The sequence below is a fragment of the Sarcophilus harrisii genome, chromosome 3 (genome assembly GCF_902635505.1).
Source record: "Sarcophilus harrisii chromosome 3, mSarHar1.11, whole genome shotgun sequence".
NCBI lineage: Eukaryota > Metazoa > Chordata > Mammalia > Dasyuromorphia > Dasyuridae > Sarcophilus > Sarcophilus harrisii.
In genome coordinates, this window is record NC_045428.1 from 481372086 (window position 1) to 481444174 (window position 72089).

The 72089-nt window shown below is 34.6% G+C and overlaps 1 protein-coding gene across 3 annotated transcripts; it reads right to left on the reverse strand.

Moving 5' to 3' along the window:
- Positions 1 to 30798: 30798 nt before the first annotated feature.
- On the reverse strand, positions 30799 to 45290 carry MSANTD4 (Myb/SANT DNA binding domain containing 4 with coiled-coils). 3 transcript variants are annotated; one of them, XM_031961087.1, is made up of 4 exons: positions 45181 to 45290; positions 43364 to 43443; positions 33175 to 33788; positions 30799 to 32786 (listed from the first exon to the last, which is right to left on the reverse strand). In XM_031961087.1, the coding sequence occupies exons 3-4, from the start codon at positions 33643 to 33645 to the stop codon at positions 32208 to 32210; spliced, it is 1050 nt and encodes a 349-aa protein (XP_031816947.1). In that variant the 5' UTR covers positions 33646 to 33788; positions 43364 to 43443; positions 45181 to 45290; the 3' UTR covers positions 30799 to 32207. The 3 variants fall into 3 exon arrangements, with proteins under 3 accessions (XP_031816947.1, XP_031816946.1, XP_031816949.1); XM_031961086.1 differs by lacking the exon at positions 43364 to 43443 and having other exon boundaries at positions 45181 to 45286; XM_031961089.1 differs by lacking the exons at positions 43364 to 43443; positions 45181 to 45290 and adding an exon at positions 35967 to 36785.
- Between the last annotated feature and the right edge of the window lie 26799 nt (positions 45291 to 72089).

Genomic DNA, 72089 nt, shown 5'->3' on the forward strand with positions numbered 1-72089 from the left:
TCCTAATAACAGCACAGTGACACCCATTAGGCTTCTCTAGGATGGAAATGTACAGTTTGAAATGAGGAGTAAGACTCCTTTGGAGACTGGTTCTCCTGAAAGTGTTGGAGTCATGCCATTTTGAAGTGGAGAGAACTGCTCCTCCATATGGGCATCCTGTGTCTGCCTAGATGAGTCATTTGGAAGTTTATGGTATATACTACAGGGAGTCCCGATGTGGTAGTTTATGTGCTATGTGTCCAAGTTCCAATTTCTACTAGAATGCATTTGCTTAAGGATTGTGGCGTTCTAAAGAACACTGAGAATAAAATTATTACATCATTTAAAAAAAAATCTAATGGATCTGATGTTGCCTAAGCTGATAGCTCAGTCCAAATACTTATTGGTTGTAATGGGCTGAAGCTCAAGTTGATGCACTGAGGTCCCAAGCACGTGAGGCTAAACAGTAATTGGACCATATCCTATATGCTTGGAGAAAGAATGGCCCCTACCCACTCTTTGTGCAAGTCTGATGTGTTGTATAGGAAATGACGATTTTGGTGGGTGAAGGCAGAGGGGCGGAGAGAGGAGCAGAAAGAGAAGGCTGACTGGCTTCTTGTCTGGCTGGCTTCTTGACACAGCTGCACACATTACTATCGAGATCCCCCCTTCACCTCCGATCCCCCTTCACCTCCAATCCTTCTTCACCTCTACTGAGAATAAAGATTGAAGATTTTCCCTTAACCTGAATTCCTGACTCCGGCTGATTTTAAAATATGCGGTCATCACATTGGTCATTGTGGATACTAATAGGGTACTGAGTTAGCTGCCCATCTTAATATAGTTTCTACACACCTCATATATGATCTGAATAATAAATATATCTTCTCAGGCAGTACATTTTCTTTCAGCCAAGGACAACTCATAGGATAAGTAATAGCAGGGCCATGACATGGATGGAAACAGGTAGGAGGAGGAGAAAGCACATCTCAACTACCATTGTATCTATTTTTGTTAATGAATACTAAGTGTTTAGGAATACCAATAGTTAAATTGGTGTTTGAGATCAGTGAATGTACCCTCTTCTACAATGTCTAACAGAATGCTTAGGATTTACAACAACAATGAGAAATATGGTAGAATATTTAAATAAAGTATAAGCATTTTTGTTGTTGTTCATCTTTTAGTCATATCCAACTCTTCATGACCCCACTGTGCCATACTTCTCCACTATTTCCCAGGGTTTATACAAGCTCATGTTCATTGCTTCTGCCACAACTATTGATCTCATCCTCTGTCATCTCTTTATCCCTTTGCCTTCATCTTTTCCAAATTAAAATCTTTTCCAATGAGTCCTATCTTTTATGTGGCCAAACTAATGTGATCTTAGGTAGCTACAGAAAGTCTGAAGCACACTGATAGAATTATAATACTCCCAAATATGCTCAAAAGAATTACACATGTTTAATCTATATTGAATTGCTTGCTGTCTAGGGGAGAGGTATAGAGAGAAAGGAGGGAGAAAAATTTGGAGTACAAGGTTTTGTAGGGGGGGGGATGCTGAAAACTATTTTTGTATATGTTTTGAAAATAAAAGGCTATTATTTTTTAAATGGAGTTTAGGAATCTAAGCAAGATTGTGAAAACATTGCACAAATCATGAGTGTTGATAAAGGTTCTATAGGGTTTGCCTCTTTCCCATATTTGCCTTCCTATATTCAAAGTCATATAATCAATAGAGATTCAATTTGTTGAAGACTGATATTGAAGCTAATTGGTCCAATAGATTATCAAAAGATGAAGTTGCTAATTCTGAATTGATCTCTGTCTTCATGACAGCCGGGGATATTCAGACAATCTGAAGAGAACAATGGGATTCTATAATTCAGTCTTTTCTGGTTCAGTAATCCTTCCAGCAACATTGTTAATAAATGGTGATTCTCACCTGTTACTTTCCTGATAAGATCTAGAGGCAGCCTGTTCCTTTTTTATATAGAGTTAATTTCTGTTCAATTTATCTTTTTGTACCTAATTTGAAATCTGCCTTTTTAACTTCCACCCATTACTCCTAGTTCTGCTCTTTGGACCAAAATAAAGTCTAATCTCTCTTCCTAATGACAGCTCATGTTTTGCCTAATTTTTCTTATCATCAGGGCAAATATCCTCAGTTCCTTCAACTTGACAACATCATGTTCAGACTGCTCTGTAGCCAACATCTCCTTCTTCTCCACTCCAGTGTGTCAATAATTTAAAATACAGGAAAGAAAAGGTAATACAATAAACATAATGTGGTTTTTCACTGGTCAGGGTATCTAAATACTATGCCTCCCTTAAATCAGCCTGAGATAATATTAGCTTTTTAACTGCACATCCCAGTTGACATATATTAAATTTTCAATTCACTAAAACCCTTAAGATATGATTTACATAAATTGTTACTTAGCCATACCTCCTTCAACCAGAACTTATGGTACTTATTTTATTTTTACACAAAGCAAAGGATTTATGCTGATCAAATTCTATTGTATTAATTTTTTGATCATTTTAAACTATCAAGATCTTTTTGATTTTGAATCCATTATCTGATGTCTTAATTCTCACTTCTAACTTTCTTTCATTAGCATGAGAAGGGAATCATCTACATCTTCAATTAATTTGTTAAAAATATGTTGAATCAAGAAAAAATTCATGAAATACTGTACAAGAGACTCCTTATTGAAATTGATCCATCAATTAATTCCCAACTGGGTATAGTTAACATCATTTTCAGACAGTCTAATTGGATTATGCTGTAGGTCTAGGATATAATGCGAGTTTGGGTTAAATGCTTTGCTGAAATTCAGGCATACATGCTTGTGACATTTCCTGATCTATAGAAGAAAGGAAGGAAGGAAAGAAGGAAGGAAGGAAGGAAGGAAAGAAGGAAGGAAGGAAGGAAGGAAGGAAGGAAGGAAGGAAGGAAGGGATGGAGGGAGGGATGGAGGGAAGGGATGGAGGGAGGGATGGAGGGAAGGAAATAAAGGGAGGGATGAAGAAAGGAAGTAAGGAAGAAAAAAGGAAGGGAGGGAGATAGGAAGGAAGGAAAGAAAAAAGTTTTTTTTTTTGGCATAGCCAGGATCTCTTGATAAAGCTACAATAACTTTTAAGGGTCAATGAATATTTTGTCTGAAATATTTCTTTGTAAATCTCTATATACATTTTGCCAAAAGTTGGAGTCAAGCTCAATAACTTATTTTTAAAACTTCACAGTTGTTTTTTTTGAAAACAACTTTGAAATCTAGACTTGTGGCACCTCTTCTATTCACCACAATTTTTCCCCAAAGGTCATTACAGTAATTCAGAAATCATTTTTGTCAGTTCATTGAATCTGGGTTGAATAGCTCACATCTCCCCCACTAAGGCCCTGAAGGGATCGGCTTCCTGGTTTACTTGTATCATACTCATTTTGACATCTGTTTTCTAGTAGAGTAGTACATGGTTGCTTAGATTTTTCATCTTGCTTTCCCCAAAACACTCCAAACTGATCAGAATCTTCCAAAACTAAGACTGAACACCCAGCAGTTTCAGGGAAAGCTACAGGATTTTATTAGTATTGAGTCTGGTGATTTCATAATAATCACTTTGCTTGCAAAACCTATAGATTGATCTGGGCATGCCCCTTTCTTTGGGTCTGTTCCTGGAGGCTAGGTGAGATATATAAAATAGAATTGAAAGTCAATTGTTGTTCTGACCTATAGACTTCCTGATATGCCACTTTGATTGTATATGTATAATGAGTTGTTCACTAAGATATCATAGGATTTTAGTGTTGGAAAGGACATCAAAGGTCATATAGTCGACACACTTTACAATATACCTGATACATAGTCATCTAATCTGTGGAGGATCAACTGTGCAGCTACATCATTTTAATGTCACCCATTATGAAGAGAAACACACTGTGATACCTCCTAAAAAGCCTCCTAAAAATACCTATAAGTACAAAAATATTTACAGCAACTCTCAGGGCAAAAAAATAAAATTGAAAATTGAAGGAATGCCCATCAATTGGAGAATGGCTGACTGGGAATTTCTTCCTGAGGCAGCTGAGTCTAGTGTTGAGCAGCTCTGATTAATAGAAAGTTTTCCCTTATGTTGAGCCAAAATGTGCCTTCCTATATTCTTTACTTATTTTACCCCAGTTCTTCCCTGTTGGCCTAAGTTTAATCCCTCTTGTATATTAGGAAGCATAGGTGAGTCCCTGTTTCCACTAAGAACTTGTCTTTCCTCAGTAACTGACCACATTGAAAGTAAAATGCATTTCATATTAAGAAACATAGATGAATATCTGTTTCCATTGTCTTTCCTCTCAATTATAATTAACATTAAAAGTAACATACATATTCCACAGGTATTCTTTAAAGTATTATGGGCCAGGCAATGTGCCACATGCAAGACATGTTAGAGACAAAAAACAGTCCCTGTCCTTAAGAAGGTCACACTCCATTACAGAAGCATAAAAGTTGAGAGTTGGGGAGATTCCCAGCAGTCATTCTAGCCCAATCTAGACCCAAAAAGAATCCTCATTATAACATATCTTGGAAGTAGTCATCCACATATTGGATTTATATTCCTCTTTGTTCTGATACCTCTTTAATAACACTTTCACTCTACTTCAGAGAATTGTGAAGAGAGCATTCTCTATGCTTTTAAACATTACAAAAATATTGGATATTATTTCAAAGAAGTTTGTGCATGTTTTTCTAAGTATATCTCATTTTTAAAAATGATTAATGAAGTGTCTATAGATGGTTCTTAACACTACTTTACAGTACTCATCACCAAACTGTGATGAAAGCTCTTGGATGAAAACTGTTAACCATATGGTTAACCAAAATCACATTTGTCTAGAGAAAAGTAGTAGGGGTCAAGGATCAGGGGATGCCAGGTGGATCAAGTCTTTTAAGCAACTGGGGAACAAACTGGAGAAAGTTCAGGGAAGAAAACAGAATTCAGGATATAGTAATAATGGAACATTCCCGTGGCATGATAGTTTCCATCTATGGTGGCATTTGTCAAGAAAGGGAGAAAAGACAGATAATTTCGTTCCCCTAATCAGTATCACAGAAGGAACTGAAACAAGAAGAGAGATCACCAGTGAATGGAATGTGGACTACAGTGGAACAGAAACTATATCTTACTGCTATGTAAAGAACTAGTTATTTTTAATATTTTTGCTTTATAATTATTGTTTTCTAATATGGGATTGTAAAGTATCACTTATCCAACAAAGAAAAAACTATAGGGTCTCAGACCCTATAGTCTGGACGCTGTTCAAGGTGAGCTTTGTTTGGTGCTCCTTAAGTTCAGTCATATGCAAATATAAAAAGGGACTATGAGTTCATCATCTTAGAGAGTTCACAGATAGAAAATGTATATGATTTAGTGAGGTATATAAAGCTTAAGTGATTTGCCCAGCATTACACAGCTATCAATTGTCAGACAGGAAATGAACCCCAGTCTTTTGGACTCCAAACCCAGTTGTCTATCCACTACACCAAACTGACTATAAATTCATTCTTATCCCAAATAAATTTGTTCAATACAATGCCATTTGGTGATTAATACATCACAACTAAGCCACACCTCAATATTAAAAATTATTCTTCAGTTCAGCCAGACATCATTCTTATAGAACTAACTACCCTCAGTAATATTATTGTACCTATTACCATAATTTTTCTGGAATTAATTAAGGATATCATGTGGAATATGCCTACATTAATCTTATACCAGTAATTTGGCAACAATTGGAAGTTAGCTGTATTATATAAGTTTCTGACTTTGCTTTATTCAAAATCGATTTAATATCTTCACTTTAAAATCCCATGAGCCAGTTTATCTCCTAGGAAATTTGTACTTGGATACCTCTTTGGCTTATAAAAATGACCTTGGAAAAAGTTCTTAGTATTTCTAAACTGAAAACTTTTAAATGTCTCATTTCCTTAATGTGCCCTCATTTTAGGAAGACAAATCTTCTGCAAAAGGCAAACTGTCAAGCAGTTTGGTCAATAGTAAAACCAAATGAACAATTCTTTTTTCTTCTTTTCTGCTCTCCTTCCTGATGCTATACTTTAGGAATGACTTATCTGAGACTGATCATAAACCAAGAGCAATAGAATTACTGAACCAGAATTATTTGATTATAAAGAATAAAATGGATTGGCAATTCTTGTCGACAATTGTGTGAGCCAGCTAACTGATGATTGAGTGGTATAATTAAAAAATATGGAAAAAATATGATAAGTTGTTCCACAATTCAGCAGAATGAGAAATGAAACTGCTGATAATGTGAGGTCTAGAAATTAAAAGCAATTCAACTGTGCTAAGATAGAGCAATGATGTTCTCAATAAACTGAAAACTAATTGTGAGTGAAAGTTGAATAACTAAATGTATACCAATACTCCAGATTTATACATTATCTTGCTCCCAAAAAGCTCATACAGTCATTATTGAGAGATAGTGTGTCATGATTGGCAGGATGCTAGACTTATAGTCAGGAGAACATAGTTTAAAATTCTGCCTGGAATATTAATGAGTTGTATAATCTCAGATAAAGTCTAATAAATTCTCTGTGTTTCCATTTCTTCCTCTGTAAAATGGGTTATTAAGAGGCTTAAATGAGATAATTTATATGAAAAGTTTGCAAAATTTCAATATTATATATATATATATATATATATATATATATATATATACGTATGTGGGTATAACATGTATGTATGTATATAGATGTGTGTCTGTGTAGATATGATATATATATATAGACATGTCAATTTTATTGAATGGGTCTCCACAACATCACTGTGGAAATAAGTAGTTCCTCCACTGTCCATAGAACAAAGTGGAAACAGATCAAACTCTGAGTATCATTTTTGCTCTAGAACAGGGTTCTTAAACTAATTTTTTGTCAACAATCCATTGACAATGTGGTAAATCTTATAACCCTTTTATCAAAACAATATTTTTATATGAATAAAGTAAAATATTTAGCATGACAAAGGAAATCAATTATATTTAAGTAAAGTTGACAACTTATTTTTTACATTTCATAGACCTTGGGTTAAAAACCCCTTTGCTAAAAATGTCTTTAAAAAAGACTGTTCTGCATCACACAGACTATTTTATTACCCCTATCAACATAGATCAGATTAAAGTACCTATATGCAGCTGATTGGCTTGGTAGGTTTGATAGCATTATCTCTAAAAATTATTGGTGAGAAAGAGGTGAGGATGGGGAATCAACTGTGCAGCTACATCATTTTAATGTCACCCATTATGAAGAGAAACACACTGTGATACCTCCTAAAAAGCCTCCTAAAAATACCTATAAGTACAAAAATATTTACAGCAACTCTCAGGGCAAAAAAATAAAATTGAAAATTGAAGGAATGCCCATCAATTGGAGAATGGCTGATTAAATTATGGTATGTGATTATGATGGAATATTATTGTTCTGTGGGGAATGATGAGCAGAATGCTCTCAGAAAAACCTGGAAAGCCCTCCATGAATTCAAGCAAAATAAAACATATTGTATACAAAGTAATTGCAATATTCTGGGATGATCACTTGTGAATGATTTTGTTATTTTCAGAAATACAAGATTCATGACTGCTCTGAAGGACTTATGACAGAAAAAATGCTATTCATACTCAGAAAGAGAACTGATTATATATGAATACTCTTTTTTTTAAACCTTATTTTTCTTGAGGATTTTTTTGGGGGGATGAAGAGATCTATCTTTTCTTTCTCAACATGACATTTATGGAAATATTTTGCATAACTTCATAAGTACCTTATTAACGGGGGTGGAGTTGGGGAGGAAGGGAGAAAATGTGGAATTCAAAGTTTTAAAAACAAATTTAAATTGTTTTACATATAACTGAAGGAAAATAAAAATATTAAATTTTAAAAGAATAAATAAACAAATAAGCTTCTTAAAAATTAGGAGTGAAGGAAAGAGAAAGAAAGAGGAAGGGAAGAAAGAAAAGAAAAAGATGAAAAGAGGAAGACACAGAAACAGAGAGGGAGAGGCAAAGAGATAAAGAGAGACAGAGAAAACTCTAAGAGTCTGAACTCCAAGCATCCTAGAAAGTACAGGACTGCAGAAGCTATCTAGTTTATCATCATATTTGAATTGGAATTTTGTATAATAATATACCCAACATTTAATTCTCCAGATTCAGGAGCATCAATTTTTCCCCAAAGCAGTTCATGTCATGCTGACATAGCTGTAATTACTAAGAGGTTTTTCCCTTATGCTGAGCTCAGGATCAAGAGAGGGCTGGACATCAGGAAAGATCTTATGTAAAAACTGCCTCTGAGACTGTGCTTTGAAGGAAAGTAAGGACTCTAAGAATTAGAAGTGATGGAAGATGAATTTCAAATATTGGAGAGTTATATAAAGGCAATGAGGTCCTGTCCAAGTTTGAGGCTTTGTGATTCTGTGAAAATATTTTGAGGAAGTGAAGACTAACTACCAAAATTATGAAAAGGGCATTGAGGAAGGAGATAGTATATGATATATAAAAAATAACAAGTAAGACAGTTTGAAGGAAAAGGAAATGATGTGAAAGTAATATAAACCTGAAAAAGTAGAAGAAAGCGATATTATTTTTAAATATGAAGTTGAGGATTTTGCCATTTAGCCTAAAATCAATAGAGAGTTCTTTAGAATTTTTTTTTGGAAAAGTGACATAGTAAGGTTCATGTATTAAGATGATCAATTCAGATATTTAGGTCAAATGACCAAGAAGAGAGAAATTAGACATTTTTTTCAGTTATCAAGACTTAACAAACTTCTCCAAAATAGGAATACGATATATACATACAAGATGTAAAGCAATTTCAGGTGGAACTGTAGTCTATACTGTATATACTGTAGCCCAGCATATTACTGTGAGAGTAGTATAAAAATATAGATAGAAATGACAATCATTAAACTGTGTCCCCATAGGACATATATTAACATAGAAAACAATTTTTTGATATCATCTGTTTTAGTGTATTCTGATTTAATTTGTTAAATATCCCCCAATTACATTTTAATCTGATTCTGGTCACACTCAGAAATATTTGGATCATATGTGACTCACAGGTCATGTATTTGACACTTCTGGTTGAGGACTCAAAGTAGAACAGTCTAATTATTTCCTAATACCTAAATGTTCAGTCTCCCCTTCTTCACCAAATGAGCAGAGTTGTATGAGCTGAACTTACAATAGAACCTAACTCAATGACTCCCATCTCCCAAAGCCAAGAAAAATCCAGTGCCTGTCCTAAGTGAGACAGTAGCATGATGCTGAAACAGAGCTCAGTTAAAGAACCAAGAAACAAAGAAACTTGAGAGGGATGTGTTGGAGCCAGATCAAACTGGCTAAAGAGGACCTATAGTTAAATTGTTAATGAGAGCATTTACACTTTGGAAATCAGAAAATGTTTAATATGAGAGCATGATTTATTGTTTTGTTAATTTTTAGATGTGAGTGAAGAAAAAAGTGTTTACACATATTAAACTTAAAAGTGTGTTGTATTCTTTTAACCTGACAGTTGTTCATTAAACATTTATTAGCATACCCCTAAAACTTGAAGAGGACAGGTACACATGACAAAGCCTAAGAGAAAGAGTCTGGAGCTAGTTCTTACCCAAAAAAATTCATTTGGGTAAGAGATCTAGATTGCAGAAGTGTATATCACACAGCATGGGAGGAAGCTAAGATGGTTTTGAGATCTAGCCCTAGGGAAATCATAATCAAAGATACACAAATCAGAAGGAAGCAATACAGTAAAGTAAGAGGGGAAAACTGAAATTTTTTTTAATCCTTTCCTTTATTTTTATTTATTTAATAGCCTTTTATTTACAGGTTATATGCATGGGTAACTTTACAGCATTAACAATTGCCAAACCTCTTGTTCCAATTTTTCACCTCTTACCCCCCACCCCCTCCCCCAGATGGCAGGATGACCAGTAGATGTTAAATATATTTAAATATAAATTAGATACACAATAAGTATACATAACCAAACCGTTATTTTGCTGTACAAAAAGAATCAGACTCTGAAATATTGTACAATTAGCTTGTGAAGGAAATCAAAAATGCAGGTGGGCATAAATATAGAGATTGGGAATTCAATGTAATGGTTTTTAGTCATCACCCAGAGTTCTTTCTCTGGGCATAGCTGGTTCAGGTCATTACTGCTCCATTGGAAATGATTTGGTTGATCTCATTGCTGAGGATGGCCAGGTCCATCAGAACTGGTCATCATATAGTATTGTTGTTGAAGTATATAAGGATCTCCTGGCCCTGCTCATTTCACTCAGCATCAGTTCGTGTAAGTCTCTCCAGGCCTTTCTGAAATCATCCTGTTGGTCATTTCTTACAGAACAGTAATATTCCATAATATTCATATACCACAATTTATTCAGCCATTCTCCAACTGATGGACATCCATTCAGTTTCCAGTTTCTAGCCACTACAAAAAGGGCTGCCACAAACATTCGTGCACATACAGGTCCCTTTCCCTTCTTTATAATCTCTTTGGGATATAAGCCCAGTAGTAACACTGCTGGGTCAAAGGGTATGCACAGTTTGATAACTTTTTGAGCATAGTTCCAAACTACTCTCCAGAATGGTTGGATTCGTTCACAACTCCACCAACAATGTCCCAGGGGAAAACTGAAATTTAAAAATATTTCATAAGGAAGAAAACTCAAACACCTTGAGTTTAAGTAGATTGTTTTTATACTTTGTTCTTCAGTCTCAAAAAGGTAATGTTATGACATGCAAATGAATTGGATTTAAATGATAGTAGACTATAAAAAGTTATCAGCCTCTCTTCTAGAATCTTCTGGATCCAGTGGCAAGATATAGATCAATGAATAACAATTAGTTATTGTTAACTAATATAGTCATAATTATAGAGTTATATTAGTTATACAACAATAACAATGAATAACAAATATAGAACAATGAATAACAATGAATTCAATAGGAGACTTTGGCATTTTTAAGCTAAGATCTTTCCCGGGTGTCAGGTTGTCTGAGGCAACACCCATTTGGTGATTAAGGCTATGTAAGAAGAAATGAGGTATAGAATTGTGATTACAGTGTTAGCACCTCGGATACCTTAGAATCAGCCAGAGTCAGGATAAGCAAAAGTCCTTGATCTTTATTCTTGGTCTTTAGGGATAAGATTGGATTGGATGGATGCAGAATCTCCTCAACCTTCCTTCTTCATCTCCCGCCCAGAGAGTGACCCTGGCTACTTTTAGTCCAACCCATAGTCCCTCCTACAATTCTCTGTATACATCAATTATCAAGCCAGCACAGGATAATGAGAAGGGCCATTCCCCAAGCACATGCCCATAGAGTATTGTCCTATTGGTAATTAGCCCTAAGTGTTTGAACCGACCTCAGTGCAGTGACTGAAGAGTTTCAGTTCTCTACATAGAATAGCCTTTTTTTTTTTATCAGCTACAGAAGAGGGCTCATTAAAAAAAAGAGAGGAAAATAAAAGAAAGAAAGTCATTTGCAGTGTGACAATCAAGTCAAATGTTAACATTGAAAGGAATATAACTCCTATTTTCTCTTAGGAATAAGATTTTACAGGAAAATGGATGAGGAAGCAAAAGGGGGAATTAAAGTAAGCAGGGGATAAGAAGTCATTAATGAATATAGCAATTCAAATATTTTAAACAAAACTCTATCAGATGTACTAAGATGATTTTTCAAAGGAATAATTCATCATCACAAATTAGATAGATATTTCAGGGGTTCAAGGATAGTTCAACATTTGAAAGACAATGAATATATTTACTTAGTTTAAAAATAAAAACATCTACAACTACATGATTGTCTCAATAAATATGAAGATTTTGACAAAATACAAGACTCATTTATGCTAAAAATCCTACAAAATATAGGCATAGAGCAACCCTTTTAATATCACAAAAGTATCAATCTGTATTTTTTAAGTATCTATGAGATAGAAGCATCATATGCAATGGGAATACACTAGAACCTTTCCAAGTAAATTCAGAAATAAAGCAAAAATGTCCATCCTCTACATTGTTATTTGATGTAAGTTTGGAAATTCTAGAAGTAGCAATCAGACAAGAATAACAAATTAAAGACATAAAATTTATATAAGTAAAAATATCCTTAATTACTGATATGTGATAGGATACTAAGCAACTTCTAAGGAATCAGCAAAGATTCTGACACAATATTATTAACAAAATTGGAGTCAGATCCAAAATGGCAGAAAGTAGATAGGCCCTTGAAGCTGTTCCTGGTTTCCCTCAGATCAATACCAGATCAAGCCTCTGAACTGGTTTTGGAGTGACAGAACCCACAAATATTTGGAGTGTAACAAATATTTGGAGAGCTCTGGGGGAATCTAATGGGAGGCCAAAATACAACAGCATGGGCTACTCTTTTCTTGTTCAGAAGCCAGTAGATCAGCAAACTATCTGTGAAACCTCCAAACAACTGCAGAAGGAAAAGAGTGAGCCCCTGAATAATACAAGACGTGGCATGGGAAGGAAGCCATGAAGCCACTGTCACCTGACTTTATTGTGATATTAAAAAAAAAAAAAAAAAAAAAAAAAAAAAAAAAAAAACTAGGGGTGGAAAAGGGATTGTACTGGAAGAAAGAAAGGAGAAGTAAAATGAGGTAAATTACATCTCATGAAAAGGTTAGAGAGGGGAAAGGGAGTATTGTGTGAGCTTTAATCGCATTGGATTTGGCTCCAAGAGAGAACATCAAACATATTTAGTTTCATAGGGAAACTTGTCTCACTCTATAGGGAAATAGGAGGGAAAAGGGGGAAAAAAGGGGGGGGGGGGTCTAATAGAAGGGAGAACAGAAGTAGAAGGGAAAAGGAATAAGAAAGGGGGAGGTGCTGTAAAAGAGGAGGGCTGCTTGAGGGAGGTAGTAGTTAGAAGCAAAACACTGGAGAGGAGGGAAAGAAGGAAAAGAAAGGAAAAAAGTATAACTCGGAGAAATAAGATGGTGGGAAATAGTCATTTTAATTGTGAATGTGAATAGGATGAATTTTCCCATAAAATGGAAGTGGATAGCAGACTAGATTAAAAGTCAGAATCCTACAATTTATTGTTCACAAGAAACATATTTAAAGTGATACAGAGTAAAGGTAAAAGTCTGACACAGAATTTATTATACTTTGACTGAAGTAAAAAAAGCACAGGTAGCAATCCTGATCTCAGATCAAGCAAAAGCATAAATAGATTTAATTAAAAGAAATAAGAAAGAAAACTATATTTTGCTAAAGGGTGGCACAGACAATGATGCAATATCAATACTAAATATATATGCACCAAGTGGTATAGCATGGAAATTCCTAAAGGAGAAATTAAGAGAGCTGCAAGAAGAAATAGACAGCAAAACTATATTAGTGGGATATCTCAACCTTGCTCTCTCAGAACTAGATAAATTGAACCACAAAATAAATAAGAAAGAAGTTAAGGAGGTAAAAAGAATTTTAGAAAAGTTAAGTAGGCCAAACTAACATAATAAAAATGATTACCTAAATCAATCTACTTATTTGGTATTCTACCAATCAAATTGCTTTATTTCTAAAATATAAAGAGGATTGACTCAAATTTATAAGAATACAAGCCATTCTCCAATGGATAAATGGTCAAAGGACATGAATAGACAACTTTCAGAGGAAGAAATCAAAACTATTTCTAGTCATGTAAAAAAATGCTCTAAATTACTATTGATTTATGCACTATTGATAAATGCAAATTAAAACAACTCTTAGGTACCACTACACACCTCTCATATTGGCTAAGATGACAGGATAAGATAATGATAAATGTTCGAGGAGATGTGGGAAAACTGGGATACTAATACATTGTTGGTGGAGTTGTGAACTGATTCAATCATTCTGGAGAGCAGTGTGAAACTATCAAGGGCTATTAAACTGTGCGCACCCTTTGATTTAGCAGTTTCTCTACTAGGTCTGTATCCTAACATACAAAAGGGGAAAGGACCCACATGTGCAAAAATATTTGTAGCAGTCCATTTTGTAATGGTAACTGGAAATTGAGTCAATTGGAGAATGACTTAATAAGATATGGTATATGAATGTTATGGAATATTATTGTTATATAAGAAACGACCAGCAGGATGAATACAGAGAAGCCTGGAGAGACTTACACAAACTGATGCTAAGTGAAGTGAATAGAAGCAAGAGAACACTGTATACAGCAACAACAAGATTATGAAATGATCAATTATGGTGGACATGACTCTTTTCAATAGTAAGGTATTTCAGGCCACTTACAATGGATTTATGATGGAGAGAGTCATCTATACATATCCAGAGAGAGGGTTATGGGGACTGAGTGTGGATCACAACATAGTATTTTTACTTTTTTGTTATTGTTTGCTTTTTGTTTTCTTTCTCATTTTTTTCTGCTTGTGTTTGATCTGATTTTTCTTGGGCAGTATAATTGTAGAAATATGTATAGAAGAAGTGCACATGTTACTTGCTATCTAAGGGAAGAGATGGGGTAAGGGAGGGAGAAAAAATTTGGAACACAAGGTTTTACAAGGAAGAATGGTGAAAAGTATCTATGCATGTATTTTGAAAATAAAAAAACAAAAAAGAAAAAAATTGCAGGCTGCAGATTAAATTCTCAAAAATCAATAGCATTTTATATAAGAATAATAAAATCCAAGAATTAATACAAAGGGAAATCCCATTCCAAGTAAATACAAAATGTGTAAGATATCTGGGAAGCAATTTACAAAAGTACACAAAAAAGACTTAGATATAAGTCTATAATTTCACTACTAGACTTCACTCCAAATAAGCTGCTGATAAGAAGAAAGTCTTAATATATATATATATATATATATATATATATATATATATATATTATCAATACATAGCAGCACTTTTTGTGATAGTAAAGAATTGAAAACAAAATATTCATTTACTGAAGAATGGCTTAATAAATAATGGTACAGGATTATAAAGTAATATTATTTGTATTGTAAGAAATGGTGAATATAATGAGTTCAGAGAAGCACAGAAAGTTCTATATGAATTGATGTAGAATGCAGTAAGCAAAGCAAAGAAAAAAGAATACAAAGTAATTACAGCGATATAAATTTGAAAGAACAACCAAGAAAAAGTCAAGTTAGTGTTCAAAATTATAAAGAAAAGTATGACACAAAGGAGAATGTATGGGAAAATGTAATATTCTAAAATGGAATGTTCTCTATTGAGGTTTTCTTGAGGTCTCTGGGAGAAGCCTTCATTTCAGTTCAGTAATCACCACACGAGTAGCCAGGGGTTAAAGTCCAAATCCTTTATTGTCTCCTTCAAAGTCTTGTCTCCTTCACTTGGGGCTCCGCTAGTTTTTCTGGAGGCCTATCTCTCTCCTTGGTTCCGAGAGCTTGAGCTCCCACCTGTCTTCTCTGGCTTCTGAATCTCCCCGACTGAATGCAGGCTGAGGTTCCTAGCTTATATGCCCTACACTGAGTACAAACCAATCATTATATCACTAGGAAACCATTATTTGTTGTAGAATTAAATCATTGCTAAACTAGATTTAACCATTGTCTCCTCAATTCAACTTAGTACCTTGTTTCAAGTTCTGGCCCATAACATCTCCTTGTAGCATTAAATCAATCATACTGAACCATGCTAAATTAGATAACTACTGTCTCTATCAATTCCACTGACTTAGTACCTTGTAAGAATCCTTTGTTTCAAGTTCAGAGTTCTGGCTCATAACAAGAAAACATGCCCATTCTGTCGTTTTTCAGAGGTGAAGAGTTTTACAAGTGTTTTATATTGCATATATTTTCAGAATTTTCCACATATTGATCAGTTTTATGAATTTTCACTCTTTTTTAAAACTTTGAAAATACTATTTGTTATATGGGATAGTTCTGTGGGAAGCAGAGGGGGAATAAAACCAAAGGAAATTGTGGTGACATTAAAAAAACCCCACAAAAGACTAAAAAAAAAAACAAAAAAACTTATTTTGAAAAAATAACATTACTTTAATAGCTATGTGAGAAGGGCTTGGGGACAAAGAGACCAATTACAAGGATAATACAAAATTCTAGGTGTGAGTTGATGAAGACTTTAACTACAGAAAAAGCTATTTGGGTATACAGAAGGAAATGAATGTGAAAGATGTTTTGGAGGTAGAATTGACAAGATTAAGCAAATTGGTTATATTTAGGGTCTATAGGAAAAGAAAGAGTCAAAGATAATTTAAAGTTGACAATCTAGATGACTTATTTGGCCAAATGAGTGAACGCTCTAAATACAAAGTCCATATATAGAAACTACCTTTTTATTTTGTTATTCACTTCCCATATCCTCCTTTCCCTTTTGAAGTCTCTATCTTTAATTGAAGCACCAACCAAAACACTATCTGTGCCCTTCTGTCCTTCCATTTCCTGGTTAGAATATAATTCCTAGAGACTATTTCCAGTTTCCTTTTTTTTTTTTTTAAATAAATCTTAAATGAGCATTTAATTCAACTCAATAAACATTTTTAAAGCACTAATTTCATGCAGAACCCTAGTGGTTAGGTGTTAGGGAAGATTCAAATTTAGACAATATATGATATCTGCCTTATAACAAATAGTATCTTCCAGAAAAGATAAAAGAGAAGAATATGTTGTCAACTAAAAGACTCATAAAATCTGATCACGAGAAGCAGAAATGGAAAAGGGAGAGGGCAGTGAAAATTGTCCATATACATTAATCATACCCTGCTATAGGAAAATAGCAAGTATGATAGGAAATAAGAGTACTTAAGATACATAACAATTATAGAAACTATCACAGAAGAGATTAGGTCATAAGACTCAAACATCACTTATATATATAAACATATAGAGTAGGGATAACAAACTCCAAACCTCACTACAGGGAGATAAATTCTACTTCATAGATGTCCCTAAATATTGTGAGATGTCACTCCACTGAAATGTTCTACTTTTATTTCTCTACAAAGGTGGAGTACTCTTTGTAGTTGAAAAAAAAAAATTGTTACCAGAAAGTTTATGAGAGAGAAAATTGTCTAATATGGAATTAGCTGAGTTATTCATAGTGAAAGACAGAGGGGAAAAAGGTGAAGAATGTAGTATATGAACTAACTCAGAGAGAAGAATGGTGGTAGTGGGGAAAAGATATTGGGTCAGACAGTTCTCAGAGTAGTCACCAGGTGGTGCCATTATTACATTTTAGCTCCAATTTGAAAAGGGATTGAAGGTAATAGTTAATCATTGTAATTGTAATAGTTGTAATATGTGACAATTCAGTGACTGGTCTATCAAATGTCTAAGATTTTCAACAATTAATATTCTTAACCCAAGGACAATCTATATGTTATTTAAAAAGGGGGAAAGGGGGAACCATTACAGCATTTTCCTTTGTGAATTGAAAATTAATTATTAGCTATTAATCTTCTCTGTGCTGGGTTTTTCTTTTTTTCTTCCTTCCTTCTCTCCTTCCTTCCTTCCTCCCTCCTTCCCTTCCTTCCTTTCTCTTTTTTTCTTTCTTCCTTCCTTTCTTTCATTCTCTCTCCTTTCTTTTTTTCTTCCTTTCTAAAGCCTTCTTTTTTTCTTCTTTCCTTTTTTCTTTCTAATCTCCACACATGGCTGAGTGCCTGGAACATATAAAACACTTAATAAATACATGTCATTCAACCTACTGGCGTGACCATGATGGTGTTCTATTAAAATGGTATGACCAGAAGACAGCTAGATGGCTCAGTGGACAGAGCACCAGCTTTGAAGTCAAGAGGACTGGAGGTCAAATGTGACCTCAGACATTTAGACTTACTAGCTGTGTGACTCTGGGTAAGTCACTTAACCCCAATTGCCTCACTAATAAGAAAAATGAGATGCATCAAAATTTGAAATGAGTTGTTGTTTGGGAAGAAGAGAAATGAGATGCATCAAAATTTGAAATGAGTTGTTGTTTGGGAAGAATAGAAAGATTTCTCCATGCATATCTAGCTGCTACCCCCAAGAATCCTGTAAATCTCTCTCATGGAATACATTAAAACAAAAAGGCCTAATACCTTTTTCTGTGCATACCTTAATCCAATTATAGGGACTTTTCCGAGTCATACCTTATCTGAGACTGTCCAAAAGAAGCAAAATCTCCTGTGAGATCATCCAATTTTCCTGCTCTGCCCAATTCTCCTATTTTTTTTTCTTACTTTCTTTTATCTTTATAAATCCTTCCCCTCATTCTACCGAGTTGCCCCTCTCCCTTGAGAAGGAGGTTTACAAAGTATATCAGCCCTTACTCTAAGTAAATAATAAATCTCTTGCTTGCTTTGGAGATGGTTTGAGCCTGAATTCTTTTAGAAACTATACTTGCAATCCATGTCCCAGTACCCCAACATCTATGGTCCAATCCAACATTTCAAAATAGTGTTTGCAGTGTAAGTGGATTAGAAGAGATTTAGGTAAAAGATAATGTTTGGAGGTAAAATTGACAAGATATAGCAACTTCTTATGTGAGGTCATTGGAAAGATAGTGGTACTCTCAATAATAATAGAGAAACTTGTAATAAGTGGATTTAAGCAAAAGATACTAAATTCTGTTTGGGGTTAAATTATCTATAAGGTCCATTGTGACTCAAAAGTAATTTGTAATCTCTGATCTATACCAAGGCTGAATTCAATTTTCTAATTAGTGCTCTCACAACAAAAGCTTAAATGAATGTGAATATTAATGAAGAATTCAAATAATTTCCATTTTAATTTAAAGCTCAAGAAACCAGTAGAATTGGGACAGGAGTTTTCCTTTAAGGTTATTGGTATTTCAGATTCTTGAATGGATATCGAGCTTCAAAATTACATAAAAATGGTATTGAATAATGGATTTAAATAAGATAATGATGCCTTTCTTATGTAGTATTCATATTATTACTTTTTTATTTTATATTATACTTAGTAGTATATCAAATTCTATTATAAATTATAAATTCCTTGAAAATAGCAAGAATATCTCATTTATCTCTATATGTCCCATAAAACTTACTGAGTATTTTTCTCCTAATAAATGTCTAAGGGAAAAGGATTTCTTTATCCTTCCTAAAGAAACAGATACCAGTGGTTAATGACAGGAGATTCTTTTAGCTAAAAATCTGCAATAGATATGTTATATTCATGTCCTAATTTTGCTTTACCAGGCATATAGGATGGAAAAGAACTTGTGTCATTGGTCTATGCTAATCAATGGGCTGTCCTATGCTTTGTTTTTCTGTATACATAACAGATCTTGTTCATGGACCAAGGAAGAAGTAGTTTTCCCCCTTTTTTGTTGAACAGTTAGCCCTAGTAGCACATGTAAAGAAGCCAATAGACCAGACTCACCCCAAGATGGGCAGAAATGGATGCATTGGAATTTGTGTGCTTGGAGGGAACATACATATTTTGAATATTTGATCTACCTACTTTAGTGAAATCTTTTTATTATAATTTTTCAGTTTTATTTCCTGTAGCACTGGTGTAATAAACAGTATTGTAATTGTCAGGAAGAACTGAATTTGAATCTAATATACATTTCCTGGGTGGTTAAATCATTTAACCTTCCTCAGCCTCAGTTTTCTTATTTCTATAATAGAAAAAATAATGGTATCTGTCTTATAGGATTAGTGTAAGAATCAAATTAGTCAATATATATAATGACCTTTGCAAACTTTAAATCATTATAAAAATGTTAGCTTTTATCATTTTTATTATTTTAATGATCACTAAAATATTTAGATATTGTTCATACTAATTCCTTCTCTGATCCCAATCTCCTATTACCATTGCATTTTCTGCCAGTAATTTGATCAGGCCTTAGAGATTTGTATAATTATATTTGTATGAATAATTTATATATTTGGTATATTTTCTTAATTTTTTCAAAAATTTCAGAATTCTCAGTTTACTGAAATATATTTCCCTTTCCTTTTGTGCATTTTCTGACATTTTAAGAGGTACTCATAGTCACACCATTTTTTTTCTATTTTAATTCTTAGTACTTTGATGGATCTTTGACTACCTCAGTATAGAATTTCTCCAATAATGCATCACTTTCTTTCTCATTCTTTGTGCATAAATCCTCTAGGAACACTAGAGGCCTTCCTTTATCTTGATATACCAACATATAGCTCAGGCTACCCATCTCTTGCTGCTATTCTCATACAGCCAGCCCACCTCTTTTTCCAACAATACTTGCCTTTGTTAATGGCATTTTCATCATTGTTAATCCAAATAATCATTAGTAATATTCCATAGACTGATTATAGCCATTGAGGGTCTTTCAATTGCTTTTTAGATTGGCATTTTATTTCTACTTAGATGACAGTGTTCCATGATTTTGTTATAATCATGGGGAAAAAATTTGTGTCAAAAAGATGATCTCCAATGTTCCTTCCAGTACTGAATTCAATGATGGAAGGAGATGGGAAAGGACATAAGGATGCCTCCAGCAGAGATGGGATTTTTTGACAGTAATTAGAAATCATTGAAAACTTCACAATTTCCCAAATGTTATCTAGCATGATTTCTTCCTTCTATTTAATTCTAGGTCCAGTCTACATGCATACATCTTCAGTATCTACATAAGATAGTCACATATTATTAGACTAATTTAACAGGTTGCTCCACTAGTTGTATTACACAGCCTGGGTAATGTGCATTTTATATCCATTTTGTTTCTTAAATTTTAATAGTTAAATAACTTTCTTATGTTATGGATTTCACTGAAGAGCTTTCAAAGTATTCCTTGGTTTGATTTAATTAGTATAACATCACCTTAAAATATGAATCTGAAAAACTCTGTTAGCAATAGGGAATTTTCCTTTAGTTTGGACTCTTCATAGTACACTCACATGATAATGACAAATGTCATAGGTGAATATTCACAGGGCTCAAAAGTCCTCAAAGACATTTTGAATCAACATATCCATTTAATCAATTTGACATGGTCTAATTCCTTGGGGATAAAGGAAAAAAATCTACAACACTTTTTATAGATAATTATATCTGGCATGACAGAACTATTTCAGACCTGAAAAAAATGTTATCATATTCTGAGGAGTCAAATTCTTTGTTAGAATGGATAATTTTTAAATCAAAATCCTAATTTTCAGGTCTCTATAATAGTTTCAAATTTATCTCCAGGACCTAAGGACTCAAACTAACTCTCTAGTATAAGATCAAACTTTTTCTTTTTGCAATTAATATACAATCATTTTGTTACTTAAATTAGAAAGCAAGAAAGTTAAAAATGAATCATTCCACTTTGGGCAAAGGAAGGCTATCACATTTAATTATTTGCTTACTCTCAATTCAGAAAATGGAATTGAAACCTCAGGAAATGAATAAGCTGGACTTTACGGATTTTATATATATATATGTATTTATTTTTAATACACATTGCTTAATGAATCATGTTAGGAGAGAAAAATCATAGCAAAAGAGAAAAACCATGAGAGATTAAAAAAACAGAAAAAAGAAGTGAACATAGCATGTGTTGATTTACATTCAATCTCCATAGTTCTTTTTTCTGGATGTAAATTGGCATTTTCTGTCCAAAGTCTACTGGGATTGCTTTAATCACTGAACCATTGAGAAGAATCAAGTTTTTAATAAGTAATTATCACACATTCTTGCTGTTATTGTGTACAATATATTTCTGGTTCTTCCTGTTTCATTCAGCATCAATTCCTGTAAATCTTTCCAGGCCTTTCTATAATCAGCTTGTTCATTATTTTTTATAGAACAATAATATTCCATTACTTTCATGTACCATAACTTGTTCAGCCATTCCCCAATTGATGGGCAACCACTCATTTTTCAATTCTTTTCTATCACAAAAAGAACTGGTACAAACATTTTTGCACATGTGGGTCCTTTTCTCTAATGATTTCCCAGTAAGGATATACACAAGAATATGTAGTTTGATAGTCCTTTGGACATAGTTCCAGATTTCTCTCCAGAATAGTTGAAACATTTCACAACGCCACCAAAAATGCATTAATGTCCCATTTTTCCCATATCCCCTCCAACATTTTTTCCTGTCACCTTAGCCAATCTGAGAAGTATGAGGTGGTATCTCACAATTGTTTTAATTTTCATTTCTCTAATCAATAGTGATTTAGAGCATTTTTTTTTTTGTATGACTATCGATGGCTTTAATTTTGTGATCTGAAAATTTTCTTTTCAGATCCTATTACTGTTTATAAGTTGGGGAATGACTTATGTGCTTAAAAATTTGACACCATTTTTCATATATTTTAGAAATGAGACCTTTATCAGAAACGCTAACCATGAAGATTTTTTCCCAGCTTTTTACTTCCCTTTTAATCTTGTTTCTATTGTTTTTGTTTACACAAAAAGAATTTAATTTAATGTAATCAGGGTTGTCCATTTTTCCTTTTATAATGTTCTCTTTACTCATAAAGATCTGATAGATAAATTGCTCTTCTAATTTGCTTATGGTATCTCACTTTCTATGCCCAAATCATGAACCTATTTTAACCTTATTTTGATATGTGGTATGAGATGTAGGTCTATGCTGATTTTCTAACATATTATTTTCCAGTTTTCCCAGCAATTTATGTCAAATAGTGAGTTTTTATCCCAGAAGCTAGAGTTTGGGGGTTTATCAAATACTAGATTACTATAGGCATTGATTATTGTGTCTTGTGTATCTAATCCATTTCACTTATCTATCATTCTATTTCTTAGCCAATATCAAATGGTTTTCCTGACTGTTGCTTTATAATATAGTTTTTAGATTTTATACTGCTAGGCCACCATCCTTTGTATTTTTTTTTTTTTCATTAACCCTTGATCTTCTTGACCTTTTGTTCTTCTAAATGAATGTTATTAGTTTTTCTAGTTTTATAAAATAATGCTTTGGCAGTTTGATTGGTTTGGCACTGAACAACTAGACTGATTTAGGCAGGAATGTGATTTTTATTATATTAACTCAGTCTACCCATGAGCAATTAATATTTTTTCAATTGTTTAGATATGACTTTATTTGTGTGAGATGTTACTGATTATATTTTAATCAATGATTAGTTCCACACACCTAATAGTGTATTTACAAAACTGATACTATATTTAGTATTATAAAGAAGATCATATATTTTGACTTTAAAGGAACATAAGGGTTTTTACAGATGAGGGAAATGAGGTCCAAGCTTGCCCAAGTTCACACAGATAGTAACTGAAATTACACTTAAGAATCTCTTCTCCTTTGAGATTCATTCAGTCCTTATCTATTTCACTATCAAAATCCTGATAATTGTTGCATATAGATTGCCATAACATTCCCTTTCTTTCTAGAGTGACTTTATTATCTGGTTCGGAAGTCCTCCCCAATGCTTGCCCTCATAATAGAGGACTTCATACGGATACCTCTTCAAACATTCTTACTTCCTGTTTCTTCAATTTACTCATTTCATATGATCTACTTCTCTACCCCACTTCAGTCACATATAAAGATGGTCACCATCACCCACAAATATAGCACTTTCTGAAATCCCCTTTTGCCATTTCATTTCTCCATCTGCCTTATAACCTCAAACCCTGTTCTTCCTGTTCTGGCTTTCAATCCTTCAACCCATCAGGTCTCTTCAAAGGTGTCTCTTTCTACCAATTACACTCTCCTTCCTTCATTCCTTGGCAAACCAGATCAACCTTACACTGTCCTCTTCTCCTGTTGTCCCTTTCTCATATCTTCAATTTTGTCTTGCAGAGTCTCAGCTTTGAATCATTCTCATCCTCTGTCATTGCACTTACATATGTGCTGCTTGAGAAAATTATGAAACCATGTTGAATGAGTCTACTACAATATTATGTTATACAACATAATTGTGATCTTACTACTACAAGGCAATGCTTTTACAACTCCCTAACTGACTCACAACCATAGCAGCTTTTCCAAACATTTTCATCCTGCATCAAACTTCCTGGGGTTCCCACTTTTCCCATCTTTTCAGCTGAGAACTTAGCCTAATTTTTACCTAGAAAATTAAAACAATTTCCTGAGTCCTCCTTTTTTCCCCCCTTTCTTCTTTGTCTCACATCACCTGGATGCTTTCGGCCATAATGTCCTCCTGTCTCTCTTCACATGAAGAGGTAACCCTTCTCCTCAGTGAGGCAAAACCCTCTTCATGATCAAGTGATCACATTCTATCAGAACTGCCCCTTCAGCATCCCCATTCTTTCACTTATCTTCAATCTTTCCCTGTTTGCTAGCTGCTTCCCCACTCTTTATAAACTAGCATATGGTCTCCTTCAGCTTCAAAAATTCCCTCACTTGATCCATTTATCCTTACTGCTATCATCCTATATCTTTGCTCTCTTCTTTGACTAAATTCCTTGAAAAGGCCATCTATAGTAGGAACCTCCAATTCCTTTCCTTTTATGTGTTTTTTAACTCTATACAATCTACTGAACTCATCATTTAACTGAAATTGCTTTTTCCAAAATTCCTAATTGCCAAATCTAATAGCCTTTTCTCAATCCTCATCCTTCTTGACCTCTCTGTACCTTTAACACGGTATCTTCTGGTTCTTCTCCTATCTTTCCTACTGCCACCTTCTCAATCTCCTTCACTGTTTCTACATCCTGATCACATCCACTAACTGTGAATGTCCTAACAGGATCTTATCTCTTTTCCTGTACTATTTCAATTAGTGATTTCATCAGCTCCCATGGATCAGTTGTCATCTCTACACTGATGATTCTCAAAGCTTCATCTCCAATCTCACATTTCCAACTCCCTAATGAACATCTTGGACTGTCTTATATGCATGTTAGATTCAACATGCCCCAAAGTGAACTTATCTTTCCCTCCTAACCCTATTTTCTTTCCTATTACTTGATGATTTCCAGTCACCCAAGTCTGAAATCTAGATGTCATCCTTAAATCCTCACACTCTCATTCCCCATATCAAATCTATTGCTTTTCTACTGATTTTGATGTAATATGATTTTGTGGTCCCCTGACCTTGGGGAGCTTCTGTTCTAACAATAAGTTAGCAGTCCTAAATCTTCTAGCTTTGTCATCTGCTTCAGGAAACCCCCACACCCAATCTATCTGATGATTCCTTAGTAAGATACCCTCTGGACTCAGGAAACTCCCACAGATCAAACTCCTGAGACAATAGTGAATAAGACCACTCCTCAATTCATTGCTGACTGGTAATCTTGTCAGTAATAATCTGGTCAAGAGAATCAAATTCTGGAAACCACTCCTTCCTACATATGAGCCATAGAATTAGCATATCTATGACTGAAAGCTAAATAAATGTCTCTCTTTGCTTCGGTTTCTCTGCTGAATTCCTTACAATTTGATCTACTTTATAATATTACTATTGAAAGGTTCAAGTCTGCAAATTCTTTTGAGATACCCCATGACATCGGTCTGGGACCAAACTTTTGGGGTCCCCCTTCCCAACCTCAACAATTTTACTTCATAAAATCTCTCACATATCTCCCTTCTTTATTCTGATATTATCATTACCTGCTGCAGGCCTTCATTTTGCCTGGGCCATCATAATAGAGTCTGCTGCTTAATCTCTGGGCTGCAAGTTTTTTCCTCCCAAGACCATCCTCCCTTCAACTATCCAAGTGATCGTCCTAAAGCCCAGGTTCTTTCTTGATCAAATTCTATGATTCTATGGCAAATATGAGGTATGAAGAGAATAATTAGGTCATTCCTTAGCTCAATAAACCTCAATGGTTTCATAAAATCTCCAGGATCAAATATAAATTCCTTCATTTAGTATTCAATTCCTTTCATATCCTGTCCCCACCCCCACCCCATAAACACACACTTTTATAGTCTTCTTAAACCTTATTCTCTACCACTAATACTCCGTGTTCCAGTAATACTGCCTTGCCGTTCCTCGCAAAAAATTCTCCATCTACTAACTTCAGGCATTTCTGATACTTGTCTCTTAGATACAGAATCCCCTTCCTCCTCATGTTTACCTTCAAGTCTCTTCTAAAATCCTGCTTTCTATAAAAAGCCTTTCTTGATGCCCCTCAATGCTAGTTCCTTCCTTTAAAGGTCACAAAGTGGTAATTGTGCTACCAGATATAATTAATTGGCTTGAATTATGACTCATTTCCTGGATGGTGGTGTAAATGCAAAGCTTTTTAAACTGTGGTTTGTGACTCCATAGAAGTCTCATAATTGACTGTAGGAGTGGTGACATGATTTATTATTAGTAAATGTTTGATTTATCTACCTATATGTCATATAACATATATATACATTTCCTAGGAAAAAAAGGAGTCATGAATGGAATACATATATATATATATATATATATATATATATATATATATATATATACATTTCCTAGGAAAAAAAGGAGTCATGAATGGAAAAAAAGTTTTAGGAAGTCTTGCATATAGCATTGCCTGCTCACCCCAGGACCTCCAGCACCACCTATTTCCCCCTACAGTATAAAAACTCTTATGTGCCCCTTTAACATGAAAGTTTTCCCCATTCTTCTTTTCCCTTCTCCCTTCTGGTCCATTTCTCTTTCTTACCCTTTCATTCTTATTTTTGAAATCATCTTAACACATGCCTGTCCTTTGTCTAAGTAGATTCCTTCTAACTGACCTAATAATGAAAAAGTTCCTTAGGATTTACATGTTATCATCTTCCCATATAGGAATATAAACAGTTTAATCTTATTAAGTTCCATATGAATCCTCTTTCAAGTTTATCTCTTTATACTCCTCAAGTCATATCTGAAAGTCAAATTTCTATGCAACTCTGGTCTTTTCATCAGGAATGCTTGGAAGCCCTCTTTTATTACATATCCTTTCTTTCCCCTTAAGGATTATGCTCAGTTTTGCTGAGTAAATTATTCTTGATTGTAATCCTAGCTCCCTTGCCTTCCAGTATATTATATTCCAAATCCTTTTTTCTTACAATGTGTTGCCTTCCATCTGGGCCTGTGTCCATTGCTATCACAAGGGTCCTTGGCAATATCTCTCTGTGCAGATAGTCCCCTTAGTGCTTTTGGTACCACCCACCACTGCTGCTTCGACTTACTGCAGGTGCTGCTAGAACCAGCTCCCCCTCTAGTCTAGTTTTCAGGCAGCCTCTCTTTTGGTCCTACTAACTGTTGTGGGATGCAAAAATAAGACACTATGATTTTTTTTCTATCACCTCAGATTTTGATTTGAGGCATTTTTTAAAAAAAGTTGTTTAAGTGATATATTCGACTTGTATAGGGCTGCTTGCCATCTGGGGAAGGGGGTGAAGGGAGGGAGGGGAAAAGTCGGAACAGAAGTGAGTGCAAGTGATAATGTAAAAAAAAAAAAAATTACCCAGGCATGGGTTCTGCCAATAAAAAGTTATTTAAAAAAAATGTTTAGAGGTTTGGGTTGAGAGTGCTCAGCAGAAATGCCTGATTCCCTCCACCATCTTGGTTTTCTTTTGAACATATTCTAATGTGAATCTCCCAATTACTTTATGATGCAGGAAGAGCAGATATTATCCCCATTTTGCAGATAAAGAAACAAGCTCTGAGAAATTGTGTCATGAATTTTTTAAGTGGCAAAGCTGGAACTATAAAATAAATTTCGACTCCTGGGCCAGTGATCTTCAAATTGGATTCTAGTGACATGATGGAAGTTAAATAGAGTAGTTTGTTCTTAGTGAATGTCTAAAGTGGGTTGGTTTCTTTTTGTTTTGGGGGATAAACTTGTATTTTTCTTTCTATCCCTGCCACCTAGCACAATGCTTTATCAATAGTAGGTATTTAGTAAATATTTGTTAAACTAAAATGGAAAGAACTTTGGCAAGTATAAAAAAAAAAATACAGTGTAGAGGGTATTATTACTCACGGACTCAATCTGTATATGTCCCCCTGTTTCTTTCTCTCTTGTGATCAGGATCCTCACTCCACTGTGGCTACAATCTCTGGTATACTAGTGTTCCTCCTCACCCTGGTTCTATGATCCAGATTCCTGTTTGGGCAATGCAAAAGAATCTTGTACCTAGTGGCAGCAAAGTGTTCTCTGTAATCTGAGGGCTCCAGGAGTCACTGATGCAGATTCAGTTGCCTCCAAGTCCTACACTAGCATGCTGGGGCAAGGCTCCTCTGCTAGCTGGGGGGACATGGCCTGCTGCTGGCTCATGGAGGCCACCTGCTCTAAACTGTGCTCCACTCTCACTTCAGTGACACTTTTCTTGTCAACCTTCCAAATTGTCTTGGGCTAGAAAAATGTTTCACCCCATCCTTTTGTTGGTTCTGCCTTTGCAGAATTTGTTTCGAGGTATCATTTTTAAATTATTTGGAATTTGTGAAGGTAAGTTTCTGTCTTACTCCATCACCTTGGCTCTGTCCTGTGTGGTGTATATATATTCTGTTTCTCTCTGGGTTTCAGTTTCACAATCTCTCTCTCTCTCAGAGAGTGAAATTATTCAGAGAGACAAAGAGGCTTCAAAATTTATCTAAGCCATCCCCCTCTTATCAACAGGGGAAAATGAGATCCATAGGTCTGTTATGACTTGCAAAGGATCACAAGTCATTAGAGGCTGCTAGTCTAGATTTCTAGCTCCAAATTCACTGTTTTGTTGGGTTTCTAGTTCTTCACTGCCCTGGAAATGGAAAGTTCAAATTCAAAATAGTTCAGAAATTATGACTTGGAAATAGATTAAATATAAAAAGTGAAGGAAGACTCAAAAATACCAGATTAGAAGAGGAAATTGAGAGAAAGGGTAAGTGGTCAATTGTGGGAATTGGGAGGGTAGCTTAATTGTTTGAACCTAGCTCTGCATGGCTAGGAAACTGGACCACCTCTATCTGCTATGCTACTTAGAGACCCTTCACCAAGAACTTGGGTTATTCTGATCAGAAACTTGGGACAGATCCAAAGATTGACGCAATTCTCACAATTGTACATCTCAAGCAATTGGTTCCATGTCCTTTTGATTATTTACAGACAGTTGTGGTGAATTTAGGAAATTGCACCTATTCACTCTCCTCTTCCCACTTGGAAAGTTTAATCCCTCATCCAATTAGAAACCAGATTACCTAATGATGAATTTTCCTTTTAATTAATTGACCTTATTTGTTTTTGATGTAGAGGTCCAGTCTATCATTTCTTGGACAACTGGAATGCATTACTTAATGAGTCAATATGCTCAAAAGATGTTCTAAAGAAAAACTTGTGTTTTCCTCAGTCACTTCATGTTTCATCTGGCACAAACAAGGGAAAAGGTAAAGGGGCCATTTACCTTTTGATTTTACTGGCTTTAGATGACAAGACCTCCAAGTGAATATCTTTTTAGAAGATGAAATGTAGGATTGAAGCAGAAATCAGAGAACGAATTTGGAAATTAGGTTGCAGGTTTATTCACAAAAAGGTGGTAGTTGAAGATAATCATTCATTCATTTCACATTTATTAACAATGTACATAATCCATTGAGAGCTGGTGCACAGGGATAAAAAAAACAAGGGCTAAAGAGAATCTTTCTAAACCTAGTTTTTAATTTTTTAGAAAGTAAGACAAATGAGTTATTTGTATTTGGATATAATAGAAGTACTGTATTTGGATCAACTAGCTATCATATTGGTAAAGTATAGGGAAAATGTGCAGGCTATTTCAAGAAGAAAGGTTAAGCTTCTGAGTTCTTATTTGTGGTAACTCACCTGTTCCTTCCCTTATAGCCTCATCACCTCTCAAATGAAGTAGCATTCAGCATTCCCAAGTTTTAGTAGGGCAATTAATTAGGAGGCATTTGTAATTTGTTGTCATGGTAAGGAATTAGGATGGAAAAGATGGGGAAGAAATAATTATCTTTTTCTTTTCATATGACTTCCATTTTCTATGGAGGAGCAATTTAAGTGATACAAGAGGAATAATAAAGGCAGTTTAAAAAGGTACTAAGACATAGCACTGTACACTATATAAACAGGGGGTCAACACGTGTATATAAATTACTGTTCTCAAAAACATTTGAGCTGTAGTTCTAGAATAACTGCTGATCATCAAAGGTCAGAAGTCAGGAATGAGGATATTAAAGGAGTGGGTAAAATAATTGGAAATAATTGGAGTTCAATAGGGAAAAAAAAAAAAAAAAAAAAAAAGCAGGAATGAGGTAATAATAGGGCTATCTCTTCTAACATCCAGTATTGCAAAGATTCAGTTTGACTTTATATTCTTGCAAAAACTAAGTTGGAAATGAAGAGATAAAAAGGATGTTAGGAAAAAAGCAGTAAAAAGGAAGGAAACAAGCACTTATTAAGTAAGCACTTTACAAAACTCATTTTATTTGATCCTCATTACACTTCTAGGAGATATGTGTTGTTATTTTCATTAGTGTTAAGATTCAGTTTGGCCTCAGAGGAGAAACCTGGAGCAATGAATGAAAGTGGAAGAGAGGCAAATGTTGGCTTGATGAAAAGAAAAAACTTCCTGATTACAACTACCCCCAAATGGAATGAGCTGCCTTAGCCCCCTCTCTGGAGATCTTCAAGCTAGATGACCACTTAACAGGTATGTCATATCGAGGATTGTATTTCATGTGCGGGTTGGACTAGATGGTGCTTATAGTCCTCTCCAACTCTAAAATTCTGTGATTCTCTTGAATGATAGGAACAGAAGCCATTTGTTCTCTATTTTTTCTATGCTTAAGGAGACAAAAATCCATGTCCCAAGCAAAATAATCCCATTTACTTTAATTGGGCACCCTATTTGAAATAACGGAACCATACTCCATCAGTTTAAGTAAATTTATTTCTATGGCAGAAGTGGTTGTCTTAACAATAGAAAAATAACACTATTTGCAGAGTCAGGAAGTACAAATATACCTATACACATATAACCTATATATGTGTAACTTATGGCATATGTTCTAGTTTTACACATCAGCAAGCCACTCTGGATTTCATAAGGAGCAAATACACAGCCAGTCAAGTTCTCTCAATGTGTGAGATGAATTAAGTGCTAGGCTTCAGTTGTACAAAACAGAAAATACAAAAGATCTAGTTGAAAGATGTTTCCATTCTCTTCTCCTCCCTTTTTTTTTTTTTTTTTTCTAAAGTGAATGTAGTGCTCATGAAAGGTGCTAAATTGATCAATGGAAGACTTCAATTCCCAGAACCAGCCCAGGAAGCAATAGCTCTACACCCTAACCCACCAACAGTGGTTGGAGCAGGGGTTATGACCTGAGCATGGAGGAAGCACCTCCAGTATTAAGGAGAGGATTTTCTCCAATTTAAATAAATCCTTAGTTCCTGTGATTAGTGCCAATAGAGTTGATGAAACAAATATTATTCCTTGGAGTGGGGCAAAAGGAAGAAATCCATTTTGTCTTAAAAAGTATGCCCCTCCCCACAACTCCATTTTTTAAAAGCCTAAAAATTGCCACAGGATTTAAACTCACGTACAACTGCAAAATTTCTATCATGCTCACTCATTTACTTGTTCAAGTTTTTTGTTAACATAGAGAAGATAGTTTTTTGTAGGACTCAAGAAGAAAGGGGACTAATTCTGCAGCTGTGTCTACACAGGTTTGATACTGACAAAAAGATCCAAAGTCATCAGGATAAATTGAACAGTCTTCAAATGTGATTTATTTTAGGTAAATCCCTAACAATTCCTGAACTGCTGAGTCTTAAATGGCTGTTTATGAACTGAAGTGTTGTGTGAGGGAAAAAGGATTATTATCATTCAATACACTATAAGATAACTACACATTTCTACATATTTAATATTTAATGTTTTGGTCATTCAAATAACCAATGTGAATTTATTTCACCTGTCTGTAGTTTTAGGAGCAAAGTTAATATAATATTGAAATTATACAATTAGCCTAAACATGAAGGTGCTTATGAATCCTGGACACATATCACACAACATTCTATGTAACATTACTGAATGGAAGAGAATAACACATTCATTTTTCCTATGGTGAAAAAGCTATATCACATAAAATATGTACTACTTAGTCACAATGAGTTATTGCCTACCACATTTTTTTTTTATTTTAAATACACTGACAGAAAAACAGCTAAAATAAAAAAAAAAAAGCAACTATCTTGTTGCTACTTGATTTAGAGAAATCCTACCTATGACTTATAAACCTTTACATGAAGCTATCCATTACTAATGGAAACTTAGAAAATTCATTTCAAGTGTCCCTCCCTCTGAATACGAAGTCGTTCCTTTTCTATCTGTAAGCGTTCCTTTTCAATCTGAAGCTTCTCAGATTCAAACTTCAAAAACTGCAACCTATCTTTTTCCAGTTGCAAGCGTTCTTTCTCAAGTTTCAATTTCTCAGTCTCTAAATCCAGAGGCTGCAGAATGTTTTTTTCTGCTTGGCCAAGATCATTTTCCAAAGCAGGTTTCTCCAAATGGACAACCTGTAACCTCAATTTTTCTCTTTCAATCTGCAGACGTTCTTTCTCTACTTGGAGTCTTTCATGCTCCATGTCTAAATGCCATAACCGTTCCTTCTCAATTTGTAGGCGTTCTTTTTCTATCTGTAACCTTTCTGCCTCGATATCTAGCCGTTGCTTTTCTATCTCAAGCTTCTGTTTCTCCAAGGTTATAAGTAAATAGGAATCATCATAGGTAGACTGAGGCTGTATTGAAGAAAGAGTACCAAATTCTTTGATGTGGGGGAAATCATCAAGCTCGTTTTCCCTCTTAGAATCTGGTACCACGGAAGATAACATTGCTTCCTCCTCCTCTTCCATTTCAAACTGCAAGAAAAAAAAGAGGACTTTTTAAAGTATTTATTTGCAACTTCAGCAAAAGCACTTTAATTCCCAATACTCTTTAAAATCTGGATTGCTTAGCCACACAAAATAAAATTGCATGCTAAAATTCCCTACATGTCAAAGCATACACATCCATCTCACTTTTTAAAAAGCTGTAATCAAAACCTCAAGACTACCATAGGAAACATGTTTCTGTGCATATATAAAGGTATTTGTGCATGTGTGCATTACATATATATATATATATATATATATACACACACACACACACACACAAACACAAATATATACATACATACACATATATTGTTCTCAAGTCAAGGAAAGACTACACATTAGCACTGCACACAAAACCAAGCTAGCCACTTACTTCAAAATGCTGTGGACCCTTCAATTCCTCTTCCTCTTCTTCCTCTTTGACTTCTGTTAAGGACCCACCTGCTTCCTTGAAATCAGCTGTATTTTGCCAATCCAAATTTGACTCATTTGGAAATAAAATCTTTTCATCCAACTCTTCGGTAATAGAGTCATTGAAATCTGGTGATGAAATGGGGTAGCCAGAGCCCACAAGCTTTATGTTCGCCTTCAACCATTTCCTCTTCATAAGTGCTCGCCAGTCAAGGTATCGCCTTTTCACCTCAGTCCCCGTTCTTTGTTCTCCCTCCCCCACAGCATTCACACACTCAGCAATCTCTTCCCAAGCCTTCCGTTTCATCTCATTAATTGTTGTATTGAGCTGCTTGGAAAATATGATATCTTTCCGCTTACTAATTTCTTTCAAAAGAGTCTGAGTTTCTTGAACACTAAAATTGCTTTTCCTTTTTCTTTTCAACTGCTTCATTTTTCCAACTTGAATACAATTTTTATTGTCAATGTAAAAGTACTGAATGATGCCTAGAAATTTCAGGGACCAAAAACAATCCCTAGTTGGCACTTTGTTTTAAAATTATAGTTTTCTACTCAGCTAGAAGTATAGGTTGGATCCTAAAGGGGAAAAGAGTAAAAAGAAAAAAAAAAATCAATCAAAAAATCCAAATCAATTTCCAATGCATGTGGTACATACTTCACCTAATAAACTTTGTTCAAAAACAAAGAATCATTACTCCAAAACTGGCCACTGAGAAGAGAAAGAAACACTTTTTTTAATACTTCAATTTACAGTGTAATTTCAGGGGTATACTGGAAGTTTCAATAGGAGGAGTTATTAGCAGTGGGTAGCCTTGGCCTTGGAATTAGAAAGGTCTGTTATGTACTACTGAATTTGTGATCCAGGATTATTCATTTAACTTCTCAGTGACCCAGATAATCCTTAGATTTTAAATTGTAGATCTGGCAGAATGGATCTGCAATATGCAAGAAAATTTCCTCACCAGAAGTTCCCTTTATCAATAAAAGCACAAGTCTAATCCTTCTTCCATTCTTACCCTGCCCTCAGGCCCTATCAGAGAAAACAAACCTGAAAACTTAACTTCATATGGAATAAATTCTGAACAACTATTACTGTATTTAGGCTGAAATGATACTATAACGTCAAAGTCCTCTTTAGTACTGTGGTGTTTAAACTAAGTTTTCAGAAAAGGAATGGCCAAAAAACAGTAAGAAAAATCTTAAACCACCAATGGAAACTAACATAACAGTGCACATTTAGTTACACTGTGGTTTCTTATTTACTGAGCACTTTTCTCACAGTAGTCTTATAACGATGATAGTACAAGCATTTTCATTCCCATTTTTACAAATTATTAAAACACCAAATCCCTAACTCCCCTATGTGATCATAGGTAACCATGTGATCATGGTTAAGTACAGAGTTATACCTTAAATCCAGATTTTCTGATTCCAATTCCAGATCTCTTTCTAAGACTTTCTCTAACAATGGGCTATTTGCCTAAAAATCAAGGTTGTTTTTTTTTTTTGGTTTCCTGAGGGTTTTGACTTGCTCATGGTCAAACTGCAAGTATGTGTCAGAAGTACACTCGAGTCAACTTAATTACAACATTGGACCTATATCTACTAAGTCACATTGCATTCATGGCACACTAAAAATTTTTAAAACCAACATAAAAAATTTGATGAGTATAAAAAAATAAATATTATGCGTTATAAAAGAGATTCCTCACCTTTTGATCAAATGCTCACTCCTATACTAAAGATCAGTGATTCCATTTGAATTCCTATCCTTTTCTTCCCACCAAAATATATTCATATATTTATATATCTACCTAGATAGATACACACACATCATATATATCCACATATATTTGCATATATATACATATTTCATATGTGGCTGTAAAAAGGTATAATACATATATCTCATAAATGTATAATGTAAAAATGCATAAACATTCATATATCTCATATACACTGTAATGTACATATACATATATCGTTGTATGTTACGTGTGTATATTCAATAATTCTTGATGTCTTTAGAGTTTTCTAACAATTTGATTTTCTGACTTCCTTCTCTTTTCTCTTTGTAAGGTCCCTAACACATTCACACAAAGTTCTGTAGAACATATAATTGTACTTTATCTTCATGAATCATTAAAGTGACTTGCAATTGCTTTTCTTTTGAAAATTTCACAACAGCCTTAAAACAGGGCCAGGGATCAGCGATACAGGAAAACAAATGAGGTTAAAAACAGTGTTGTTAAAATACATTTCATAATGTAATATGGGACAAAAATCCTTAATATAAACTCTCAACAATGGGTAGATTCTTTTTTAAGTACATCATTAAAGGATGAAAGAAAGGTTTTCCTTAAGTTTCTAGGGCAATTCATTATTCTAATGGAGAAAAAGGTAAATAGTAAGAGGTCATATTCATTACTACTGGTTTTACTTTCACCCTGTACAGTTTACAGAGTAAAAACAAAGTTAGAACTCTTAAACTACATACTATGCCTTTTGTACCCTGGATATTTGGAATAAGCAAGAATGAAAGCTAGGTGGCACAGTGAATACAGTTCCATGCCTGGAGTAATAAAAACTCATTTTCCTAAGTTCAAATCTAGACTCAGAGGCTTACTACTGTGTGACCCTGAACAAGTCATTTAACCCTATTTGTTGCAATTTCTTCATTTGTAAAATAAGCTGGAGAAGGAAAAGACAAACAGCTCTGCTATTTTTGCTATGCCAGCAAATCAAATCTCTAACCTGTAACTCCTCCCATATTGTACTGTTTAACAGAAGTAGAATATGAGCTCCCTTGAGGACAAAGACCATCTTATTCTTGTCTCTTTATATCTCCAAAACCAGCATAGTGTCACATACTTGGTGACATGTTTCTTGAATTGACCTGGAAAATTCATACATAAACACATACACACACACACACACACGCAAATACATATTCTATAGGCTAGATAAATATGTATTATTTTTCAACTGTATAAAGATATGATTATAATGCAAATTCATTTAAAAGCATTACTGAATTCATAGTAGCTTTAAATCATTTACTATTTTCAAAGAATCAGAATTGGGAGGACCCTCAGACCATCTAGTCTAAATCATGGGCATGATTTCCTGAACATGAATTCACTTTACAATAATCCTACTTATTAAGCTGTTTGGACATATTTAATAACTGTAACTGTTAGGTATTTCTTTTGGCTACCTACCAGGAAAGAAATTCTGAGGCAGAGTAATGAAAGCCAAGAAAGTCTGGGAACCTCTGGCTTAGTCAATTAAAATATATATATATTTTTAAAAAGTTTAAAATATTTCTTAGGTAATAATTTTAAAGCATTTTTTACTGTATCACTCTTTAGGTCAAAACTTTGGAGCCTAAATACCAAAACATCATTAAAGGGTGTCATGATTTAAAATATAAGCAGATAACAAGATTTGAACTATCAAGTAGACAGGTCTTTATAACTTTTGTGTTTCTTATAACATTCTATAATAAATAACTATTGGAGGGACAGTTGAATGGTGCAGTGGAAAGAACATCAACCCTGGAGTCAAGAAGAGCTGAGTTGAAATCCAACCTGACATTTAACACTTCTTAACTGAGTGATCCTGGGGGAGTCACTTAACCCCAATTGCAAGGGGGGAGGGGAGAGGAGAGAGGAGAGAGAGAAGAGAGAGGGAGAGAGGAGAGAGGAAAGAGAAGAGAGGATAGAGGAGAGAGGAGAAGAAACTATTGGCTATTATTATCCATATTTTCTGCTGTTATTTTAAAAATACTTTTCTTCCTAGAATGTTTGAGCTAAAGTAATAGGATGAAGATTAGAAACAAAAAATAAAATCTATAATGTCTAAACCACTAGATAACACCCTAATTTTGTAGATGAGGAGAAACTAAAATGTTAAGAGATTGTTTCACTTTTATTTAAAATCATACTACTCAAGCTAACAGCTTTCTAAAAGTACATTACAGAGCAATTATGAACCAGCCTCTGAGGAATGAGCAAGATGATTTAACAAACTCATCTATAATTTCTAGGACTATGAAATACAAAACAAAACAAAACTACACCAACATCATTTTGAATTAGCCAGACATTTTAGGAACACCAAATTCTTCATTATTTGTGAAAGAAAAAAAAATTAGTAAAAAGAGATCATCATATAAAAAGCTTTAAGCAACCTTCTCCCATTATGTTTGTTACTGCTAAATATATTACTATCCATTCTATTGCTCTATGCCACCTAAAACAGATATGCCAAACTTGAAGTATTCAAAGTAGAATAGGAAAAATGAGTAAAGGGTTGGAATTAAAACCAAGAATAACATGTGCCCTAGACAATAAGAGGAGTAACAGTAGCAGGGATAGCAGCAAACAAACAAAATCCCAAATATGAAGTAATACTATTTACTCTGGAAAGGTACAAGGATTCATCTTGAAGAATCTCAATGTTAGTTGTTAGGCAAGATTGTAAGGAATTAATCATTAGTGTTAAGGAAAATTTTCCTGACATTAAAGGTGGCCAAAGACTAGAAAACTGTTAGCAAGACAGGTTAAAATATTCTTTTCTGGAAGTTTTTTGTTTTGTTTTGTTTTGTTTTAATGTAGAGGACAGAATTAGAGACCACGTTATGATGTGTTCATTGGGGAGTGAGAAGGAATATAAGGGTTATTTGATATAGATCAAAGTCAACCAAGTTTAACCATATCTCAATTATTTTGCCAGCATCAAAGTGCTATTTTGCATAAAGGAGGGCTTCTGCTCTGTTGAAGTTAGTCTCTTTTACATGCTGTGGTGTCTCTCCAAATCCATCCCAAGTGTAAAAAGTAGGGACCTGGAGGAAGGAACACAAACCCAGGAGGTTATTAGATCCTATGAAGTAAAATGGCTTTCTTGTCTTTCTTTTTTTTTATTCAAATATTTACTAGTTACCCGTTTAATAATACTGAGCTACTATATCCCATGCAATTTGTATAAGGCACAGTCCCTGCCTCAAAGAGTTCACAATCTAGGAATTGGCTGAGACAAATAACTATAACATAAAATAATACACAAGTGAAACGGTAACACAAAGTATGAATTCCATTAGGGAGAAAAATTGCTGAAAGAAGAGGGCAGCAGTGATGCTAAAGTAAGGCATTATAAAATGGCTTTCTGACCATAGTTTAGGTGAGAATTGAGGGGGAGAAGGAAAAAAAAAATCGGGGAAATAGTAATTCAGTTTAGAGAAATAGGTAACAGATGAGATTTAAGCTCTTGACCAAGGTTCTATAGTTTCCAGTGTTGTCTAATTAATTAATTTGAAGGAAGCTTCATATTCATCTTATAAGAAGCTTTTCTGAGTAGTCTAATTGAGACAGTTCAACTAAATTTCATAGCTACTGAATGAGGATAATAACTGGGAAGAACCACTGTGGAATTTCTCAATGCATAAGAGATGGAGTGATCCCAATAGATGGAGGATGAATTTGCAAGTCGCTCTGGCAATAATACATACAGCTGAGGTGATCCCATCATTTACTGGAATGTGCCATGGGTAGATGGTAAGCTTCTCCTGGGAATGATGGACAATAATTATTGTCTTTACTGTTTTTTGTTTCTAGCTTTTTTTTTTGCTTCTGTACTTTTTATGATCCCTGATAGTGCACACCTCACAGCAGTCTGCTATATGTACAGACATTACTAATAACTCTTTTGTGGCAAGAAATTGGAATCTCTTTTCGGCAACAAATCTTCCTTTGGAAGAAGAGGAAAAGACTTGTTCCCCATTGCCAACTGCAGGTACCAGCAATGCCCCTCCATAAATCAATTTAGTGGGGTCAATTTACAAAACCCACATTCTGTGTTAAATTTTTTTTTAATGGCTGCACATTTCTCCAAAGTACAAGGTAAGACAGAGATGTTAAAATAAAGTCAAAACCCGCACAGAAAACCTACTGCCAGATTTGTTCATTTGGAATTGGCATAGGAACTAAAACTAATTTAAATGGAAGAAAATATATCAGAAAATACTGAGCCACTTGGCATTTCAAACTGGATGTCTTATAGGGAACTCAAACAGAATATGTTAAAAACAGAACTCTCACTATCTTTTCCCAACAATCCACTCCTCTTCCAAACTTATTTCCATCAAGGTATCACTATACCTCTAACTCACCTAAAATTACAATTTTGGAGTTGCTCTCAACTCCTCATGTTCCATCAATCCAAATATATAAACGATTGCCAAGGCTTGTCCATTTTATTACCTAACCTGCCTTACATAATCCCCTTCTTTCCACTCACAGTCACTACCCAAGCTCAAATCTTCATTATCATTAATGACTCGAAACACTGAAATAGGCCTAATTGATCTCCTTGACTCAAGTCTCTCTCCTGTCCAATCTATCTTCCATATTGCTGCAGTATATGGAATAATATTCCTAAAGTATAGGTCTGACGAATTTGTCATTCCAAAACTCAATAAACTTCAGTTATTCCTTAGCAGTCGTACGGGAGAATATGAATATTTTGGTTTGGCCTTTTATAATCTGGCTCCAAGATTATCTTTCTGGTTGAATTATACATGACTCCCTTTTATATATATTTTTTCTCCTAGCCAAACTGACTTTCTTGCTGTTTCTTGCAAATATTATTTGGCTTCTAATCTCTGTTCCCTTGCAGTCTGCCAACAAGCCAGTCAACAGACAAAAGAAAAATGAAATCCAAGGAAACCAGAAGGCAGAGATGAGTGAAGATCAAATTCCAGGTACAGGGAACAGTCAGTGAAAATGCCAGGAGTTGGAAGATCGAATATGTTGAATAAATAATAGCAAGAAAGCTAGTGTCAATGGATTGTGGGCTAAGTAGGAAATACAAAATACATGGGTTTTGAAAAGATGGGCCAGAGCAGGTTAGTAATTTTCATAGCTGAGTGAAGGGTAAACTGGGGTAGGCTGAGGTTTGCTGCTGACAGACCCAACATCAGACTGATCTGCAATAGTGATAGACAAACTGTGGAAGTGATAAGGGCCTGCAGCAAGGTGGGAGCAGTGGCAGGGGAGAGAAGAGGCAGAATTCAAAAGAAGCAAAGGTAAAATGAACAGTCTCACTGTTGAATAGCTGAGAGCGCTAAAGCAACTCCATTTTGTCTGCAGTCTATCTTCTCTCTGTATTATAATCCTCACGCTCTTTACCCTTCCTTTCTGCTGAGAAGACAGTAAATATCCAGAAAGGGCCTAACTCCTAAAGAGAGCAAACCTGAAAAAGAATCTTTCCTGTTACTAGCCTCAGCAACAAGCCCTATCCAATAAAGAATTCCTTGACATCCCCTACTCCTACCCTGTAAAACCCCAGCAATAAGCTTAGTCCAATAAAGAAATACCCCATATTCTCCAGACTAAAATGAATTCGCCTCCAGTCTAAAACGAAATCTATAGAAGCTCTGTCCTTTTGTTCTTTTGGTATGGGTGGGCCATACTTCAATAAATGCCTGTTGCTTCTTAAATTTCTGTTTCTAGGTTGTTCTGGTCTCAACAATTTTATCCACACCATCCTCCTCCATGCCAATAATGAAGTCCCTACTCAATATATCCCAGAATCTCTAATTTCCTTCAAAACTCAAGTATACTACATGAAGCTTTTTCTGATTCTTTAGTAATCCCCCATCCCATCCATTCCTTTGAAATCCTTTACATATGTTTATGTATCATATATACTTTTATATCTATACCATTTATATGTAATAAACTCCTTGAGGGTAGTGACTAATATTTTTCTTCTTATGTTCCTAGCACCTAGCCTGGCATCAGCCTGACAATAAATGGATTATTGTTTGATAATACCAAAAAAATCAACATAAAGTATGTATGGTAACCAACACATGACTTAGTAGATAAATCCTAGGTTAGTAGATAAATCAGAGGCAAAATGTGGATAACTGACCTATTTATTTAAAAACAAAACAAAACAAAACAAAACTATTAGGCACCGGAGACAAGATTTGAAGCTAGATCTTGACTCTACATCCAGATACCCAATAAACCATTCTGCCGCTATCCCAGAAAATAAACATTGCAAAATCCAGCAGATCTGATACAAACTGAGGATGAACAACCATTTTGAGCAAAATTAATTACTGTACTGACAAAGTCTACTGATTATAATTACCTAAGCAGTATCTAAAACAAGGAGACCAATAAACAGAAAATCAAATGAATAAAGTTAGTCTTTTCTTTAAGTAACAGAAAAGTATTTCATTGCAGACAGGATATCTGTTACATATCACAGTGAAACTTCCTGTCCCTCCTTTCTTAGGGTTATAAAACATCTTATAGTTATCAAAACTGGTTTCTTGAAGTGTTTTTAATTTTTATCACTTGAATAAATTCATGATTTCCCTCAATATAGGTATGTCCTCCAATCCTCCAAGACATCCTTGTCTTCCTATAAATCCTCCAAACAACTACCAAATCTGGATACTTTTTTTTTTTTTTAACATTACATGGAAACCAGACCAGAACTGAGCTATACATTTGTTATCTCTTGCTTGAGTTCATATCACTTATAGGTATCAAACAGCTGATATATATAGCATTTGAAATTATATTGAAACTAACCTAACAATGTTATTGTAGTAAGAGTACTGGAAGAATTATTTCCATTTTACATACATTTAAATAAATCTGAAAAGGTTAGATGTTTTATTTAGCTAGGAAGTATCAGTGCTAGTTTTTCAACTTAGGCATCTCTTGACTTGAGAAAGTCCACAAGAAAAAGCAACACTCATTCTGATATATCATGCTTTATACTAAATGGGAATGTTTTAAGTAAAATAAGCTATCTAACCAGAAAAGAGTGAAAATGTTTAGTGATGCTTATTTGACATCACTACTGGGTTGGATACATAAAGAAAACATTTAATTACAAGCCAAAAAAGAAAATCTAGGATACAGTTAATATACCAGCAGCATACTACATCTATGTGGGAAATTCCTGTAGCAAACAGATTAGTCTGTCAATGAGCCATTAGCTTTAATCTTATTCTTTTCAAACAAAGCTGACTATGAGATGAAATAAAGTCCTGATTATTTGGAGGTATACAGGGTGTCCAAATCTGTGATTCATCACTGTAGGAAACTAACAATGTAGATCTAAATTAAAAACTATTATATGTTTTTATGTGTTATATGTGTCACACTGAAAGGCTAAAAGATTTGCTCCCCAGATCACAAAGCCAATAAGTACCAAAGGCAGGACTTGAACTCAGGTCTTCCTAACCCCAAGGCTATTAATCTAACCACTGACATGATGTCTGTCATTATCAAGGATGCTAATTCTAGGCTATAGGACCATCTTAAGTTTTACATTTTGAGAAAGATTCTTGGTCATGTGGTGCACTAAAATAACTCAAATGGATCTGTGAACAATACTTCCAATAACGTAGATTTACAAGACATCCACACTTGTTCATCCTTTGAGTTTTTTGTCCAAATTTATCCATAAGTTTGCCACAGTGGGTTCACCCAATATGTTAGAAATCTTCTTTGTTTGCTCATGACATTTCCAGGATAACAGTAGAGCAAACAGGCTATTCATTGGTTGACCCTCATCCTTATCATTTATTCAATATATCTTTGTTCAAGAGGTGATACTTGCTTTGAGCAATTAATAGAATTTTTATAGGTGAAGATTGGAACAATGGAAAGCACAGGATGGGGAAGAGGGAGGATTTCAAGCTTACAGAATGGCAGGGGCTTACAAGACTTACATGATAATAATTTCATTTTTAAAAATACTTAGATTAGTTAGTTGCCCAAGACTAAGATCTATAAATGTTCACATTTCTTAAAATTCAAATATTTTATCTCATTCTGCCAGCAATGAGTTCGAAGTACTAAAAATTCAAAAACCTCAGTTCACATAAATCAGAAGCCTTTCCAACAGAAATGTAAAACATAACCCCTGAATAATTTACTAAAAGTTGTTCAAATCTGTGGACTTGATATATATAGATAGATAGTTAGATATTGATATCTATCTATCTATACTGCATATCTTGTTGTTCTTTGTATTCAAAATTAAATGAAGATAGAATTGCTTCTAAGTATGACAATATTTACTATTTTTAAATTTTATTTTCTGATTTGTCAAGTACTTACCATTTGCAGAACCCGATGCCATCTCAGCCTCCTCAAAGTTTTGGCCCAGAATCTTTGAAGAAAATTATCCAACCTGCTCCCTAATGTAATATTGGAATCTTGGTTATGAGCCTCAACCATTATGTGAAATTCTGCTTTGGTACATTTATCCTTCCATTTCTGTTTGATTATTCCCTTCCAGTTCTCTTCCCAATAATTGACTAGGTAGGATTCTGCCACTGAGTCCCTTGCCTACCAATTTTTTAATGCATGAAAAGATGAAAGACTTCTGAGTACAGCATTAATATGCCACTAATGTGTTTTTAAATTCTAATACCTAATTGAAAAGGGAATCAGTATTTTCCGTCGCTGCTTCCCCAGTAACTACTTCTTATCCTTACCCTTCTCCCCCCCCCCAAAAAAATCCAAGAAATTACTCTTAAATCTCTTCAAAGTGACAAATGATGGCAAAGAATTATTTACCATTGTCCCTTACAGAAATATTCCCTAGCAAAGTGACTTCATTTTTTCTGAAGGCTGAATGGAAAAGCACTGGAACCTTCACTTTGGGACAGTTTTTGAAGGCACAATTACTTGAAAATGAATGGACAGTTGAGAGAATTCGATGATTTGAAGAAACGGCAGGAAATTCTGGCTGGTAGCATTTCTTCAAAAGATTTTTAAAAGGCATTGGTTAAGCTACAGCTACAAGAAAATAACTACAGATGTTAAATCCAGGAGAAAAAAAAAAACACCAAAATAAACAGACTAGTAAGTAATTTTTGCTCACTCCTGTATTCTTACATAAGATTAATTGCAATGGGGGGGAGGGGGAAATTGATGCCGTTTATGGTCACTGAAAATTGAGGTACTGGCCCAGTGATGTAAGGGAGACTTGTCAGAAAAGGGAGAAGTAGCGCTGTCATGGCACCAGGTTTTCTCAGCAGAATTTCTAGCTGGAAACAATTTAATCCCGGGCCAGGCTGCTGGCTGGGGTGAATTCCATCGGACTGAAGCAGTGAAGCAGGAGAGAAGACGTCTGGTCCAGTTTGGGTTTTAGATGTTTTTTTTTTTTTGGGGGAGGGGGTACTGTCGTTTTTGTTTATAAAGGATTGACTACAAGGCCAAAGGAAAAGAGCAATTGGGAGTATCGGGAACCTGATGCGAGAGGAAGGAGCCGACACTGGATAGTAAAGCACAAAGTCGGGCTTAAAGAGGGAAGCAATCCTGCAGGTCACCCCTAGAGATGAGGACAGTGATTCGCCCGGATGCTGCCAGGGGCAGAGACTTCATACACATCTTCTCCCAACCACTTTCCGCTAGTTACCCGCCGTTATTAAGCGCAGGAAGGAATGGTCTGGTTTTCCAGGCAGCTAGGATTTCCTCCCATCCCCCTTCCGACGCCGCCCCTCCTCCACGCCCCTCCCCCACCCCCGGCCTTTTTTTTTCTCCGCGGGGAGATGAATGGGGCTCTGAGTGTTTCACCGGCGCTTTGCATCGTCTCTCACACACAGCCCCGGGGCCGGCCTGGCGAAGGGGCTGGGAATAGGATCACGGCCGAGCCAGGGCGGAGGACCCCGGGTCTCCCTCCCTGAGAGATTATGATGACTCCCGGAGACTGAGGCTCCCCTTTCCCCCCCCGCCCCCCTCTCTCTCTCTGCGGCGAGGTTACCCTCCATTTGGAGAGGAGGAGCTCCGCGGCCATGCACAGCGCCTCAAGCACGGGCTGGGGCTAGGGCTGGGGCCGGGGCTGCCGCCTCACCTGCTAAGCAAAGCCGCGCCCCTCCCCGGCCTCCACCTGCACGGGAAAAAATTTCCCCCTCGCGGGAAACACTCACCTGCGGCCCCACCTGCACCTCCGGAACTTCTCCACTAAGAAAATAAATAAATTATGCCACCTCTTTCCTCTCCTACACAGCCGCCTTCTGCCCGCCCCGCTCCACCTTTCCAGTGTCTCTATAGGTGAAGACCGCTGCCACTCAGGCGATGTCGTTAAGCCATTGGTTCACAAAGAGCTGTCATTCTGGCTGATCTGCCCGCCCCAAGGTTAGCGTCACAATGGGAATCGAACTCACAAACTGGTCCCCGGGTTCTTTCTCAGGAATGCTGCAGCACCAGAATTCGTTATTGCCACTTCTGCGCTCTCTCTTTGGTGCACGCCGCTGTCCATCACCGAAGCTCTCGACGGGGATTGGTCCCCGGCGATTTCCAAATCTGTTGGGTTTAAACGAGGTAAAAGCAGCCAAGTGTCTCCTATGACCCGGGCTCTTTGCTGAGGAGAGAAGGAAAAGAGGGCCTGGATATATCTCCGAGTAAAACTGGAGGGGGAGACAAACCTCAGAATAAAGGAGCGGAACGAACCCAAAGGAAAAGCCCGTGACCATGGTCTCAAGTCCCATATATCGGACTTGGATTTATTGGAATGGAACGCCTATACTTGAATCCTTTAGGGAAGGAATCTTTACCCAGTCTCCAAAAAATAAATGGAGGAGGAGGACATAGTTCTTTCTATTTCACTTTACTCCGTGTTGCTTTTACAAGATTCTTTGCCCTTCATTAGAGCTGCTGACCTTGCTGAATGAGAGTTTTGCACGATCAAAATTAACAAATTTTCTAAAAATATATGAATTCATATGAATATATATCTAAAAAAATATGAACAGTATTCAATCATTCTTGTAAATAAATAAAAAAATAAGGGCATGAAATTTCTATTTTAAATAATGAGTCAATAATGAGCTTTCCTAGATGCAAATTTTCTAGCCTGACAGCTTCTGAGAGGAAATTTTTTTAAGTTAGTTCAGGTCATTGACAAACGAATTCTAGAGGTGTCAAACACAGGACCAAGGCTGGCACCCAGACTTAAATGTAATTGGGAAATATTTAATAAATAAAGATGAACATTTTTATGTTAATTTTTTTTAATAAATTTTAATTTTTTAATTTATTATTATTCTAATATATAATTATTATTATAAATAATAAATTTATTAATAAAATAATAAATTTTAATAAATAAAGATTAACAATTAAAAAAAGATTAACATTACATAATGTTGACATGTCAGTTTCTGAGTCTATATGCCATAGCAGGGATTCTTATTAATGGTTTAATGGTCCCAATTTCTATTTGATACCATTGACAAATGTATTCTAAGATCAACTATGACCCAGTTCAGTTCTTTGAATTACTGCGCTCAATACCATAAGCTCAATAACAAACTGACTAGAATATCCTGTCAACATAGAAATCTACTGCCCTTTGGCTTGGGACCCAAGGAATGCTCTGGAATTAACTTCAGAAAGCAAATAGTGAAAAAAACCAATTTCTATTTTGAAATATCCAATAAGTAGTTGGTGATAATAGAGGAACTCTGAAGAGAGATTTTAAAATGATTAAGTAGATTTGAGAATCATCTGCATAGAGATGATAATTAAATCAATGGGAGCAGATAAAATCACCAAGAGTAGAGGAATCAGGACAGACACCATCCTTTGTGGGCATGACCTGGAGGATAATCCAGCAAAAGATACTAAGAAACAATCAGACAAGAAGAGAAAGAGCAGTTTAAATCTAGAATATCTAAATTTAGAGTGGAGAGAGTATTAGGGGAAAAAATGACCAAAAGTATCTAAGGTTAGTAAAAGATTGAGAAGGATGATGATGGAAAAGCAATCATAGATTTGGTGATTAAGAGATCATTAATGACTTCCAAGAGAACAGTTTTGATTGAATGATGAGGTCAAGAAAACATACTGCAGAGGGGTCAGTGAGATGGCCAGGTGTGATGTTCATATGCCTGTAGTCCCTGCTACTAGAGTCTCTGAGGCTGGTAGATTGGACTTCAGGAATTCAAAAGAGGAAAAAAGCAGTTCAGGTATCTCTACTAATTCCAGTGCCAATATGGTGATTTTTTAAAAGTTGGGAGTCACCAAGATGTCTAAGCAAGGATGAACCAGCCCAGGTCTGAAACAGAAGTTATTAAATCTTCATTGTAATGAGCAATGGAGTCAGGCTCATGAGTAGCTGCTGAATTTGCAGTTTGGGCTAGATAAGAGACGATCAAAAAAATAAACGAAGTGAGAAAAATGGAGGTTCCAGTTGGCTAGATAAGAGACGATCAAAAAAATAAACGAAGTGAGAAAAATGGAGGGTCCAGTTTTAGAAAGCTTTCTTAAAGAGTTTAACCATGAAAGAAAAGAAAATTGATAGCTAGTAGAAGTGAAATGATTGAGTTTTTGTTTTATTTTTAGGTTGAAAGAGGTATGTGCATGGTTTTAGACATCTGGGAAACAGCCAATAGATAGGGAAGAAATTGAATATCTGTGAGAAAGTAGGGATAATAGAGAAAGTAAGCTATGGGAAAATATAGGAGAGAAATGGATTAAGGAAACATATACAGGTGTTTGCCTTGGCAAGGAAAAGAGACATCCTTCAAGGAGGGCTAGAATCTTCAGCCTCTTACAGAGGTTAAAAAAAAAAAAAATGTGAAAAGACATCTGATGTGAGACAAAGAGAAGGAGCTGATTTCAGTGAATGACCTTATTCTTTTTTTTCAATGAAATGTGAGACAAGATTGTCAGCTGCAAGGAATGGGGTGTGTATACCATGAATGGCTTGAAAAGGAATGAAAAATGTTGGAAAACAGATATTTAATTTGATTAAAGAGAAAGTAAAAGGATTGCTTTTCCACAAGGAGTGCCCAATAAAAATTAAGTAACAAATTTGTAATAGATCCAGTCAACATAGTTTAGTGATTTTCTCTGTCTCCTTTCACTAGCATATAAAAGGACGGGGATAGTGAGAGTAGGAAAGTTGAGGGTTGTTTAGCTTTATTGGTGATAGGACTTATTGGCAAGAGACTTTAATTTGGAGCAAAGCATATTGTTTTCCTGATTAAAAATATTATCGTCAATAAAGAAGTGATAGGCTGGGAAAGAACTAAACAACATGAGGAACAGGCTTAGGGATCATAAGACAAAGTAAAAAGTAGAATGATGCAAGATTATGATATGATAAAGGAATTTTGCAGAAGTTGAACATTTGTGTAAGATTGCTACCTCTTTGGGTCTTGCTGAGGTAGAGTAAAACAATAGATTATAGGAAATGAGTACATTGAAAAATTAGGGAAATTTGTGTTTGAGGGAATAGTAGTGCATCTGTCCTCTAGTATGAAGGTAGGTGTTGGGGTTGAGAGAGAGAGACTGCAAGCCAGGAATTGGATTCACTGATAAAGAAAAGGAGAGTAACCTAAGGATTGGCGGTTAATAGTTACTAGAATAAGATTTCTGTTTCTTAGGTAAAATGACTCAGGAATCCATACTATTAGCATAAGAGGAAGATTTACTGGGAAGTGTTAGTCTTAGAAAATGTATTGAAAGTAATCCTAAATTTGAGAATTCAAAAATTACACATTATTAAATAAAAAGAGAATTTCCTGAACTATGTTGCCTCTTGGAGAATGAAGAATTCTGAACACATCAAAAAAAAAAATTTTTTTTAGTTTGAAGAAAACTCTGTGAAACAATTTGAGAAAATTCAGTTTCTCCCAAAACATGATGAAATAAAATCTGGGTAGTATATTGCAGTACATTTATTTTATAATAAAATTGCAAAGTAGAGATTACTAGAATCAACAGGAGGATTTTCAGAGAGGAGGCACAGGTTTAAATCTACTTCTAGTATATCAGAAGTGTCCTGAAACACATTCTAGCTGGCTTTTTAGAACCCATTCTTAAATTTTCAAATTGAGCACTGACACCTCAAATGGCCAGGGCTTTAAAAATCAGGTTTTGATTTGTTATTTTGTTGATTGTCTAGACTTAAGAAAGCATTAATAATGCAGAATAACTTTTTTAAAAATATGTTAACCTTAAAAGTCTTTTATATAATCTTCCTCTCTCATCTCCCCATAATCCTTTATTTACTACTAGCACCCTCTGAAGAGTACCCATTATAGCTAGGAGGCTATTGATATATGAACTGTTCATATATCAATGAACACTGATTCAAAAATCATATCAGAATACTTATTATTAATGAGAAATGTGGAATATAATACATGAAAAAACAAAGGGATATGGGTTGTACCCATGTAACAAGCATTTTATACAATCAAGCATAGTTAATGATGATCTTCAGATTCCAGCACATCTATTACTTAGTTTAAAAAAAATCCGTCGGATTTGTATTAAGTGAATTGACCAGAGCCACCAAAGCTAGGATATTTAGCCAAGATGGAATTTGAAACTGGGTCTTCCTGACAAGGCATAGCACCCTTTATATTATAGCAGACTGTCTTTTAATAAAATAATAATAAAAAAGATCTGAAAAAAGAACATTTAAAAATTAAGTCTATTAGACCTTTAGCAATTGAGTGAAGATATTAAAAGTTATATTTATTTTTCATCCTCTCAGGGCACCCTAGAAAGAATTGATAAACAAATGTAGAAAAATTGATTTCATACTTTGTTACTGAATTGTTTTAGCTATATCCCACTCCTGGTTACACCATTTGGTTTTTGGTTTTATTTTTGTCAGTCAATGAAGTTAATTGATTTGCCCAGGGTTACATAAATTAAAAATGTCATGTCTCCTCCTCACTTCAGGGCTAGTGCTCTATTCACTATGCCCTTTAGCTGCCCCCAATTTGAGATTTTCTTGGCAAAGATACTGCAGTGTTTTACTATTTTCTTCTCCAGATTATTTTACAAATGAGGAACTAAGACAAACAGGATTAAAGAGACTTGCCCAGGGTCACACATCCCTGCATACCCCCCACATATACATATAACTATATATATAATATATATACCTACAACACACATACATATACCTGTATACATACATACCTATATGCATAAGATACACATATACATATATACACATATGCATTTACACATATGTAGATGTAATCTAAAACAATACTAATATGGCTGACGATGTAGATTTCTCTGTTGATTGAATCTTTAAGTTTGATTTTGTTTGGAATCAATGATTACTAGTGCTACTTTTGTTTCTAATAAATTCTAATTTTGATCCTTCTTATTATATTTGTGTATATTTCTTATTTCCTATCCCTATTAACTCTTCTTCTTTAGTTTTTCTTCTTAACTTGCCTAGCTATTATTTTACTTCCTTATCTTTCTTATGGATCCTTCTCATCTTCTCCTACTTTTCCCTCCATCTATTTCCTATTCCCATCAATCTACACATCATGTTCTCCTGCTATAAATCTACACACCTTTTTATATCCTGTTAGAATTCTTACAATGTGTTAAGTCACTGGAATTGATAGAGACAATAATTATCTAATTTAGCATGGTACTTAACAGTTCTCTAGTTCACTAATGTACTTAGTACTTATTAGAGTTCTACAAGATTCACACCTTTAAGAGAGTATATATAAGCTAGGAGCCTCAACCAGGATTGATTCGGGACATTCAGAAGTCATACCTTCTTCCACCTTTGTGCTGGCTGGAGACATTCAGAGAAAGTTAGAGGTAGAAGCAGGCAGAGGCAAAGGAATAGCGGCAGGAGCTCTCGGAACCAAAGAGAGAGATAGGCCTCTAAGAAAGCTAACTGGGCCAAAGGAGACTAGACTTAAAAGAAAACAATAAAGGATTTGGACTTTAATACCTGGCTGCATTTGGGGAGACTACTGACTGTCTCCAGAAGCCCCCCAAGAAACCTGCTCCCAGAGAATATTACATTTTGGAGAAGAACAGTGCAATATCCCACATTATCCTCTTCTCTCCCCCCTTCATTTCTATATAGATTTTTGAATATGTGTAGATATATGTATGTATTGTTCTCTATTTATCCCATTCTCAATGTACATAGGCTTTCAGAACTACCAGCCCTACTCTAGTTCCTCTGTTACTTCATGCTTTTGCACCTCAGTTACAAAGCATAACTGTTTTTACCTTTCCCCCAAAATTTGGTTTTTAGAGTCACATCATACCCTTCTCTACTCCAGTCTTTCTTTTGAACTCCCCAATTACTGATATCAATTTTAGACATGATTCATATTTTTAAGTAGAAAACAGCTTGTCATTTGATCCCTTGAAATTAGTCTTTGATCTTGGCTCTTAAATGTTCAATTTTCTGTTGAGTTCAGTTTGCTTGTGACAAAATCCTGAAAATTTTCAAGTTAATTGACTTCATTTTTTGTTGTTGATCACAGACCTAGTTGTTTTAATTGTTGATATATAATATTCTAGAACCTGTGGTCTTTTACTGTAGCTGCTAATAAATCCTGCACAATTCTAATGGTTAGCTTTAGCATATTTGAATTGTTTTTATTTGTTTGTTTCTTGTAAAATTTTCTCTTTGATCTCAGAATTCAGAAATTTAGCAATAATGGTTAGCAATAGTGTTTTTCTTGTAGGATTCCTTTGAGGTAGTTATTGGTGAATTTTTTTCTATTTCTACTTTCCCCTTTTATTCTATCATTTCAGTACAATTTTCTTTGATTGTTTCTTGCAATATTGTGTTAAGGTTTTCTTTTTTGGTCACAGCTTTCAGGTAGTTCAATTATTCTTAAGTTTTTTTCTTATGTTCTTTTCTTATTCTTTTTTCTTCTTGATCTGTTCTCTAAATCTGTTGTTTTTCTTATGTTTCACATTCTCTTCTATTTTTTTTCTCATTCTTTGCATTTTGTTTTATTTCTTGATTTCCTATAGCTTCACTGGCTTTCCCTTGCCAAATTCCAATTTTCAAAAAATTGTTTTCTTCTTTAAGACTTTGGATCTCCCTTTGTAGTTGGTTGACTTTCTTTTCATAATCTTCTTGTTTTTCTTAAATGGTTTTCTTTTTATTTATTTTAGTTTTTCTTCAATTTCTCTTATTTGGTTCTTAAAGTCTTTTTTGAGTTCATCTATAGATTCTTTCTGAGCAGGTAGCCAATTTATGTAACTTTTTGGAGTAAGAGAAACTTTTTTAATTTCAGTGTCCTCCTCTGAAGATGAATCTGTCTTAAGACTGGGTTCTTTCTCCTTTGCCTAATCTTTTTTTTTTTTTTTTTTTTTTTTTTTTTTTTTTTTAATGAGAACTTAATAGTGTAACCACTTTTAATCCTGGGAAGGATTCCCAAAGATACCATGTCTTTTTCCCTCACTCTTTGCCTCCCCATCTGCCCATCCCTCCTCCCTTAAATTTTGTTATAGATTTTGGAGGGTGCTATATCCTTCATGGTATATATGGAGTGTTGCCCATTTAACCCATTCTTGATGTGAGTAGGTTTTCAGAACTACAAACCCTCCTCCCCTCTTTGGTGACTATTCTTCTATTATACCTCATTTGTATAATATAATTACTGTTTTTAGCTTAACTCTGCCAATCTTTCTTTTAAGCTACCCTATTGTTGATGTGAATCTTAAACATACAATATTTAACATACAATCTTAAACATACAATATAACATTTTCCATATTAAAAAAAAAACAACAATTTGTCCATGTTTAAAGAATTTGTCCATGTTGAGTTCCTTGAAATTGATCTTTGATATTAGCTCTTATATGTTAAATTTTCTATTAAGTTTGGTTTGGTTGACAGAAAGTCCTGAAAATCTGTAACTTCATGAAATGCCCATTTTTTTTCTCATCCAATATCACAGATAATTTTGCTAGATATGGTATTTTTGGTCTCAGACCTAGTTCTTTTGATTGATAGTATATATGATTCCAGGACCTATGTGTTTTTATTATTATTATTATTGTAGCTGCTGATAAATTCTGTAATCCTAATTTGTAGCAACAGTATTTTTTAATTGTTTTTGAATTGTTTCTTATAAAAATTTCTATTTGATCTAGGGGTTTCTATGTGTTTTCCACAAAGGATCTCATTGAGGTGGTTGATCAGTGGATTTTTTTTTTTTTCTATTTCTACTTTCCCCTCATGTTTTATCGCTCCAGAACAATTTTCCAGAATCATTTCCTGCATTATAGCGTCAAGGTTCTCTTTTTGGTCACAACTTTCAGGCAGTAGTCCAATTATTCTTAAATTTTCTTTTCTTGATCTGTTCTTCTTATCTGTCATTTTTCTTATAAGATATTTTATCTTCTATGTTAATTTTTTTTTATTCTTTAGAAACTGTTTTGCCATTTCTTAGTCTCTCATAGTTTCCCTGGTTACATCTTGCCCAATTTTAATTTTCAAAGAATTATTTTCATCTTTAAGACTCTTTATCTTCTTTTCTAGTTGGTTAATTGTTTTTTCATAATCTTCATATTTTTCTTGGATTTTAAAAAACATTTCCTCAGTGTCTCTCTTTTGATTTTTAAATTCTTGTTTAAATTCTTCTAAATTTTCTCTAGGCTGGGAGCCATTTTATTTTACTCTTTGGGATAGAAGCATTTTTTACTTCAGTGTTCTCCTCTGAAGATGAATCCCGGTTCCCAGGGTATGTTTCTATGGTAGGGTTCTTTCTTCTTTGACTGTTTGTTTCTTTTTTAATAAGAGATATTACTGAAAGAACCTTTAATCATTGGGTGGTGTATGGTGCCTCAAGCTTCCCTTCACCTCTCTACACTGACCAGGAACCCCATACTAAGAGCTTCACTCTTCTGTAAGTGCCCATAGCCAGCAGCATCCCTATCCTGCTGTTTTTGCACTTACTGGGTACTAATTCCTTCTTGCCCAGAGCCAAGTCTCAGCAGTACAGTGGGCTCTGGCAACCCTACTCAACCAAGGTTCTCTCAGTCTTCCCAGACTCAAATCCCAACTTGAAGACAGTCTGAGAGGTAAAAACCTCTCTCGTTCTTGGTAAGGCTCTAGCCACACCTAGTAAGGCCAGAGGGGCCCTACTTGGAGTTTCTGCCTATATATTTGTTCTATGTTTACAAATGGACTTAAAGAACCCAATGTCAGAAATAGAATTTGAGCAATAAACTCCCAAAGAAACAATATCTGTTCCAGATTAATTTAGCCATATATTCTATCATACATCTCCAAAAGTAAATAATATACATACTATAAACTGTTATGAGGAATAAATAAGGCAACTTATCAAACTTTTTCTATGAGATAAATGTGGTTCTGTTACCCAAACTAGTGAGTCATAAAGCAGAGAAAAATAACTGATTATCACTGATGAATATTGATGCAAAAAATTAAATGAAATAATAGCAGAATGGCTATAGCAACATATCCAAAAATTATTCATTAAGATCAAATTATGTTTATGCCATTAATGTAAATATGATTTAACATTAGAAAAACGTTTAACCTAATTAATTGTATTGATCACAAAACACCATTTAATAGAATTGTTCCATACCTGCACCCCAATTAAGGTAATTATAGAAGGCCTACAAATCTCTCTTTTATTAACCAATAGTATAAAAAAGACAGAATAAGGTCTAAATATTTCTATTGAATCAATCTATCTGTAAACTAGATTTGAACAAGACCTCAAACATCTGAGAAAGAGTGAAGTACTTTGATCATTAGGTGAAAATTCAGGAGTATGTTGGAACCAACTAGGGCTCAATTAAATTAGCCATATCTCAATAACAAAGTTTGCTAGGCCTTTAAAAATTTACTCAATATCCTTTTCTTCCCTTTATCTTAAAATATACCACAAATTTGTGGAGAAATATGGAAAATAATTACATTCTGGATTCCCACATAATTAATTTGTGACAATTCACTTAAATCCATGTAAAAACAACACTGGCCAGTGACTAATAGGCCTCCAACTTGACTTATATATAAATATATCTTTGTTTTAACCTTTTTTGTTGTATTAATTTTTAGTTGTTTTTAATATACATTGCCTTATGAATCATGTTGGGAGAGGAAAATCAGAGCAAAAGGGAAAATCACTAGGAGAAATTAAAAAAAAAACAAAGAGAAAAAAAGAAGTGAATATAATATGTGTTGATTTACAATCTCCTTAATTCTTTTTCTAGATGCAGATGACATTTTCTGCTCAAAGTCTAGTGGGATTGCTTTGGATCACTGAACCACTGAGAAGAGCCAAGTTTTTCATAGTTGATAGTTGATCATCACACATTCCGCCCCCCCCCCCCCCCCCCCCCCCCAAGGCTGCTGGGGTTAAGTAATTTGCCCAGGGTCCCACAGCTAAGAAGTGTTAAGTGATTAAGATTTGAACTCAGATCCTCCTGACTTCAGGGCTGGTACTCTGTCCACTGCGCCACCTAACTACCTCCAATCATCATATATTCTTGCTGTTATTGTGTACAGTGTATTCCTGGTTCTGCTTGTTTTGCTCAGCATCAGTTCATGTAAATCATTTCAGGCCTTTCTATAATCAGCTTGTTCATCATTTTTTATAGAACAATAATATTCCATTACCTTCATACACCACAACTTGTTCAGCCATTCCCCATTGATGGACATCTGCTCTTTTTCCAATTCTTTACTACCACGAAAAGAACTGCTACAAACATTTTTGCACATATGGGTCCTTTCCCCTCCTTTATGATTTCCTTGGGATACAGACCCAGTAATAGCACTGCTGGGTCAAAGGGTATGCACAGTTTTAAAGCCATTTGGGCATAATTCCAGATTGCAGTCCAGAATGGTTGGATCATTTCACAAGTCCATCCATGATGTGTTAATGTCCTAGTTTTCCCACATCCCTACCAACATTTATCATTATCTTTTCCTGTCATCTTAGATAATCAGAGAGGTGTGAGCTATTACCTCAGAGTTGTTTTAATTTGCATTCTCTAATCAATATTTATTTAAAGCATTTTTTTCATATATCCATAAATGGCTTTAATTTTGTCATCTGAAAATTGTTCATTTACTTTGACCATCTATCAATTGAGGAATAACTTGTATGCTTTTAAATTTGACACAGTTCTTTATATATTTTAGAAATGAGACTTTTATCAGAAACACTGGCTGTAAAGATTTTTTTTCCCAGCTTTGTACTTTACTTTTAATCTTGTTCCTGTTGGTTTTGTTTGTACAAAACCTTTTTAATCAAAGTTGTTCATTTTGCCTTTCATAATGTTTTCTAGCTCTTCTTTGGTTATGAATTCCTCCCTTCTTCAGAGATCTGATAGATAAACTATCCCTTCCTCTCCTAATTTATTTATGATATCATCCATTATGCCTAAATCAAATACCCATTTTAACCTTATTTTGGTATGGGGTGTGAGATGTAGGTCTATGCTGAGTTTTCCTAGCAACTTTTGTCAAATACTGAATTCTTATTCTAGAAGTTGGAATTTGGAGGCTTATCAAATACTCGTTTGCTAGAGGCCTTGATTATTGTGTCATGTGTATCTAATCTATTCCACTGGATCCACCACTCTTATTTCTTAGCTGGTATCAACAGGTTTTGATGACTGCTGTTTTATAAGATAGTTTTAGGTTTCGTACAGCTAAGCCACCATCTTTTTTTTTTTTAATTAATTCCCTTGATATTCTTGACCTTTTGATCTGAACTTTGTTATTATTTTTTCTAGTTCTATAAAATAATGTTTTGGCAGTTTGATTGGTATGGCACTGAACAAGCAAACCAATTTAGGCAGAAATGTGCTTTTATTATATTAGCTCAGCCTAACCATGAACAATTGATATTTTTCCAGTTGTTTAAATCTGATTTTATTTCTGTGAGAAATGTTTTGTAATTGTGTTCATATAGTTCTTGGGTTTGTCTTGGCAGGTAGACCCCCAAGTTTTTTTATTTTTTCTGTAGTCACTTTGAATGGAATTTCTCTTTTTGTCTTTTACTGATGGGCTTTGTCAGTAATTATATAGAAATGTTGATGATTGATGTGAACATATTTTATAGTCTGCACCTTTGCTAAAGCTGTGAATTGTTTCCAATATGTTTTTGGATGATTTTCTAAGATTCTCTAAGTAAATCATCGTATCATCTACAAAAAGTGAGCGTTTCATTTCCTTATTTCCTATTCTAATTCCTTTAATTTCTTTTTCTTTTCTAATTGCTAAAGCCAACATTTCTAGTACATTGTTGAATAATAGTAGTGATAATGGCCATCCTTATTTTACCCCTGATCTTATTGAGAATGTGTCCAGTTTCTCTCCAGTACAAATAATGCTTGTTGTAGATTTCAGACAGATAATGCTCATTATTTTAAGGAAAGTTTCATTTATCCCTATGCTCTCTAGTGTTTGTTAATAAGAATGGTGCTATATTTTGTCAAAAGCTTTTTCTGTATCTATTGAGATTATCATATGATTTCTCTTGATTTTGTTATTGATCTGGTCGATTATGATAATAGTTTTCCTTATATTGAACCAGCCCTGCATTCCTGGTATAAATCTCACTAGGTCATAGTGTATTATCCTGCTGATAAGTTGCTGTAATCTCTTTGCTAATATTTTATTTAAAATGTTTACATCAATATTCATTAGGGAGATTGGTCTGTAATTTTCTTTGTTTTGGGACTTCCTGGTTTAATTATCAGTACCATATTTGTGTCATAGAAGGAATCTGGCAACACTCTTTTACCAATTTTTCCAAATAGTATACATAGTATTGGAATTAATTATTCTTTAAATGTTTGGTAGAATTCACTTGTGAATCCATCTGGCCTTATAAATATATCTTAAAATGAAACTCATTCTACATGTTAAACAGGCTTGAAAATTATGCCACTATTTTATGTAAAGATTCCTATTTATTGAGAAGGAATTCTACAAACAGAAAAAAAAAAATTCTTACATATTGTTGATAAGAATTTATGACTAAATGATTCCAAGAATCCTTGTAGGTTTCCAAAGAAGATTTATAAGGTCTTTTCTTTGTACAGTTACCAATTTAAATATCATAATTTTCATAAATGATAGCCAAATAATTTTTACAAGGAAACTTTCTCTTGAAATATAGGAAAAACCTGTATGTTTAGATTCTTTAATGACAGTACTTCAAAATATTACAGCACATTGTTAGGAGAGCTGATAAAATGACCTAACAACTTTTTAATCCATTCTTTTTTTTTTAACAGTACAATCCCTTTTCCCTTTTTTCAATATATTGTTTATTTAAGATGTTATTTTTAACATATGAAATGTAAACAAAGATCATAGGTTAAATTATATTTATATTTAATTTTATAACTTTCTATTAATATTTTGATTGAAATTTTATTTGAAAACTACCACTACTTTCCTTTTTTTTTGCTTGATTGCATTTTTATTTTCAAAAGTATTTCATTTTTCTAAATACATGTAAAAATAGTTTTTAACATAAATTTCTGTGAGATTCTTTTATTCCAATTTTTTCTCCTTCCCTTCATCTCCTATCTCTCCCCTAAACAGCAAATAATTTGATATGTGCAATTCTTTTAAACATATTTCCATATTTGTCATGTTGGGCCAGAAAAATGAGATCAAATAGAAAAAATGAGATCGAAAAGAAAAAAGGTGAAAATACTATGCTTTGATACACATTTATTATTCATAGTTCTCTTCCTGGATGCTGACAGCATTTTTCTATCTCAAGTCTATTGGAATTATCTTGGATTACCATATTGCTGAGAAGAGATAAATCTATCATAATTGATTATTCCATAATCTTGCTGTTATGTTAGTGTACACAATGTTCTCCTAGTTCTAACAGTCCAGTTCTTAGTTTAACAAGATTTAGTTTATAAGAGAAACTACTGATAGTTTGCCAAATTACAAATAAAAGAAAATTCAGAAATAAAACAATGGCATGAACATATTCATGTATTTAAAACAAAATAAAATCCATTACCAATCAGATGAATGTTTCCAAATTACCTTACACAGAAAATCATTCATTTCATTATCAGTAGCATTGATAATCTGAAACACATCTGAAAATCCATATGAAGTTATCAAGTGTAATTAAAGAGTTAAGAAAAATAATTAAAATTCATATAGTGCTTGCCCTATGACACTCTTTTCCAATTCACAAATCCTACTTTCCTGGGATTTTTTTACCTTTTCCAATTCACAAATTCTGTTTTCTTATACTCCCTGGGAATTCTTTACCTTTTCCAATTCATATTTCAGGAAGTTGTTTCTTTCTTGCATACCTTCTCTTTCCTGTCCCCATTTTTCTTCTAACTCTTTTTTAAGACTTTTAATGGTCTCTTCAAGGAGAGCGTTATGTGATGGGGGCCAGGTAACATTCCCCTTTGGGGTATTGTCTGGAGACTGTTTTCTATTAGTCTCCTTGGGGTTGCAAACCTGCTCTCTTTCTGTATAGAAGCTATTGATCGTCCTTTTTATTTTTTACTCATTTTTTAAAGCCTTTAGGTTCTGCCTTCAGGGCAAGAAGGTTAACAGCTTCCTCTGCAAAGCAGGGACAGGTATAAATGGGCTGCAAAGAGCAGCAAGGTAACAGAGTGCTCTGGGAAAAAGTCTCCCCCTCTCCCCCCACCAGAAGTGATTCAGACCTGGTTAGCATGGGCCCAGCTGTGGAAGTGCCCATTGAAGAGCCCCACTGTGCGGATTAGTGACTGCCCCGAGGCTAGAGACTGAGCAGTGAAAGTGTCTATAACACTCTTTACAATCATGTAATCCTCACAACATTCTTGGGAAGTAGTGCTAGCTACCATTAGGAGCAGTTGCCTCAACCATTGCAGCTTCTAATTCTTTGAGGATTATCAAACTACATATACTTAGGGAATACATATAAATTTTACAAACAGTTTGAAATTATACCTGTTGTTATCAGGTTAACTTCAAGTGTGGTACGCTAAACTATTCTAAGATTCTAACTTCAATTGCTGCTTTTAGCCCAGGCAAAGAGACCTAAGGAATTTAATTTAATTCTGGCAGGAGTTGGCCAGTTTCCCCAAGCAGAAAGCTTCAAGTGAATTCACAAAGGGATTTACTTAAATAGTTGAAGTAATAATTGAATAGTACAAGGAAACATTAAGGTTTTTATATGATAATCATAGATCACAGTTACCAATGCTGATTACAGACTGATTTCTAAAAATCTTTTCTCTTGCAATTTCTAGTTCTTAACTGGTCAAATCACTGTACTTTAACCATCTAAGCATGGGGCTAGATACTTAAAACTTAAAATACTTACACTTAAACCCAGTTACTAATTTGCTACTGGCTTTTTTTACGTCTATCTTTTAACATTTAAATCCATAACCCAAAAGAATTAAAGAATTGACATTTCAAACAGTATTTTTAAATACAATAAATATTAGGCACTTTTCTTTTAACATGTAAATGGAACGCTGGAGAAACTGAGGCAAGATAGAGATTAGAGAGTTTTTAATAGAGAGCTTGATTAATTACCTGAATAGGGCTATTGATTCAAAGTATCCAGCAGGGAGCAAGGGAGTCCAGGAAGTCGTATAGGATTTCAGCAATAAGGGAAACAAAGGCAGAGGAGGGGATGAGCACTGGTAAGCAGGAACTTCTTGGAACAGACCATAAATTCTGTTCTGACAGATTGGGGGAAAGGAAGGATCATAAATTCTGATAAGTTGGGAGGACTAGGAGCCAGAATGTCTGGTTCAGAGGGACATCTAGGTATCAGAGATAAGCCATCTGTAGTTTATGACTCTTTGGAATGCTAGAGTAGTCAGGGCTCCCAGCATGTATCTTAGTCCTAATGGTCAGAAAGAGGGGTTGCCATTAGGAAGATTAAGGCAAAACAATTCAGGGAAACTGAAGTAGGACAATTCAAGAAATTGAGGCAGAACAATTCAGGGCAACTGTGGCATAATATAAAAAAACACATAATTGGAGTAACTTGGCCTACTAATAACTTGGCATACTAACAAACTTCTTGAACCATGTACTATAATAAGAATGATACACATCTGAATCTATTTTCCCAATAATACTATATAGAGCCTTAATTTATAATTTCAATGATTTAGAATTACATTTTATACAAGGGCTATTTATTACATGTATTTCATATATGAGATTTTAATTATCACAAATTCTATCACAAGGAACAAGTTGCTTATCAAATTCCTTCTATAATGGAAAAAGAGGGGTGTGGAATATGTTGTGTCCTCCATTTTGACTCCTACGCTTGTTAATAGTTTACAAATGACTTGGCTACCTACTTAAGAAAAACATTTTTCCAAATTCAAAATCATACTCATCTTTCTTTCTTTCTTGTTGCTTCTTACCCTTTACGATCTGGAAAGAGTTAACATTTAATAATTTACAGATCAAGAGAGTTATATTTCTCTTACACCCTTCCCCAACATTATCATAAAAATAACTTTTACACTGTTAATATATTTTAAAGAAATTACTGATTGGTTGTTGTCTTTCATTCTCAAAGAGGATCAAAATAACATCACTCTATTAGAGCCCAGTTATAGTGTGTTCAACTGTGTATGATCAAACTAACATGAACTCAGAATGCTCTGCCACAGGTTGGACACAAATAGCCCATATGAACATTTGGGGTGGATTTTCTAGTTTTGGGTATTTTGTGTTTCCTCTGAGCTCATTCAATTCTGCTTTGCTCATAGAGCATAGCACCTTCTCTGATGAGGGCCCACCATGCTGAGTCGTCCTGTGCTAATGTCTCCCATGTCATACAATCGATTCTAAAGTTCATAAGAGCGACCTTGAGAGTTTCTTTATGTCGCTTTTTCTGACCCCCTGGTAAGTGCTTGTCCTGGGTTGGTTCTCCATAAAATAATTTTTTTGCAAGTGTACATTTGGCATTTAAACATTGTGGCCAGCTCAGTGGAGCTGTGCTCTGCAGTGGGGTTAGAATGCTTGGCAGTTTAGTTCGAAAAAGGACTTAGGTGTCTGATATCCGCCCAGGTGATCTTCAGACTCTTTCAGAGACAAATCAAATGGAAGTGATTCAGTTTCCTGGCATGGCTCTAGTATAATATCCAGGTTTCACAGAAATACAACAATAAGGTTGTAATACAACCCAATGGTTCTGTAAACCTTCAGTTTGGTAGTCAGTCTAATACTACTCTCCTCTCCCACGCTTTTCTTCAGGGTCTCCCAAACACTGAGCAGGCTTTGGCAATGTGTGTCAACCTCATTATCAATGTGGACACCTGTGGAGAGCACACTGCACTCCAGTGAACTTATCTGCAGCATTCAGAACTTCTCTATTTATCATAACTGATGGTTCCACATAGAGATGGTGTGGTGCTGGCTGATGAAAGACTGATGCTTTATTGGTGTTAATTGTTAAGCCAAAATTAGCACAAGCTGCAGAGAACTAATCCATAATGCTAGAGTAAGTTCAGACTTCCAGATATGCCAGGGAGTCCTCAGGAGGAATGAAGTTGAAAACAGCAATAGCAATGACCATTTATTATCAAACACTGGTACATCTCATGACTTCATCACTAACACCATATTCCGTTACCTAAACACAGTAAAACTTTGTAGATGCATTCTCGCAGCAAACATTGGCATTTAATAGACTATGTGATTATAAAAAGAGATAGACAGGATGTGAGAGTGGCCAAGGAAATGTGTGGTTCTCAGTGCTGGACTGGTCATCTACTTATCCTCTTCAAGTTGATATTGCATTCAACAAGAAGAAATTACTGAAATCCTAAAGTGATTGTATTTAAGGCTATGACAGAAAAGACCTGATCAAAGGGTCTTAGAAGATTAAAAAGAAAAAAAAAACTTATTTTTGTAACTTTAAACATTACCCGATATCTGATAATCATAAGGAATAGGAAGGAGGTGGTAGATTTAATTTAAATATAATCTAGGTGGCTTTAAACTTGTTTTATTAATGTGTTTTTGTAATATTTGTAATTATAATGTATTAATGTAATATTAATTTATTAATGTCACTTGGAAGATGAGCAAACCTCTTGGTATCTGCCTTTGTAGCTTACAGCCAAGCTATAGGCTGCTTGGTCTGAGATATTATCAGCTGTGAAGTGTAGTTAAAGCCCCACCAAAGAAAAAATAGGGAGTTAACTCAGAGAGAAATCCCTTCTCTGATTGCATTTCCTAAACTATGAACTACTGAGTTATACTCTGCTTTTTCAGCTCTCCCCACCTAGCAAACATGAGCTATATCCTAAAGACAAAACACAGATAAAAATATACACAAATAAAAGTTGAGATAAAAATTACTCTTTTTTTTTTTACTTTCTGCTCTCCTTACAATAGACTTTTCCCATATCTAATCCTACATTTAGTCTAATTCTTTCCCAAAATACCTAATTCCTTCCTTTATTTAAAGACATACATTAAGTATAAAGTCTTACTTATTTAAAGACTTACACAGCTGTATATGTATGTATGCAATATGTATATAAGAATGAAACTACAAAAACTTGAAAGCAAGGATTGTAGCTTTAGAAATTCTCTCAAAGAACAATGGCTTAGATTTCTCTTTTTGAAACCCTATTTCTGCAAAAAAAAAAAAAAAAAAGGGGGGGGGGTGACATTGCCAGGACTTTTGGGGTTCTACTTATAATTGACTTTATAAACTGAAATCTAAAATATATTTCAGGTGACCCTTTATTGTGTGAATATGTCATCATCCCCCCTTTCCACACACATCCCTTACTTTAGGAGATCTCTTTCAAGTAGTGGAATCTATTGTGAGAGTGAAAGTTAGAATGCTTTGGCTCAAATACTAAAAAAACAGAACTATTAGACACATATGTGCTACCTAAAGATGATTGAAGGTTAGAATCAAAATTTTCAGTTTGAAAAGAGAGTCAAAATCTCAACTTATAAGTTCTCAGGAAAGGTCCTCTTTCTAAATGAAGAAATTTCTACCAAAGGAGAAAACATTTCCTAGGAGGCCTTAAGTCAGATCTGTCTCATTTCCTCATTGTCTCATGATTCACCATAACTGTGGTAATTAAAAAGGTTCTATTGACTAGTTTCTGGATAATTTAATTATTCTATTAATAAGGCCAACATGTATCAATTGGGTGTCTCTTTTAAACCAAAGACAATCGTGGACAAGCTTAGGGCATATATAAAAGAACAAAAGTGGCAATAAACTCTGATCATTTAAAAATTAATGGAAGACAGTAATAGCCCAAATTTTATTTCACATAAGAGAACTCATTGGAGAGAGAAACTCTACTGCTGTGATATACACTTCAACATTCAATAAGCTACAGAGTAAAAGATAAGCTAGGGGAGAATAAGAAATGAATGAACATGGATAGAGTCATGATGAAATAGTGGGAATTGAATGAACTCTATAAATCACCTTGTGACTCAGTTCTAAAGGTAGCTTTTCCCTTTTTATTCAATTAGTCTAGTACAATTTTGTCCTGTGAGAAAACTATAATTAATTAAGGGAATTGTGAGAAAACTTGATTGTAGTATTTGAACCTAGCCAAGCGTGGCTGGGAAGTTGGACTCTCTAGCTGTTGCTTAGAGACCCTTCACTAAAGTTATACTGATCAGAAACCCAGTCAGATTTGGAGATTGATGCAAATTTTCTCACAATTATATATCACAGGCAACCCATATATCTTATCTGAAAAATGACCCTTACTGTTTTCATGTTCCTTTAATTGAATATGGGCACTTGGAAGGAGTGGGACACCTCTTTTTCTGATTTCAAGGAATTGTACCTCTTTTCTCTCTTCCTTTTCAATTCTCAGAATTTACTCATCTCCCTCGAAACTTGGAAAGCCCCCAATCTTTCCTCTAATTAGAAATTAGATTACCTAATTTTATACCCTGATTTATATCCTGTTGATTGTTTGCTTTTAATGCATAAGAATCTGTATATCTTTGTATTTGGAACTCCAGTGCCAAAACTGAGAAGGTCTGGTCCCAAATTGTCATGCAGTTGTCATGCATTGTTTAATAAATCAATATATTTGGAAGTTTAAATCTTTCCTCAATCATTTCAAAATTTACCCATCATTCATAATAATAAGTATGGCAGCAGGTGCAATGAAATTTGAAGTTGTAAAACTCTGCAACTCACATTTTATTTTTCTAATACTTATTAGAAATTAGGAATTACTATTCCTTCTACTAAATAATAAAAGCTGTATCTACTTCAGGCAAAAATTTGGCTAAAGTATCGTGCTACAAGAAATAAATATGATATAGAATAATGTAATAATGTCATGAGAAAAAATTAAGTGAAGAAATCAGTAAAATATGTTGAGATTTATATGAATTGAGGCAAAAATGAAGTTAAGCAGAACCAGGAAAAAAAATATAGAACAGTGGTGTCAAAATGATGGGTTACCAAATTTTATAAAAAGATTCCTAGAAGTTGTATATTGACTCCAGACTGTATACCCACACGTGTGTGTGTGTGTGTGTGTATGTGTGTATATGCATGTGCCTGTGTATGTATATGTATATAAACATGTAGATATATATGTATATGTTTATATACATTAAGTTAAAATCAAATGGGAACTACATTTTAATGTTGCTTCAGCTGCACTCTAGAGTATTGTATACCAAATGCACATTATTGACACTTCTTATATAAAGAATCATTATATCCATGTCAGTGAGAACAACAAGAAACAGAATATCCTATAGTGATAATGATTAAATTTGTTCCAAAAAAGGAAATGAAAACTTCTCTTCTTCTCTGTAGTGGTATATAAAGTACCTGACAAAGTCATAATATTGATTCTCCTTTTTGTCATTCAAGTGATATGGAAATTAACAAATCTCTTTGACCAAGATTTAGGTGATTCAAATTATGTACCCCAGGACCCTTGTTGTAATATAGTCCAGTCTTATTGTCTCATTAATTGATAACCAATCAGAGTTGATTGCCACCCACAAGCATACCTACTCTTCCAATAACATATAAACTGTGAGCCCACCACTGTGAGGGATCTTCAGTCTAAGAGAGATGGCCAAATGACCATCCTTTTATTAATAAACAGGATTAATAAAAGGATTAAATTACTCAGAAATTATCTCTTCAAATTTTTAAATGTCACAATTTCTACCCCTGCTTTTATTAGATATTGCATTCTACTCCAGCCCTTTATTTTATCTTTGTGTTTATCTCATTTTTATTGTGTTTCCTGAAAGGAACACATTGTTGAATTAAAATTTTTAATCTATTTCTGTTTTATGATTAAATTTGTCCCATTCACATTCTAAGCTATAATTACTTGTATATTTTCCTCCTTGTAATGTCTGGGGAGATGTCTGGACCAGCCCGAGTCCTTGGTCTTAGATGAGGAGTGAAGGAGGCAGGAGACTCACGAGGATAGTCAAAGGTGGTCCCCAATCTTCTCTGCATCTGTTTCTGAGAAAGTCCTGTGTCTGTGCCTGAGAGGCTCTTCTGTGTCTGTGGCTCCCTTAAATACCTCAGTATGATTACATCACTACAGCACACTGAGCATGTGCCATCACATCACCATCTCACATTAAGTATATGTTTAGAGAACTATTATCTCACACTGAGTAGGTGCTTAACTATAAGCATCCTGCTGTCCTTGATTCACGTACACCTTTTCAGAGTTCCCTTTTTAACCCATTCCCAGCGAGAGTAAGGTTCCAGCTTTACCCATCCTTCTCCTCTCTTGCTTCTCTATTATCTCTTCCTTTCATGCCTCATTTGTATGAGATAATTATTCTTTTTTTATTTCTTCCTATATCATTTTATTTTTTTTTAGAATCATCCCATCATATATAGATCAAACCATGCATTTCTTTCAAACTACCTGAATAATGATTACAGTTATATAATAGTCCTGGTAACATTTTCATATATAATTAGTAAACAATTTGATCTATTGAGTCCCTTATAATTGGTCTTTAATGTTTATCTTATATTTGTCCTGCATCTTATATGTCAAATTTTCCATTAAGTTCTTCTGGTTTTGCCCCAAATACCTGAAAATCTTTCAGGTTGTTAAATATCCTTTTTTTTCCCCCATTCAGGATTACACTTAACTTTGCTGGGTAAATTTCCCCTGATCATAACCCCAGATCTTTTGCTTTACAAAATATAGTACTCCAAGATTTATGTAATAAATAGTAGCTACTAGGTTTTGCGTAATCCTTACTGTGGCTCCAAGATATTTTAATTGTTTTTTCTTGTTGCTTGTAATATTTTCTTCTTAATCCAGAAAGTTTGAAACTTGGCTATGATTTTTGCAAGTTTTCCTCTTGGGATCTCTCAGGTGGTAATCAGTGGATTTTTTCAATATCTATTTTGCCATCTTGTTCTAGAACTTCAGGGCAATTTTCCTTGACAATTTCTTGTAAAATTGCATCAAGATTCTTTTTTTTTTCATATTCTTCAGATGGTCTAACAATTCTTACATTGTCTCCCCTCAAACTCCAAATCAGTTGTTTTTCTGATGAAATGTTTTACATTCTCTTCTATTTTTTCATTATTTTGATTTTGTTTTATTATTTCTCATTGTCTTATAATGTCATTAGCTTCCCCTTGCTCAATTATACTTTTCAAGAATTATTTTCTTAAGTTTTTGATTCTCTGAGCTTCCAGTCTGTTGATTTTCTTTTAATAAAGTTCTTGATTGCTGTTTTTTTCTGATTTTTTTCCCTCAATCTTTCTTATTTGACTTTAAAATTTCTTTTTAAGTTCTTCAAGAACTCTTTTTTTTATTTGGGACCATTTTATATTTTTCCTTGAAAAAGGGAATGGATGGAATTTTTTTAGCTCCACTATCTTCCCTCTGAATATAAACCCAGATCTTCCTTATCTCCATAACAATTATCTACAGTTGAATTCTTTCTCCTTTGCTTACTCACATTTTTATTTTATTTTTTTCAATAGCTATTTTAAAAATTAAATTCTAGTCTTGAGGTATAAGGAATGATGGTTTAAGCCACTGTTATTTTCTAAGTTCTGTCCCAGTATTCAACCTTGGCACTTCTCACCACCCCAGAGCCATAGCTAGGGCTCCCAATCATGCCAGCCCACAAATGCTCTTGCTCCTTGCAGAACCTTTGATAGTTGAAAACTATATCTATTGTCTCTGCCCTGGAACTGAAATCAGAGATTCTGCTCCCGTACAAGTGTTTACTGCCAGCAGGATCTCTGCCATCATCAGATAGTGGAAGCTTCCTTCCCACCTCATCCTCCCTGCTCCAGCCTGGGACCATGTCAATTTGCCGACTGTTTTGGTGACCCTTGATAGAGGAAGGTTCTTCAGTCTTTTCCTTTTCAGCTTTAGAATCACTATACTATCCTTGAGGTGAAAGTTCCTGAGATTGAGGCTGCCTCCCACCCAAATGTCTACAGGACTTGCTGTTTGTTGATTCCTCAAAGTGGCCTGGAAGTATTTGTACTTCATTCAGGTGGAACTTCTGCTGTTGGAAGATAACTCTTTTCTGGGGTCTTAAGTTTTTCAGGAGGATAACTGTTTAACCTCCATACATTTTTATTTCTGTTGCTGCTCTACATTCACTCTGCAGTGACATTCTATCTTTTTGTGGAGGGAAAATTAAAGATCTGACCTACTCTGCTATCTTTCTAGAATTCTCTCCTTATTTTATTTTTAAAATAATTTTTGGTGACTTTTCTAGGAATTCTTGTTGGGCTTGTGTTCAACTCACATTTTTCTTTGAGACTATAGCTGGTTTGACTTTGTTGTCTTCTGAATTTATGTTTTGATCTTTCCTTTCACTATTTTTCTTTCTTTCTTTCTTTCTTTCTTTCTTTCTTTCTTTCTTTCTTTCTTTCTTTCTTTCTTTCTTTCTTTCTTTCTTTCTTTCTTATTATTATTGTTTGCCTTTTTTTCCTGGCTGTTTCTTTACTGTTAACTTTATGTTAAAATTGGGCTTTGTTCCAAGGGATGGGATGGACTTGAGTGGGGAAAGCAATGTTTCACACTTCAGCTTTAGTGCTATTTTTTCAGAGTTAGTTCTGGAAGTTTTGAAGCTTTCCATGCTTCCCCAGTGTATGATCTATAGAAAGGTTTAGTCATTGCTCTTGTGGTCTATTCCCTGATCCTTACCCAGGAAGGGCCTCTAATTCCTAGAGACCACAAGCAGTACTATTGCTCAGGGACTCCTGAAGCTGTTATTCTTTGCCTCAATAGTCTTTAAAGTCCACAACTAGTGTTGCTGCCATGTGGACTCTGTGCCAACTCCTACACCTCTATCAGAGACCTCTCTTTCTGACTCCCTAAGTTGTTCTGGGCTGGGAAAAAAATGTCTCACAGTGTCTATTTGTTGGCTTTGCCTCTTCAAAATTCAACTTGAGGCATTTTTAAATTGTTCGGCAATGAGATGATTGATACCAGTTCCAATGATGTTGTGATGAAGAGAGCTATCTACACCCAGAGAGAGAACTGTGGGAACTGAATGTGGACCATAACATAACATTTTCACTCTTTTTGTTGTTGGCTTGCATTCTGTTTTCTTACTCATTTTCTTTCCTTTTTGATCTGATTTTTATTGTGCAGCAAGGGAATTATATAAACATGTTTACACATATTGAATTTAATATATATTTTAACTTGTATAACAAATATTGGATTGCTTGCCATCTAGGGGAGCGGGTTGGGGAGGAAGGAGGGGAAAATTTGGAACACAAGGCTATGCAAGGATCAACGTTAAAAAATTATCAGTGCATATTTTTTGAAAATAAAAAGCTTTAAAAATATAAGTTGCTTGGAGGAGAATATTTGGAAAATAGGCTGTAGTGATTCCTTTATTTTGTCATCTTGGCTTTGCTCCCTCTTCAACAATAGTTCCTAAAAAACATTATTTTGCCTAACCCCATTGCAGCAATGGGCAGACATCAAGTCCCAGCAGGGACTTTGGCTACACCAATACCTTAAGCCTTTTCAAATTGGAAGAAAGCAAGAGAAAGATTTTAGCCATGATGCTGGGACATTGACTGTGGGGTTGGTGTTGGAGACACAGAATTCATTCAAATTAACAATATTAATTGGTGGCCAAGACACAGAGTCTAAAAATCAAGAGTGTCAGGTGTATACAATTAAAAATTGATTTTCATTTTATTTTGCTAAGACACAAGCAAATTTAATATTCCTGTTTGAGGTTCCTTCCACTTACAAACTTTACCCACCACCTACACCCCAGAGAAATTTACCTAAAGGTCAAGCTTTTGTCTTGTAATTACTTTCACCTTTATAACTATCCTTTTCACCTACTTTCTAGAGAAATTTGATTAACCTAAAAGGTCAAATCTCATCAATTTAAATTATGGTAGCAACTCTCATAAACTGTAAACTAATCCCATTGCCTGGAAAATTTTGTCTTAGGACTTGAATCAAGTGTCTTGTCTGTGGTTAAGGGAATTTGGAAAGGAGAAGTCCAAATGATGTAATCTAAATTCTGATTATGTCATCGGCAGTCAATGAGAAGAAGAAACCTGTGTTGTTCAAGGTTTTCCTCTGTCCTCTTGCTAATTTTTATAAAAGACCCTATCAGCCCTCACTCAAGATCTTTGGTCATCAAGAAAGATTACTGACCCCATTTATTGCTAATTGCTAGCCTCCTTAACAAATAGATCAGGCTTAGAACTTTGTCTGTTAGAATTTCTCTCATTATAGGTAATAGTAATTTCTGAGGTGAAAAGCCAAGTTGGTAGTTGGAATTGCAGATCAGCAATCTGAAAACTCTTTCTGAAACAAAAGTCAGGTGAACAATCAGATACAGAAAAAAGGGAGAAGGACTAGATGCAAAAATTTGAAAATCAAAAGTTCTGTGTCAGAGGAATTACCAACAATTGCAATAAGCCAGGAAAAAACCTAATTGGTTGCACTTGTTGGTTTAAGGATGCACAGGGGTTATTAAATTGGCTGAATTCTCAAGATGGCTTAAAGTAACTGCCTCTATAAGTGGATAATTCATACTTCTGTTTTCTTAAAGGGGACTAAAATCTTAAGGAACAGAATGTTTTGTGGCAAAGCAATGGATGAGACAAAGGATTTCTTTTTTATGCTGTGGATCAATTTCTGGTCTTAAGAGTCCAGAAGATCTGAGTTCCAGTCCAGTCTCAGACACTTAGTAGTTATATTATCCTGTACAAGGCACTTAATCTCTCTCAGCTTCAGTTTCCTCATCTGCAAAATAAAGATAATAATAGCACTTATTTCCTAGGGGTATTGTGAGGATCAAATGAGCTAACATTTGTAAAATGTTTTGTGACAATTAAATAGTATACAAATGATAGCTATTATTAAACTGCATGGGGTAGAAGAAGAAAGTCAAAGAAGCAAAATGATTTTAAAAGAAAACAATAAGAATGATTTCTTTTTTTTTCCTACTAAGAGTTTGATCGGAAAAATTCAATATTTTACTTTAATTGAAAGATTAATAAAATGTTATATTCTAGATGAGAAACCAGTCAGATTCATTATCTCTCCTTATTACCATCCCCTGCAATCTTTGGCTTCCTTAATAAGCTGCTTTAGTATGAATATAAACAAATATGTAACAAATAATATTCCCTCCTGAAACAAATTTATGTGGGTTGGGGGTGAAATTAGGTTTCTAGATGGTACCATTATTGTTTGTTTGTTTGTTTTTAATTAAAGCTTTTTATTTTCAAAACATATGCATGAATAATTTTTTAGCATTGACCCTTGCAAAACCTTGTGTTCCACATTTTCTTCCCCTTCAGAGAATTTCTCCCCCTCCAGAGAAAAATGGAAAGATGTTCTTAACAGGAGAGTTTGGATCATAAGACCCTAGATGCCAAGTAATCCGATATATGTTAAACATGTTAAAAATATATGTTAAATCCAATATATGTATAAATATTTATACAATTATCTTGTTGCACAAGAAAAATCATATCAAAAAGGAAAAAAAATGAGAAAAAACAAAATGTAAGCAAACAAGTGAGAATGCTATGTTGTGGTCCACACTCAGTTCCCACAG

Bases quoted from the DNA above. Each gene is read 5' to 3' on its own strand.
- MSANTD4 (XM_031961087.1), bottom strand. From the start codon at position 33,645: ATGAAGCAGTTGAAAAGAAAAAGGAAAAGCAATTTTAGTGTTCAAGAA. The intron at 32,787-33,174 runs GTAAGTGGCTAG...TTTTTCTTGCAG, and splicing joins AGGGTCCACAGCATTTTGAA to TTTGAAATGGAAGAGGAGGA.